General features: G+C 46.6%; 2 protein-coding genes across 2 annotated transcripts; one reads left to right on the forward strand and one right to left on the reverse strand.

The window, feature by feature from the left end:
* The first annotated feature begins 2,350 nt into the window (after positions 1-2,350).
* UCN3 (urocortin 3) lies at positions 2,351-9,164 on the forward strand. The gene is made up of 2 exons (XM_041471368.1): positions 2,351-2,377; positions 8,492-9,164. Exon 2 carries the CDS (start codon positions 8,501-8,503, stop codon positions 8,957-8,959), a length of 459 nt encoding a protein of 152 aa, XP_041327302.1. The 5' UTR covers positions 2,351-2,377; positions 8,492-8,500; the 3' UTR covers positions 8,960-9,164.
* Positions 9,165-15,081: 5,917 nt separating this feature from the next.
* On the reverse strand, positions 15,082-22,554 carry LOC121355708 (tubulin alpha-3 chain). Its single transcript, XM_041471363.1, has 4 exons — positions 22,529-22,554; positions 18,732-18,975; positions 17,476-17,624; positions 15,082-16,472 (listed from the first exon to the last, which is right to left on the reverse strand). The coding sequence occupies exons 1-4, from the start codon at positions 22,529-22,531 to the stop codon at positions 15,489-15,491; spliced, it is 1,380 nt and encodes a 459-aa protein (XP_041327297.1). The 5' UTR covers positions 22,532-22,554; the 3' UTR covers positions 15,082-15,488.
* Between the last annotated feature and the right edge of the window lie 47,589 nt (positions 22,555-70,143).

Raw genomic sequence — 70,143 nt, forward strand, 5'->3', positions numbered from 1 at the left:
AAGTTCCTGGTGTGGAATGACCCCAAATCCCTGATTTTCCCCAGCTTGTGGAGATGAAATTTTAATGATCCCTGAGCAATGATTCACTCCTGGAAATTCAGCTCGGGGGAAAGGTGAGGAGAGGTGGAATCCCAGGGAAGTGAGGGATTGCTCCTCACTTCCTGCATTTTTCATAAATTTGGGACTTTTTCAGGGAAACTTTTGGGAAGTTTGACGCCTCCAGGTCCTGTGGGTGCCCTTAGATGTTCCTGGCTCAGCTCGCTCCTTCCCAAGGGATATTTTGATGGAATTTTCCCTTGGAAACACAATTTTCCTGCAGCAAATTCTCCTCCCACAGTGAGGAATTCCAAACCATGGCAGCCAAAAAAGCTGGATTTGCTTTTCAAGGGATGAACCAGGAAATTCCTTCTTTTTTCTGCTTCTCTTCCCTATTTTTTCTTAATAAAACCACTCTGAAATTTCCATGTGTGAAACACAGAAAATTCCATATCTAGAGCATGGATTTGCCTCCTCCAAGGACATTTTCCTTTCCCAACAAAGGTTTTTGTGGGAAAATAAATTTGTGGGTGAATAAAACTCAGGAAAACAGCCCAGGATGGGATCCAGAGGTGGAAAAATCTCTCAGTCCCATGCCCTGATCCTTTTCCTTGGAAAAATCCCTCACGTGGATTTTCCCACCCAGTTCCTTGTGCTGGAGTTGCCTGGGAGTTTTCTTTCCCAGAAACAGCTCCAAAACTCCCAACATTTGGAGAAAAAAATTCCCTTTCAGCCCTCAGGGGAGGAGGGAAACCAAAACCTCATTCCAGGAGGTGGAAACTCCGAGTTGAGGTGGGAAAGGAAGGAATTGCTGGAGAGGAGGATCCCAACTGGGCAGAATTCCCAAGGTTTGGAGGCAAAGGGAAGCTCCCACCATTCCCAGCTCAGATCCTGGCTCCTCATCCAGGAATTCCCACAGTTCTGGCTCCTTCTCTCCAGGCTGGGAGTGGGAACATCTCCCCAGCCTAAATCAGAGCCCATCCCGGCTCTCTGCTGGCTCCAGGGGTTTCTCCAGGGATTTTCCCCACTTTTAGCAGGATTTGCCCCATTCCCAGCGATAACTGCTCCCCTCCAGCTCAGCAAAGGCTTTTCCAAGGAAGTTCCAGAAAGGAATTTTGGATAATTTGGTCCTGGAGCCTCCAGGAGAATCCAAACCAGCCACAAATCCATGTGGCACCCTTTGGAGAGACCGGAGATCTTCCTTGGTTCACATGGAAAAATCCCTGGTCCCAAATCTCCATCCCCATCCCTGCTCCCAAATCTTCATCCTTGTTCTCAAATCTCCATCCGTGTTCCCAAATCTCCATCCTTGTTCCCAAATCTCCATCCTTGTTCCCAAATCTCCACCCTTCTTCCCAAATCTTCATCCCTATCCCTGCTCCCAAATCCCCATCCTTGCTCCCAAATCTCTATCCCCAACCCTGGTTCCAAATCTCCATCCCCATCCCCATTCTGATCTCCATCCTGATCCTCTTCTGCTCCCAAACCTTGGGGAATTCCAGGAGTTTCCTCTCTGGGTTTACTGGGACCAGTCTGGTGCTGGGAGCCCAAACTGGGAATTTTCCCCACCTGCTGTTTTGGGATGATCCCAGTTAATCCTGCTGGAGTTTTAGGGAATTGGAGCTTTTTCCCCTCATCCCACACCTCGTCCTTCCCATCCTCTCCCAAAGCTTCACCTGGGATCGTGCAAACAAATCCTGGAAGAAGTTTCCCAAAAAAATCTCCATTTTTCCAAGAGTTTCCCTGCATGAGTGGGAAGAGAAAATTCCCTGGAAATGGGAAAAACAGGGGAAAACCCTTCCAAATCCCCACTCTGGGAACAAAACCACATTCTTTGGGATAACCTCAACCCATGGCATCCTCAGAGCCGGAAAAACCTTTGGAATTAAAACATCCCTGTCCCCAAAACCCCGGGGACGAAGCCGTGCGTGATCCTCCAGAATCCCAGCACTGACGCCAGCCCCACTTTGGGGTGACTCTTCCCAGATTTTGGGATCCGACGTCTTTTTTGCCCCCCACACCCCCTCCCCAATTCCCGGTTTTTTCCCTGCGGATGGGGAGAGGCTCCGTGACGTCGCTGGCTCGCTCTGATCTCATCTTAATGAAATCATTCCCAAGCCAAGGCTCCGCGTCTGGAATCACGACTCCAACCCCGTGATCCCTGGCTTTTTTATAAATACACCAGGGAGGGGGGAAAAGGTTTCCAGAGAGAGGGAAAAAAATATCCCAGTCCCTGGGAAAAACAAGCAGGGAGGAGAAGTTTGGGAAAGGCTCCTGATGCCTCTTTCCTGGGAGTGATTCCACGGCAAATCCTTCCATCCCAAGCATCCAGGAGAAGCAGGTGAGTGCCTGGATTTCATTTATTCCCCCATCTGCAGAAACTTTAAATATTTCAGGGTTTTCCTTGGGAAATCAGATTCCAGGGGTTTTTTTTTTTTTAGGGACTGAGAGACTTTTCCACCTCCGGATCCCATCCTGGGCTGTTTTCCTGAGTTTTATTCCCCCACAAATTTGTTTTCCCACAAAATCTTTGTTGGGGAGGGAAAATGTCCTTGGAGGAGGGAAATCCACGCTCCAGGCATGGAATTTTCCAGGTGTTTTCTTTTTTCAGGGAAAAAAAATAGGCAAGGTAGGGAAAAGCAATCCAAGATATTTTGATATCAAGGGATTCATAATTCCCCTCGCCCTCCCTCCTAGGAAAAACAATTTTTTTTTTAATTATTATTATTCCAGCAATTTTGGGAGGCAGACTGGGATAGGCAGCATGGGAAGGATTGGGAAATCTTGGGAAAAGGAAAATTAGGGAGATAAATCCCTGCTGTCACTGCAGGGATGGGGAGGAGAGCGAGGCACAGCCACCCCCTCCCACCGAGCCCGCCTGGATTTTGGGAATCATCCCCGGGAAAAGCTTACGGGGGAAGAACCAGACAGAGTTTAAGGAGTCTCCAGATCCCATTCCCAGATTTATCCCGGACTTACTCGGGAAAATCGCGCTCCATCCCGTCCTCTGCCGCAGGGAGAGGCAGCGATCCCGGTTTTCCTGGCTGGAATGAGGCGCTTTTCTCCTTCCCAGCCGAGCTCCGGGAGCTTTATCAGGGTCGGCAGCATCCCGATAAAATTCCCGGCAAACGCTCCCGGCTGTCCCGGCAATTCCCGGCGGGAGGAGCGGCTCCGGCAGCGCGGATTTCATTCCCATTTCCTCAGATCCATCGCTGGTGCTTTTCCTCCTTTTCCTGCTTTTTTTTTTTCTTTCTTTTAGCAAGGAGGAATCCCCCAAATCCAGCTTTTTTTCCTGCTCCATAAAAACTTCCCGGAGCGGAAGGGCACAACCTCTCCCCATTCCCGGTAAAAATAAACCCAATCCCAAAAAAAAAAATCAGCTTTTCCTTGGTTTTTTCCTTGATTCCTGCTGCTTTTGCCAGGATATCCATCCCGGCGAGGAGCAGGAATGGGTGTGGATGGCTTCAGCCGCGTTTTCCCTTTGCTCAGCTGAGATTCCCGGAGTTTTGTTGAGTGGGAAAAGCTGGAAAAATCCCAGGAAAAGGCGCTGGATTCAGCCCGAGATGAGGGAGATGCTGCTCCGGGATTCCAGGGCTCTCCCAGGAGCTTTGCCAGCTCTGGAAGGGTTTTGGGGGATATTTCCATTCCCCATCCAGGATTTGGGGTGAGAAAATCCCCGATCCCTGAATTCCCATCCCATCCTGCAGGGTGGAGGGAGGTGAAACACAGCTGGGAAAAAAAAAAAAAAAAAAAAAAAAGGGAATTTTGGGGTGGGAGGAATCTTCATCCCGAGTTTTTTGAGATCCCAGCCTTGGATCACATGGAAAAATCCCCGTTCCCAAAATCTCCAGCCCCTTTTCCAAGAAAAATTAAATCCTGGGATACGTTCATGTTTAAATGGCCAAATGTGGGATTTGGGGCTGGAGGAAAGTTTGGGATTCAAAATGATCCCATGTGGGGGTTTTCCTCCCTTGATCCTGCAGGAAAAGCTTTCCTTGGATCAATCCATGGCTGCTCCTCTTCCTCTCCCATCCCGATCCAGGGGAAGGTGGAGGGGATGGATTTTGGGGTTTGGGGAAGGGGTGAGATGGGAGGCAAAGAAATGGAAATGGAGCAGATCCCTAAAATCCTGAGGGAGGATTGGCACGGCCAAATCTCCCCTGGGGAAGGAGGGAAAGGGAAGAGTTCAGGGAATGAACTTCCCAAATCTCTCCCCTTTTCCATGGAGAGCAAAGAGCAGAGGTAAAGGGATGAACCTCCCCAAAATTCCCACTCTGAGGAACTGCAAAAGGGCACATTTAAGGGGAAAGACCTTCCCAAAATTCCCTCTCCAAAGGATGGAAGAGGGAAGTATTGAAGGGATAAACCTTCCCAAAATTCCCACTCCATGGCATAGCAAAAGGCAGAATTTAGGGGATAAAACTTCCCAAATCTCTCCTTCCCTGGACACTAAAGGAGAGAATTAAGGGAATAAACCTGCCCAAAATTCCCACTCTGAAGAACAGCAAAGGGCAAATTTAAGGGGAAAGACCTTCCCAAAATTCCCTCTCCAAAGGATGGAAAAGGGAAGTATTGAGGGAATAAACCTTCCCAAAATTCTCCCTCCAAGGAATGGCAAAAGGCAGAATTCAGAGGATGAAACTTCCCAAATCTCTCCCTCAACAGACAATAAAGGGCAGAGTTCATGGGAATAAACCTGCCCAAAATTCCCACTCCAAGGAACAGCAAGAGACAGAATTTAGAGGATAAAACTTTCCAAAATTCCCCCTCTGAGGAACAGCAAAGGGCAAATTTAAGGGGAAAAGACCTTCCCAAAATTCCCTCTCCAAAGGATGGCAATAGGCAGAATTTAGAGGATAAAAATTCCCAAAGCTCCCACTCTACTGGCAATAAAGGGCAGAGTTAAGGGAATAAATCTGCCCAAAATTCCCTCTGCAAGGAATGGCAAAAGGCAGAATTCAGAGGATGAAACTTCCCAAATCTCTCCCTCCATGGACAAAAAAGGGCAGAATTAAAGGGAATAAACCTGCCCAAAATTCCCACTCCAAGGGATGGAAAAGGGCAGAGTTAAGGGGATAAAACTTCCCAAAATTCCCTTTCCAAAGGATAGAAAAGGGTAGAATTTAGGGGATAAAACTTTCCAAAATTCCTCTCCAAGGAATGGCAAAAGGCAGAATTTAGAGGATGAAACTTCCCAAATCTCTCCCTCCATGGACAATAAAGGGCAGAATTAAGGGAATAAACCTGCCCAAAATTCCCACTCTGAAGAACAGCAAAGGGCAAATTTAAGGGGAAAGACCTTCCCAAAATTCCCTCTCCAAAGGATGGAAAAGGGAAGTATTGAGGGAATAAACCTTCCCAAAATTCTCCCTCCAAGGAATGGCAAAAGGCAGAATTCAGAGGATGAAACTTCCCAAATCTCTCCCTCCCTGGACAAAAAAGGGCAGAATTAAAGGGAATAAACCTGCCCAAAATTCCCACTCCAAGGGATGGAAAAGGGCAGAGTTAAGGGGATAAAACTTCCCAAAATTCCCTTTCCAAAGGATAGAAAAGGGTAGAATTTAGGGGATAAAACTTCCCAAAGTTCCTCTCCAAGGAATGGCAAAAGGCAGAATTTAGAGGATGAAACTTCCCAAATCTCTCCCTCCCTGGACAATAAAGGGCAGAATTAAGGGAATAAATCTTCCCAAAATTCCCACTCCAAGGGATGGAAAAGGGCAGAATTAAGGGAATAAACCTGCCCAAAATTCCCCCTCCACGGACAGGGAAGGGCAATTTTAGGGATGGTGGCTCAGCAGGTGACAGATCCCAGACCGAGGATGGAGTTTGGATGGATCTGAGGAACATTCCCAGGGCTATTCCCAAGAGCTCCTGCTGCTCCGCAAGCCCCCATGGGATGAAATCAGCCGCTCCCAACCCCAAAATCCGGGATGGAATTCCAGCCCCGGCTGAGGTCCCCGCCATCCCTGGGGACTGTCCCCGGCCAGGAATTGCCGTGCGAGCCGCTGGCCGCAAGATGGGGCCAGAAGATTGGGAATGTCAGAGGATTCCAGGTTTTGGGAACGGCAGCAGGAGTCCAGGGTTTTGCATATGCCAGCAGGATTTCAGGGTTTTGGGAATTCTAGAAGGATTCCAGGGTTTTGGGAATGCCAGCAGGATTTCAGGGTTTTGGGAATAGCAGCAGGAGTCCGGGGTTTGGGGAATGCCAGCAGGAGTCCAGGGTTTTAGGAATGGCAGCAGGATTCCAGGTTTTTGGGAATGCCAGAGGATTCCAGGTTTTTGGGAATTCCAGCAGGTTTTCAGGGTTTTGGGAATTCCAGAGGATTCCAGGGTTTTGGGAATTCCAGCAGGTTTTCAGGGTTTTGGGAATTCCAGAGGATTCCAGTGTTTTGGGAATGCCAGCAGGATTCCAGGGTTTTGGGAATTCCAGAGGATTCCAGAGTTTTGGGAATTCCAGCAGGATTCTGGGGTTTTGGGAATAGCAGCAGGATTCCAGAGTTTTGGGAATTCCAGCAGGATTTCAGATTTTAGGGAATTCCAGAGGATTCCAGGGTTTTGGGAATTCCAGAGGATTCCAGGTTTTGGGAGTGGCAGCAGGATTCCAGATTTTTGGGAATTCCAGAGGATTCCAGGGTTTTGGGAATGGCAGCGAGATTCCAGGTTTTAGGAATGCCAGAGGATTCCAGGGGTTTGGGAATTCTAGAAGGATTCCAGGGTTTTGGGGATTCCAGAGGATTCCAGGGTTTTGGGGAATGCCAGCAGGATTCCAGGGTTTTGGGAATTACAGAGGATTCCAGGTTTTGGGAGTGGCAGCAAGATTCCAGATTTTTGGGAATTCCAGCAGGTTTTCAGGTTTTTGGGAATTCCAGCAGGTTTCCAGGGTTTAGGGAATTCTAGAAGGATTCCAGGGTTTTGGGAATGCCAGCAGGATTCCAGGGTTTGGGGAATAGCAGCAGGAGTCCAGGGTTTTAGGAAGGGCAGCAGGATTCCAGGGTTTTTGGGAATGCCAGCAGGATTCCAGGGTTTTGGGAATTCCAGAGGATTCCAGGTTTTGGGAGTGGCAGCAAGATTCCAGATTTTTGGGAATTCCAGCAGGATTCCAGGCACTTGGAGAGCCCGCAGGGCTGGCTGGGAACATTTTTCCATCCTGGGAATGGGCAAAAAGCCCCACGGGAGATCCTTGGGGGCTTTTTGGAGAGGTCAGGCGGGGATAAAGGGAGACGGGGAGGGTTTGTGGAGAGTTATCCAGGAGACTTATCCAGGGATTTACAGCCCCCAAAAACGACCCCAAAAAGACCCCAAAAATGGCCATATTTCAAGCAGGAGGATCCTGGGGATGGAGCAATCCCGGAGCACCCGAAGGCAGGGCTGGAGAGGGGACACGGGGCCATCACACGGGATCGTCATTCCCGCGTCCTCTTGGGACTGAGGGAGGTGGGATGGGCTTGAGGAACATCTCTGGTGACTGCAGGGCAGCAGGGGACAGGGAATGCCGCCTTTGCGGCACCCAGGGATACTCCAGGGAGGTGGAGAGGGATCCATGGGATTCCTGAGGTCCAAACAGGGCCTGCAGCAGCCACGTGGGTGCCATGAAGGCCAAGTCCTCCTCTCCATGGAAGCTCCATGAAGGAAAGGCCAAGTCCTCCTCTCCATGGAAGCTCCATGAAGGAAAGGCCAAGACCTCCTCCTCGTGGAAGCTCTGTGGATCTTCCATGGAATCAAAGGCCAAATCCTCTTGTCCATGGAAGCTCCTTGGAAGTTCCATGAAAGAAAGGCCAAATCCTCTCATCCATGGAATCTCCATGCAAGTTCCATGAAGGAAAGGCCAAGTAGTCCTCATCCATGGAAGTTCCATGCAAACTCCACAAAGGAAAGGCCAAACCCTCACCTCCATGCAAGCTCTGTGGAAACTCCTTGGAAACTTCATTAAGGAAAGGCCAAGTCCTCCTCTCCATGGAAACTCCATGGAAGCTCCATGAAGGACAGGCCAAGTCCTCCTCTCCATGGAAGCTCTGTGGAAGTTCCATGGAAGAAAAGGCCAAATCCGCTCATCCATGGAAGTTCCATGAAGGAAAGGCCAAACCCTCACCTCCATGCAAGCTCTATGGAAATTCCATGGAAACTCCATGAAGGAGAGGTCAAGTCCCCCTCTCCATGGAAGCTCCATGGAAGCAAAGGCCAAATCCTCCCCTCCATGGAAATTCCATGGAAGCTCCAAGGAAGAGAAGCTCCTTGGACATCCCACCTCTCACCAGCACCCCAAAACCAAGGGCTGGGGCTTGCATCCCAGGAAGCTCCTTCCCACCTGTCCACACCTTCGGACCTGGGAGGTGACTCCAAGAGCGCAGGAAGGGGAGTTTAGGGATCGGGAAGGGATGAGGAGATCTGGATCTCCCCACGTCCCACGGGAAGCTCACGTCCCTCTCTGCCCTCCCCTGGGTGTCTCCACGGCCAGGCCACCGCCATGTCCCACGCCAGGCTGCTGCTGCTCCTCATCCTGCTGGGAGCTGCCGGCACCGGCCGGGCCCTCAGCCTCTCCAACGCCGCCTCCATCTTCAGCTGCCTCAACGCCGCCCTGTCGGAGGCGCACAAGATCCTTCCCGAGGAGAACGCCGTCCTGGACAAGCGCGGCTCCGAGTCGCCGTCCCTGGAGGAGGCGTCCGAGGAGGACGCGGCGGAGGAAGAGCTGGGGAAAAGGACATTCCCGGGGGATGGCCACTACAAATACGTGTCCCAGGCGCAGGTGAAGGGCAAGACCTACCAGAACCAGGCCAAGAGCGACCGGCGCACCAAGGTGACGCTGTCGCTCGACGTCCCCACCAACATCATGAACATCCTCTTCAACATCGCCAAGGCCAAGAACTTGCGGGCCAAGGCGGCGGCCAACGCGCACCTCATGGCCCAGATCGGGCGGAGGAAGTGACTGGGCCGCCGCCGCAGGGGACTGATGGCCGGCTGTGACATCGGCGCTGCCACCATCGAGCGACCTCACGTCCGTGTTCCTCCTCCTCCCCTTCTCTCCTCCCCGCTGTCCTCCGTCATTCCTTCCGGACATTTCCACGCGCAGGGAAGAGGTTCCTGTCCCCAGCCGGGCGCAGGGGACGCGTCACCCGGGAAGGTTCCTGATTAAAGCTGTGATCTCTGGAGTTTCCAATGCTCTGTTGTCCCATCTCCTGCCCCGGCTGCTCCCTTGGGTCTGTAGGGATTCCGAAACCTCCCCCAGCTCAGCCTCGTGGCCCTGTCCCCACCACAGCCCTCCCAAATCCCGCCACAGCAACCAATCCACAGGGATGGGAAAAGTACAGGAACAACCTCAGGAGAGATTTCCCACTTCCTCCTCCTGGGATTTCCTTGAGTTTGTCACCAGCACCTTCAGCATCAACCTCCCCACCCACACAGCCCCGTTGCCCTCTGATGGGCCCTGGCCATTGTCACCCACACAGCCCAGGTGTCCCCTGATGGGCCCTGGCCATTGTCACCCACACAGCCCAGGTGTCCCCTGATGGGTCCAGTCAGGGCCACCCACACAGCCCCATTGTCCCCTGATGGGCCCTTGGCAGAGCCACCAATATGGCCCCGGTGTCCCCAGATGGGCCCTGGCCATTGTCACCCACACAGCCCAATGTCCCCAAATGGGTCCGGCCAGGGCCACCCCACAGCCTCAGCTGGGTTTGGATCCCAGGACCTGCAGGTGGCTCTGTGGCTGCTCCAAACCCACCCTGGGTCCCACCACAAATCCCCCCCTGTCCCTTCCCACTTTTCCTCTGCTCAGTTTTCCAGCTGGTCCAGCTCTTCACCCACAGACCATCCGTGCTCACCCCGCTCCTCCCTGGCCCCCCACGCTCCCACCCGTCACCTTGGAATATTCATCCCTTCCGCTAAACCTTCCTCTCCACCTCCCAGCCCCGCTGAAATTCCACCTCTTCCCTCATCCCTGCACGCAGCAGGTTTGGGAGGTGGAGAGAAATTTGGGAAAGAAATTTGGGAGATAAATTTGGCCCTTCTTTCCTGGGAGGTGCTCACCAAGAGGATGAAATGAGACCCCGCCAGCCCCACCCAGGGGACATGGGGACATTCCAGGTGGGACACCACGGGACAGCCAGAGGGCTGGAGATGTCCTGGTGGGTGGGAAACGTCCTGGAGAGCCACCAGAGGGACAACGACCTCCTGCCTCAGCTCCAGGGGTGCACAGGGTGGGTCTTTTCCTATTGAAATCCGCTGGAATCTTGGATTATATGGATTTTTATAGCCCAGCAAATTCCTGGTGTTCTCATCCAGCAGGACGCGGGCATTGTCCCCATTTTCCATGCAGGGAAACTGAGGCACGGGAAGAACAAGGTCACACCTGCTCCGTGTCCAGTTGGACACTCATCCCTTTGTGGGCTGTCCAGGTGTCCCCAGGTGTCCCAGGCTCAGCCATCAGGATGTTCAGAGCATCCTTGGAAGGAGGGATTTGCTCAGAGCCCAGGGAGAAATCCCTGCTTTGAGCAGAAAGTTGGGAGAGGTTTCCCGCTGGGATTCCCAGGAAAGCACCAATCCAGGCTGGGAACAGCTTTTCCCCCCACCAGCCCTGCTTGGGATCCTTTCCCAGCTCCTGGCTGGACAAGGAGAACATCCCAGCCCTGTGGGAGAGACTGGAAATCCAAACATCGCCTGCCTGGAGCTCCCATGGGATCTTCCCTCTCGAAGGAAGGAAATTCCCAGGGAAGTGGGAAGGGATGAGCTGAGGGATCTGCTGGTTCCAGGCAGAGCTGAGGCAGGGACAGCTCTTATCAGCTGATAAGGAGTGGTGGGGAAGGCAGGGATCCGCCCTTCCCAGCTGCATCCTGGGGGAGAGTCCCACCCACAAATGGATTGTCCTTCCCAAATGGATTGTCCTCAAATGGATCCTTTCCAAATTAATCTTTCTCAAATGAACCCTTCCCAAATGGATTGTCCTCAAATGGATCCTTCCAAAATTCACCCTTCCCAAATTAACCTTTCCAAATGGATCCTTCCCAAATGAACCCTTCCCAAATGGATTGTCCTCAAATGGATCCTTCCAAAATTCACCCTTCCCAAATTAACCTGGCACCTGGATAAACCCTTCCCAAATGGATTGTCCTCAAATGGATCCTTTCCAAATTAATCTTTCTCAAATGAACCCTTCCCAAATGGATCATTCTCAAATGGATCCTTCCTAAATTAACCTTTCCAAATGGATCCTTCCCAAATGAACCCTTCCCAAATGGATTGTTCTCAAATGGATCCTTCCCAAATTCACCCTTCCCAAATTAACCTTTCCAAACGGATCCTTCCCAAACAAACCCTTCCCAAATTAACCTTTCCCAAATGGAAGAGCAAACGAGAGGTGCTGCAAGAGTTCCGACATTCCCAAGGACAGCAGGATCCTGAATTCCATCCTGGGATCGAGGAGGATCCAGCCCCACCTGCTGAGGGACAGATTCCAAAAATACATTCCCAGTATTTTGGGGATACACCCACATTCAGATCCATGGGGGTTTTGGCTGGGAAAACCAAGGCAATTCCCAGCAGCAATCAGGACACGGAATGGGATGGATTTGTAGGGAATTTTGTCAGGAGCTCTGGAGCAGGGGCTGCAGACCCACCTGGAGCCATCCCTGGTGGAATGAATCCCCTTCCCGGGATGCCTGCCCTGCTCCTGGAATGTCCTGTCCCACAGCTGGGATGTTCCTGGGATTCCTGCCTGCTCCAGGCTGGCCCAGGTGGGGCTGGGATCACTTATCCTGGGATTTGGGGCATTCCCACCAGCCAGGAGCTCCTCATGGATTCCCCTCAGCACATGGACAGGAGATGGAAAATCCAGAGCTTTTCCCAAATCCCAGCCCCAGCTCCATGGGCTGCTGGGTGGGATCTGCTCCGTGTCATTCCCATGTGCTTTTCCTTTGCTTCTTCAGCCATCCCCTTCCTGACCAGTTTTTAAGGATTTTTTTTTTCCGGGAACAGCCTCATTTCCTGCTTTCCTCAGATGATCCCAACCCTCCACTGAACCCAAGCAAGGTTTGGGACAGACCAGGAATGTCCAAGGGGACCAAACCATGATTCCCATGGAGCTGTTCCCACATCCCAAATCTGGATCAAGTTTTAAAATGTCCGTTTTCTGGGACACCTCACGTCCATGAATTCCCTGATTTTGTCTGTTTTGCATGGAAAATAAAACCACTGTCCACCTGCAATGGGATTGGTCTCACTGGTGACTTCAGTCCTGGCTTTGTCCCCTCTCCCACAGCTTTTCCAGGTTTTCCAGGACATCCCTAATTCCCCATTTCTGATGGGAATTTTCATCCCTATTTCAAGGCAGGGACACTGAGGGGTGGAGGAGTCCCCTCCCCACCGGTGTGCCAGGTGCCTCATTCCCTCTGGAAGTGAGATCCAGCTCAATGGGGAAGGCTTTGGCTTTTCCTTATCCATGGTTTGGGCTCAGGAGGGAAGAGGAGTCAAAATTCAGGATTATTTGGGATCAAGGAGCTGGAGCTGCCCTGGAGCTGGGACAGTCCAAATTTTCATGGATCCAATCCTGGAAGAACCATCCCAGTTCCATGATCCCAGCCCAGGAGCCCCATCCCCAGGAATTCCAGCATTTGGGAAATGAGGGTGGAAAGCAGAAATCCCATTCCCAGCCCTGAAGGTTGCAAGGGAAGTTTGGAAAATGAGCTTTATCCTGTAAATAAATTAACTTAAATAATTGATTTTCCCCCAGAAAAAAACAATGAAAACAATTTTCCTGAATTCACAGGAAATGCTGATGGACGTTATAGGGAAACCAGCACAGAGTGAGGATTTAAAAGCCAAGAAAACCCCAAATTCCATGGATTTACAGGTGCAAATCCTCCAAAGCACCTCCATTTCCCACCTTGACATTCCCAGAACTCTTGAAGCCTTTCCCAGCAGGAGGGGACACGTTTTTGTGTCCAACAATTCCAAGAGAGCAGCATTCCAGCAGCTCCTGCCTGATCCAGGGGGTTTGGGATCTTCTGGACCTCTTCAGGTGTGGTGCTCCCACCTCCAGCCAGGTGAATTCCACAAAGGACAAGGGCAGATTTGGAGGAGAATATTCCATCAGTGCCATGATCCTGGCTGGATCCTCCATCCATGATACCCACAGCTCCCAGGGGAGGCAGGCAGGTCTGGAATTGTCCCTTCCCTAAGCTCCTGGAGCGCTGCTCTGTCCTCTTCTCTGCTGAAAATTCATCACTTTTAATTAATTAAAGAGGCTTTTCCCAGCTCCTAAAGCTGCTAGGGCTCGGAGGCTGGAAGGAGGCATGGAAAAACCTCATTCCTTCTCCAGGGAATGCTCCAAGGAAAAGGGCAGCCAGAGGTGAGGCAGCTCCTGGGATTTCCCCCCTCGGTGACCTCCCAGCCCCAGGAGCTCCAGTGAGGACAAAATGGGATTTAAATCCAGCTCCCTTCCCCCAGAGCAGTTCAACATTCCCAAGCCAGCCCTTCAATTCCAGCTTTTTTTTTTTCCTTGGATTCCTTTTTTCCTGCCCAAGCTGCTTTTCTTGGATCACTCACAGCACGGGGAGTCCCCAGAGGAGGAGGAACAACCCTGCTGCAATCCAGGGAAAGGCAGAGGTGAGGCTCAATCCCCTTTTCCAGCTCATCTGCAGCTTCCAGGGATTCTTACATCACGTCTGGAAGCAGCCAGGAGAGGGAAGGAATTTTTTCAGGGAGACAAGGAGCTTGGACACGGTTTTATAGGAGGCTGACAGAGCCAAAGTGCTGGAATTCCCATCTCAACTCCAATTAAATTTCCAGCCCTGGCAGCAGGACAGGGATTGCTTTAGCAGGAATGAGAGGTTTAAGGATTCCCTTGGGAATCTTTGGCAAAAATATGGAAAAAAGTGGATTTCGTCTAAAAGAGAAAGCGTGACAAAGCTCCTTGGCAAAGCTCAGCCTGCAGCTTTTACTGGATGGGTAAAGCTCAGGGAAAAAGCAAAATAAAACCTAAATTTGAGCAATCTGAAAGTAAAAATAAACAAAAATGAGTCATGTGGAGGTTGGGAGTGGGAAAGGATAAAGGAATAAGGGAGATCTTCCCATGGAATCCCGAGGTCCTTTAATCAAACTGAGCCCCTTCATCAACAATTAAAAGGTTTTAACCTTTAAATTAAAAAATGAAATTAAAATAAAGCACTTAATTAATGGCCTAACTAAAACAATTTAACAAAAGGTTCTGTAGAATTTATTATCAGCACAAAGTAATTCACTCAATGGCTTAATGATGAATAAAGTGGAATTAAAGATGGTGGCTGGGCTGGAAGATGGATGGGAACATTCCCACAGGCTGGAATTTTGTAGGAGCAGCTTTGCTACTCCCAGAAGAGAAAATAAAGTCACTCTATGAGGATTCACACCTTGTGGAGAGAATTGGAGGTTCCAGCTCCCCAAAAACTGTGGGGTTCTCCCCAAAATCCCTCTCCTCTCCTTTCCAAGGTGACTCTGCCCATGGGACACAGCTCCCCTCCCTTTGCTTGTCCCCATTCCTGGCTGGACCCAGAATCTTCTCAGGGAACAATCTGGGATGAGGACTTTGGGGTGACAACCTTTGGGGTGGCTCAAGGGACCTGGACCTTCCTAGGGGCCACCTCCAACCGAGTCCTTTTAGGGCCACCAAAGACTTTTGGGATCCTTCCACCTCCTGTCCCAAATATCGGACACAGCTCCCCTCTCCTCTCCCCATTCCTGGCTGGATTTCCCTGGTTTGGGAATATTTCCCAAATCCTCAGCACTCCCCCATCCACCAGGATTTGCCCAGGTAACACCTGAGCTTCACCAAAGCTGGTGAGGAGGTCAAAAAGTGCTCCAAGCCACTCAGAAGTGATTCCCTGATCCCAGACGTGGAATTCCCAGAGCAGCCAGCTCCAGACAGAAATTCCCACAGGATATAGGACACTTCCCCACAACACTAATTAGGGTTGCTGACTCTCACAGCACACCCTAATCAGCATTTGCTCTTCTCCTCAGGCCACCTGCGAGCAGGAGCCTGCCCACAAAACACCCCTGGGGGAATCCAAGGAATTCCGAGCCAAAAAAACCCTCTTTATTCATATACAAAAAGCCATTTGCATAGAAGTTTACAGGTGCATTTCTAATTCCAAAGTGCCTTTACAAGAAAAAGCCAGAGCAAGAGATTGCCATTCCAGCCAAAGCAGGCAGCTTGCAGCATTCCCTGGATTAGGAACCGGGATCTCCTGGCTAGGCGGGATGTCAGGCCTAAGTTAGGCCTGACTCAGCGTCACTCATCAATAAACAGCAGTGGGATAAAGCTCAAGACACCCAGGCTAGAGAGGAGCTCTGCAAGCCCAAACTATGCAAGCAGGGGAGGTTTAATACATCAAACATGGCCGGTCCTTCGGCGCCTCCGGGCCCTCAGGAACTCGGGACACAAGTCCGGATTCCAGCTGAGGTCAAGACCAGGCCGCAGTCTGTCAATACTCATCCTCATCACCCTCATCCTCCTCCCCGTCCGCCGAGTCCCTTCCGACCTCCTCATAATCCTTCTCCAGGGCCGCCAGGTCCTCCCTGGCCTCGGAGAACTCGCCCTCCTCCATGCCCTCCCCCACGTACCAGTGCACGAACGCCCTCTTGGCGTACATCAGGTCAAACTTGTGGTCCAGGCGGGCCCAGGCCTCGGCGATGGCCGTGGTGTTGCTCAGCATGCACACGGCGCGCTGCACCTTGGCCAGGTCGCCCCCGGGCACCACCGTGGGCGGTTGGTAGTTGATGCCCACCTTGAAGCCCGTGGGGCACCAGTCCACGAACTGGATGGAGCGGCGCGTCTTGATGGCGGCGATGGCGGCGTTGACGTCCTTGGGGACGACGTCGCCGCGGTAGAGCAGGCAGCAGGCCATGTACTTGCCGCGGCGAGGGTCACACTTGACCATCTGGTTGGAGAACTCGAAGCAGGCGTTGGTGATCTCCGGCACGGAGAGCTGCTCGTGGTAGGCCTTCTCCGCCGAGACGATGGGCGCGTAGGTGGTGAGCGGGAAGTGGATGCGCGGGTAGGGCACCAGGTTGGTCTGGAACTCGATGAGGTCCACGTTGAGGGCGCCGTTGAAGCGCAGCGAGGCGGTGACGGAGGACACGATCTGGCCGATCAGCCTGTTGAGGTTGGTGTAGGTGGGGCGCTCGATGTCCAGGTTGCGGTGGCAGATGTCGTAGATGGCCTCGTTGTCCACCATGAAGGCGCAGTCGGAGTGCTCCAGGGTGGTGTGGGTGGTGAGGATGGAGTTGTAGGGCTCCACCACGGCCGTGGACACCTGCGGGGCCGGGTACACCGAGAATTCCAGCTTGGATTTCTTGCTGTACTCCACGGAGAGCCGCTCCATGAGGAGCGAGGTGAAGCCGGAGCCGGTGCCTCCTCCGAAGCTGTGGAAGACCAGGAAGCCTTGGAGCCCACTGCACTGGTCAGCCTGCAGCAGAACACTGGATATTTATCCCAAGGACCCGAAAACTATCCCAAGAATATTGGATATTTATCCCTGTCAGGACTGGAATAACTATCCCAAGAATACTAGGATAATTATCCCAAGAAAATGGATAATCTTCCCTGTAAGGACCAGAATAATTATCCCAAGAAAACAGATATTTTTCCCTGCAAGGCTCAGAATAATTATCCCAATAGATATTTTTCCCTGTAAGGACTGGGATAATTATCCCAAGAAAATGGATATTTATCCCTTTAACTACAGGAGTGACTAGCCCAGGAATACTGGATATTTATATCCCAAGGATTAGAAAGCTATCCCAATAATATTAGGTATTTATCCTTGTAAGGATGGGGATAGCTATTCCAAAAAAAAAGGCTATTTATCCATTTAAGGACTGGGATAACTATCCCCCCAAAAAATGGATATTTATCCATTTAAGGACTGGGATAACCATCCCAAGTAATACAGCACAAATTCTGCTTAGAGCACTCCCCAAGCATCTTAAGCTCGGTTTTAACATGACAATTCTCTGCTTTTAGGACAAACACACAAATCCAGGGGCTTTCCCGAGCCCCAAACCAAATCCCAACAGCAGCAACAACCCTTGGACCTCACCTAAATATATTTTTTTAATTCAAGACTTTTTCATTTCAAGACTTCTATATCCCCCCAAAAAATGGATATTTATCCATTTAAGGACTGGGATAACCATCCCAAGTAATACAGCACAAATTCTGCTTAGAGCACTCCCCAAGCATCTTAAGCTCGGTTTTAACATGACAATTCTCTGCTTTTAGGACAAACACACAAATCCAGGGGCTTTCCCGAGCCCCAAACCAAATCCCAACAGCAGCAACAACCCTTGGACCTCACCTAAATATATTTTTTTAATTCAAGACTTTTTCATTTCAAGACTTCTACCCCAAACTCCAAAACGTTGTCCAGAAGGGCGTTATTTTAACCCAAAGGCGGCGTTTCCCCTCACCATTTTCCGGATCCTGCTGAGCACGGTGTCGATGATCTCCTTGCCGATGGTGTAGTGGCCGCGGGCGTAGTTGTTGGCAGCGTCCTCCTTGCCACTGATGAGCTGCTCCGGGTGGAAGAGCCCGTGGTAGGTCCCAGTCCTGATCTCATCTGCACCAGGAGGAGAAATCAGGGACAGCAGAACACAAAGAAAGGTCTTGGGAGAAGCTGACGGAGCAAAATCCATGGGAAGTCCAGCAGGAGGTCATGGCATGGTTAGGGAAGGGTTGTGGGAGTAATGGAAGGGGGAGGAATAAACTCACATGTATAAAGTCCTACCAGAACTCCATCTTCACCCTACACCTAGCCTGAAATCCTAAATTAATCTGGTTTAATGAGCTAGGGCACCACAATTCCAGCGTTTTTGTGGGATCAGTTACCACAGGCAGCTTTGGGGAGAAGTCTGGAAGCTCCACCTGCATCCCCTGCTCTCCAGCACGGAAGGGACACAGACAAAGCCCCTCCAGTGTTGACATTTCCACTTGAGCCAGCTCCAGAGAGTTTTTAAATCCACTTCATCCCAACACTGGACACATTCCATAATCTCCTGGCTCACTCATTAAGTTCTGCATTTGATACCTTAATGAGGTGTCTAAAAGTTAAGCAGAACCCAAACAAAAGTCTGCAACCCTTTAATTAGGACTAATGAGTCACAGCCCAGATGGAAAGCTAGGAGGAGAAGCCTGGAAGGCAGGAGCAGGTGGTTGGATTTGGAGTCATTTCCTAAATAAATAATTATTATTTTCTAGGAAGACACCTCAAATTGAGGTGCCACGCAAACAAACACCCAGAGATCCCTGAGGGAGCTGGAAGGGGAAGTGGGAATCTTTTGGAATCCACCAGGTTGGAAAAGATCTTCAAACAGGACAGCCAGGTCCCACAATCCCGTGGCTCGTGTGGCACCCCAGTTTGTGGGAGGCATCAGAACCAGATGTGCCACATCTGGCCATGGGATGGTGGAATTCCAGCCAGGACCACCAAGGCTGGCAAATCCCAGTCACTTCCCACCTGCTGAAGGTCCCAAAAGGAGGGAACAAAGACAACTCAGTGACAGCCATGGGTTTGTCCCTCCTGTCCCCTTTGGAAGTGTAAATTCTGTCTGCTTCCAATGGCTGGGGACATTTAACCGGAGCAGAGCAGTGGGAACATCAGGATCCCACGGAAAAAAGGGTTGGGAATTACGGATAAAGATGGATTGGGGCAAAATCCCAGTTTTACCAATGACAGTGGGCTCCAGGTCTATGAACACTGCCCGGGGCACGTGTTTGCCAGACGCCGTCTCACAGAAGAAGGTCTCGAAGGAGGAATCCACTTGCTCGGAGTTGGGATCCATGGATTTCACCTGCTTGGAGCCGGGAATGGTCCCATCAGCCTGGATGCCGTGCTCCAGGCAGTAGAGCTCCCAGCAGGCATTGCCCATCTGCACTCCGGCCTGCCCGATGTGGATGGAAATGCACTCCCTCTGGAAAAGGGAAACGGGGAATCTCACACATCCTGTGGATTGGGAGTTCCAGCCCCCACAGCTCTCCTCAGAGCCATGCTGGGATGATGAGGGAAACAGGCGGCATCCGTCCACCACGGCAGCTGGAGCCAGGATCAAACTGAGATCTGCTGGACACAGCATTCCTGGGAAAAGCTGTTCCAGCCCAGGGAAGGAGGAAGGAAGGTGCTGCTGGCTCCATGCTGGGGCAGGAAGCAGCTGAGCAGCACCAGCTCCTCGGAGCCGCTGCCGATCCCTCACATCCTGATGGGACACCAGCAGCTCCAGGCTCTTGACCCTGATAAAAAGAGCTCAGGGAGAAGCCAAGCTTGGAAAAGCTGAGCCAAGCTGGAGTCACAGGGATTGCCCCAGGGCAGAGCAAGGCCGGGCTGGCTCCCGGGAGCGGCTCCGAGTCCGGATTTATCCAGGTCATCCCCAGCAGGCTGTGACTCCAGGGAAGCTCCGCAGGGAGCGGCGTCTCCTGGAGGCTCCCTGGGCACTTCCCTGGGTAATTGGCACCTGCTGCTGCCACCACGCCAAGATCAAAGCCATGGCACAGCCTCCTGGCCCAGATCCCGAGCCGAGAATCCCAATTATTGCCGTGCCATCCCTGCTTTCCAAGGGATCACTGGGAAAAGGAGCTGATCCCATTATTTGTGGCATCATCCATGGGCTCAGGTCTCACCTCATCTCACCAAGCTGGGGTCCCCACGGGTAAACCCAGCTCTGAGGGGGGGGTGGGAACAGCAGATCCCAAATCTCCTGGGCACAACCACCCAAAGTGCCCAGGAGTCTCCAGAAGATTCCAGCTGGACATCCCGGGGCACCAACCACTTGTGGCAGGGAGATGATCCAATGAAACTTCTCCATCTCGTTCCCCAAGCACGGATGTGCCAAGATTTTCCCATCCCTCAAGGAACTCCAGAGGCCACCAGAGCCAAGGCAGAACAAGGCAGGACTGGATCATTCCCGGGACACGGGGACAGCGACCCAGAGCTGCCCAAACACCCCCAAATCCCAGCGTGGGACAAGATCCCCGGTTCTGCTGGATGTGGGGGCTGCTGGGATCAGGGATTGTTGGGATCAGGGGCTGTCAGGATCGGAGGGTTGGTGGGATTGGAGGCTGCTGGGATCAGGGATTGTTGGGAAATGGAACTGCTGGGATCCAGGATTGTTGGAATCAGGGATTGTCAGGATAAGGAGCTGCCGGGAACAAGGATTGTGGTGATCCCATTCCTGCTGGGATCCAGGATTGTCAGGAAAAGGAGCTGCTGGGATCCCATTCCTGCTGTGATCAGGAGCTACTGGGATCCCTTTCATGCTGGGATCAGGGATGAACCCATTCCTGCCAGGATCAGGGACTGGGGCAATCCCATTCCTACTGGGACTGGAGTGATCCCATCCTGCTGGGATCAGGGATTGGGGTGATCCCATTCCTGCCAGAATTAGGAGGGGCTGGGATCCCATTTCTGCTGGGATCAGGGTGATCCCAATTCCTGCTGGGATCAAGGTGAACCCATTCCTGCCGGGATCAGGAGGGGCTGGGATCCCATTCCTGCTGGGACCAGAGCGATCCCATTCCTGCCAGGATCAGAGATTGTGGTGATCCCATTCCTGCCGGGATCAGGAGGGGCTGGGATCCCATTTCTGCTGGGATCAGGGTTAACCCATTCCTGCTGGGATCAGGGATTGTGGTGATCCCATTCCTGCCAGGATCAGAGACCGGGGTGAACCCATTCCTGCCGGGATCAGGGAGATCCCATTCCTGCCGGAATCAGGAGGGGCTGGGATCCCATTTCTGCTGGGATCAGGGTTAACCCATTCCTGCTGGGATCAGGGCCCAGGGTGATCCCATTCCAGCTGGGATCAGGGCCCAGGGTGATCCCATTCCAGCCGGGATCAGTGACCAGGGTGATCCCATTCCTGCCGGGATCAGGAGGGGCTGGGATCAGGGTGATCCTATTCCAGCTGGGATCAGGGACCAGGGTGATCCCATTCCTGCCGGGATCAGGGAGATCCCATTCCTGCCGGGATCAGGGAGATCCCATTCCTGCTGGGATCAGGAGGGGCTGGGATCAGGGACCGGGGTGATCCCATTCCAGCCGGGATCAGGGACCGGGGTGATCCCATTCCAGCCGGGATCAGGGACCAGGGAGATCCCATTCCAGCCGGGATCAGGGACCAGGGTGATCCCATTCCAGCCGGGATCAGGGACCAGGGAGATCCCATTCCAGCCGGGATCAGGGAGCAGCTGCCATCTGCACTATGTGGGAAATGCTCTGCCCCGGCCCAGCCCTGCCAGCAGCATGGTTGGGATAGTTCCCCATCCCAGCTCTCCGTGCTCAGCTTCCCAGCGCTTCCCTGGGACAGCTGCTGCGCTCCCAAATTCCCGTTCCCAGCACCTGCTGCACTGGGAGCACTGGAATTTGCAGCCAGAGCTCAGGGAATGAGAACAAAGGAAAGAAAAAAATGAAATTAAAAAAAAAAAAAACTGGGAGCTGCTGGAAGGAAAAAAGTGCAGCGGTTTATTGGAGGTTTTCCCCTCCTCTTAAATATTCCAGAGGGGTTTTTTTTGGTTTTGGGATCTTCCCAACATTTGCATCCAGCTGAAGTGCCTTTCACAGACTCTGGCTATAGGCAGCCTATTGTTGTCCAGCTGATTTTCCCATTGGGAACACCATGTAAATATTTAACACTTTTATAGCCAGGCCAGACCAGAAATCCGCAGACTAAAGGAAAAGTTCAAAGCCAGATCCCTGGGAGCCACTTTGAAGTTTTCTCCCATTTGCAACCAGATTTTTTTCCAACAAGTTGCTCCTTTGCATCCATAAAAAAAAAAAAGTGCCAGTTGGGATCCTCTTTCCCAAAAAGTTTCAGCTGGAGCAGACAGAAATAATCAGGATTGCAGATTTTATTTCTTTTTTTTTTAGCTCAATCCACTTCAGTTTCCCAGCTGCAAACGTTTTGGAGCAGGGATTCCATGAAAAAAAAACCAACATGGAAAAGGGGGATTTTTATCCATTTAATATAATCCCAAGGGTTTAGAGCAGACAAAGGCAACATGGCAGCTCATTCCTAAAGAAAAAAAAATACCCTAAAGGTTGTGCTTGTTGCAGCACATTGGGAGTGTTAAAATTTTAGGAAAACGAGGCAGCAGGATGAAAAATTTTGATTTTAATCCATAACTTAGTTGAGGAAAAACATGCTGCTCCTACACACGCATTAAAAAAAAATAATAATAATTATAAAAAAAAAATTAAAATCCCAACTTTTTGAAAACTTTCTGAGTTTCCAGACCCCACCTCAGGAGCTGCAAGGGAAAAGCACCAAGGGGCCACTCCAACAATTCCAAGCACATCCCTCATTTTTCCCTTATAAGGAGCAAACCCTGAATCAATAACCCAGAAGCAATTCCAGCAAAGCTGCTGGAAATGAAAACCCCCGGGAGAAACGAGAAGGAAAAGAGGGAATTTCGAGCTCGGAACCCTTGGGGGGAGGAAAAGTGGGAAAAAAATTGGAAATTTAATGCTCTTACCATGGTGAGGCTGGGTAAGATCTGAGCAAAGCAGCTGCTGCCTCTGCCTCTCCCTGCAACTTTATAGCCCAGGAAATCCTGACTCCACCTGAATTTAAAGAAGTTTCTCCAAGCTTAAAGGAGCAGAGCTCCTTTTCCTCCCATCCCAAAAAAAAAAATCAGGATCAAATCCTGCCTAGCTTGCAAGATTTCTCTGATTAAAGGCAGTGTCGTGGGAGTTTTTTGCTTTTTTTTTTTTAAAGGGTTTTATTTGAAGGGGAATAAAAGTTGATTTTTAAAGCCTGGGGTTGGTTAAAAAAAGAAGGAAAAGTTTTGTGTGTTCCCACATAATTCACTTTATCCAGCAGGAACAATCTGCCTTTATCATTATCCACAGCACTGACAATGATATTCTTAATTTTGGCGATTTTTAGACAAAATCCTGCAATTTTTGCTGTATTTCCCCCCATGATTTCATGGGAATCTGCTGGGATTTGCACCTCTGGGATGTTCAGGTGGAGGCTCAGCCGCTCTGGATTCCTTTAAGGATTTCTTTTTCCCTCCTGCCAAGGATTGGGAATCACTTTTGGCCCCATTCCTCTGGAATTTCCCAGATCCCAGCCGTGCCTGTGGGTCCTGTTGACTTTTTTTTTCCCAATTCCCTTATTTACCTCTTCACCTCCCATTAAAAATTCCCAAATTTCCTTTGATCCATCCCAAATCCCAACAGGCTGACAGCTCTGGATTGGGGGAGACAAAAACATCCCAAATGGGATCAGGAGCAGGAATTTTCCCCTTTGTTCAGCATTTTTGGGATTTTCTTCTCTTACTGGTTCCAGTTTGGGCTTCCCAGTATAAAACCCACACTGGTAAACTGGAGCAGAATCCATGGATTTGGAGCAGGAACGTGAAGATTTGGGGAATTTTTATCCTTGGATGCATCCCAAATCTGATTTTAGGGGTTTAATCACTAAATCACCATTTGGGCAATGTCAAATCCAACATTTCGGGGGTTTTTTGGAGGGGAAGTGGGAAGGAAAAAAGGGAATTTCTGGAGCTGGCAGAGAAAACTCACCTAAGGATTTCAGCTTTTCTGGAGAAAAAAAATGAGGAATTTCAGTGGTTTCTTCATTCAATTTTGGGGTTTTTTGGCAACCCCAAGCCCAAAATTTTGGGATTTTCTGGGGGTGGAAAAGGGAATTTTTTGAGTTGGTGGTGGCAGAGATAAATTTCCTGGGATTTCAGCTTTTCTGGAGAAAAAATGAGGAATTTCATTGGTTTCTTCACTAAATGATGGGCTTTTGGGCAACCCCAAGCCCAAAATTTTGGGTTTTTTTGGGGGGTAAATGAGAAGGAAAAGAGGGAATTTCTGGAGCTGGTGGTGACAGAGAGAACCTGCCTGGAATTTCATCTTTTCTGGGGAAAAAATGAGGAATTTCAGTGGTTTCTTCACAAAATGATGGCTTTTTGGGCAACCCCAAGCCCAAAATTTTGGAGTTTTTTGGGGGAAAATGAGAAATAAAAGAGAGAATTTCTGGAGCTGGTGGTGGCAGAGAGAAACTTCCTGGGATTTCAGCTTTTCTGGAGAAAAAATGAGGAATTTCAGTGGTTTCTTCACAAAATGATGGCTTTTTGGGCAACCCCAAGCTCAAAATTTTGGGATTTTTTGGGAGGAAATGAGAAGGAAAAGAGGGAATTTCTGGAGCTGCTGGTGGCAGAGAGAAACTTCCTGGGATTTCAGCTTTTCTGGAGAAAAGAGAAAATTAGGAATCTCAGTGGTTTCCCCATTCAATTATGCCTTTTTGGGCAACCCCAAGCTCAAAATTTTGGGATTTTTTGGGAGGAAATGAGAAGGAAAAGAGGGAATTTCTGGAGCTGCTGGTGGCAGAGAGAAACTTCCTGGGATTTCAGCTTTTCTGGAGAAAAGAGAAAATTAGGAATCTCAGTGGTTTCCCCATTCAATTATGCCTTTTTGGGCAACCCCAAGCCCAAAATTTTGGGGTTTTTTGGGGGGAAAATGAGGGAATTGCTGGAGCTGTTGATGGCAGACAGAATCCACCTGGGATTTCAACTTTTCTGAAGAAAAAAGAAGAAATTTCATTGGTTTCTTCATTCAATTATGGGGTTTTCTTGGGGCAAAAAATGAGGGAATTGCTGGAGCTGTTGATGGCAGACAGAATCCACCTGGGATTTCAACTTTTCTGAAGAAAAAAGAAGAAATTTCATTGGTTTCTTCATTCAATTATGGGGTTTTCTTGGGGCAATCCCAAGCCCAAAATTTTGGGGGTTTTTTGTGGGGGAAATGAGAAGGAAAAGAGGGAATTGCTGGAGCTGCTGGTAGCAGACAGAATCCACCTGGGATATCATATTTTCTGGAGAAAAAATGAGGAATTTCAGTGGTTTCTTCACTAAATGATGGCTTTTTGGGCAACCCCAAGCCCAAAATTTTGGGTTTTTTTGGGGGGAAATGAGAAGGAAAAGAGGGAATTGCTGGAGCTGGTGGTGACAGAGAGAACCTGCCTGGAATTTCATCTTTTCTGGGGAAAAAATGAGGAATTTCAGTGGTTTCTTCACTAAATAATGGCTTGATGGAATTGCTGGAGCTGGTGGTGGCAGAGAGAACCTGCGTGGAATTTCATATTTTCTGGGGAAAAAATGAGGAATTTCAGTGGTTTCTTCACTAAATAATGGCTTTTTGGGCAACCCCAAGCCCAAAATTTTGGGGTTTTTTGGGGGAAAAATGAGAAATAAAAGAGAGAATTGCTGGAGCTGCTGGTGGCAGAGAGAAACTTCCTGGGATTTCAGCCCCAGGCCGGATTTAGAAGGGAACCAAGCAGAGACCACCCCCCCAGAGGACTTTTTATAGCCAGAGCTCCCAGCTGCTGCCTCCTTCCCACATCCCAAATATCCCAAATCCCTCCTGGCTCTCCCACTGCTGCTGACAAATCCTGACCCCACAGCATCTCCCAAAACATTCTGGAGGTGAACTTTGCCCAGGACTCAGCAGAAGGCGCCGCTTGGAATCTTCAATTTGCTTCAAAATCAAAAGATTTCGGCCCTGGGAAGAGAAAATATTTAATTTAATGTTATTTTTTTCTGGAATTTTTTATTTTTTTAAAGGAAAAAGTTGGAGGGGGAAAAAATCCTTTTGCTTTAGGGATTTTTCCCTGTGTTGGCCTGGTTGGTTGAGCTGAAAAAATTGGGATTCAGGCAGTTCCAAACTCTGCATTTCTAGTAATTTGCTCCAGATTTAATTGTTCACCCCCTTAAATCTGATCCTGTTTTTCCACCTCCACTTCCCAAGGGAAATTCACTTTTTCATCCAACCAATCTTTTGGCTATCCATTTATTTTTTGTTATTTTTTTCTTTTGGCTGATTTTTTGCTAATTTTTTGCTAATATTTTGCCAGGTTTTGTTAATTTTTGCAGATTTTTTTCTGGTTTTTTTTTTTGCTGATTTTTCACCTGATTTTTGCTGATTTTTTGCTGATTTTCTGCCAAATTTTTGCTGATATTTTGCTGGTTTTTTGCTGATTTTTGCTAATTTTTGCTGATTTTTTCAACTGATTTTTTGCTGATTTTCTGCTGAATTTTTGCTGATATTTTGCTGATTTTTGCTGCTATTTGCTGATTTTTGCCAATGTTTTTGCTGATTTTTTTTCTGATTTTTTTTTGCTGATTTTTGCCAGTTTTTGTCTGGTTTTTACTGATTTTTTTTGCTGATTTTCTGCTGATTTTTGATGATTTTTTTCCCGATTTCTGCACGTTTTCCTTCAGCCAAACTTCATCTGCAAACACATCCAGCAGTGGGGTGATGTGGTCACACTCCCAAAACAAAACCAATTAACCTTGCCACAAAAAAAAAAAAATTAACATTATTGATTTAATCATAATTATTCATTAATTTAAATACATTTAAAAATACTTTTTAACATAAAGCATTTGGCATCAGCTGAAATTTTGATGTTCTTTATTGTCCTGCAAAAAAGCAACATAAAAAAATAATGAAAAATCTCCACCAGGGATGTTTGGACAATCCATTTTTTCCCTCATTTTTCTCCCCAATAAATAAATAAAAAAGGGCACCAGCTGTAGCAACAACAAGAATTTATTTTGATTTATTCCTAATTTCTACTCCCCTCCCTTTAATTTAAGAGTAATGAGGGAAATGCTTTAAGGAAAATGTTCCTTTTCAAATAATTTGGAGAAAAATGGATTTGAATTCCTTAAGGAGTTTTTTTTTCCTGCTGTGTGTGGGCCCTCGACAGAGTGAGGGAAAAACGGGATTGGGAATATCCAGGTAAAAATGGGATTGGGAATATCCATGTACAAATGGAATTTGGGTTATCCATGTAAAAATGGGATTGGAAATATCCATGTACAAATGGAATTTGGGTTATCCATGTAAAAATGGGATTGGGAATATCCATGTACAAATGGAATTTGGGATATCCAGGTAAAAATGGGATTGGAAATATCCATGTACAAATGGAATTTGGGATATCCAAGCAAAAAATGGGATTAGGAACATCTGTGTAAAAAAGGGATTGGGAATATCCATGTGAAAATGGAATTTGGAATATCCAAGCAAAAATGGGATTGGAAATATTCATGCAAAAACAGGACTGGAGATATCCATGTAATAATGGGATTGGGAATGTCCATGTAAAAATGGAATTTGGAATACCCAAGCAAAAAATGGGAATATTTGTGTAAAAATGGGATTGGGAACATCTGTGTAAAAATGGGATTGGGAATATCCACGTGAAAACGGGATTAGGAATATCCATGTACCAAGGAAAAATGGGATCTGGGATATCCAAGGAAAAATGGGATTGGGAATATCCAAGGAAAAATGGGATTGGGAATACCCAAGGAAAAATGGGATTTGGGATATCCAAGGAAAAATGGGATTTGGGATATCCAAGGAAAAATGGGATTGGGAATACCCAAGGAAAAATGGGATTTGGGATATCCAAGGAAAAATGGGATTTGGGATATCCATGTAAAAACAGGATTGGAAAATCCCTGGGCAAATCACGAGCAGCTGAACTCAGCTTTAGGAAGGACAGGGAATGAAGCTGTGCCAGGGAAGGCTGAGGTTAGATTTTAGGAACATTTCCTCCCCCAGAGAGTGAAGGCTCCCAGGGAATGGGCACATTCCCAAGGCTGCTCCCAGGGGTGCACAGGGTGGGATTTTGGGGTGTCTGGAGTGGATGATCCTTGTGGGTCCATTATTCCATGATTCCGTGACCCTTCCCTTCACCCCACAGCTCTCAGAGGGGAGCAGCAGCCCCACCTTGCCCAAAAGTGCCCAAAACCCAGCAAAATCCTGGAGGAGAACCAGCTCTTCCTAAAAACCAGGATCCAAGAGGAACGGGATCAGCCCTGGAGATCCACGCTCGGATCTGCTCTGCCCTCCTGAGCTGCCACAGGACAATTCCAGCAGGGAAAGAAAACCTCCCAGTTCTCCAGTGTCTGTGCTGAGCTCTCCAGCCTGGTGGGAAAGGCATTCCCAAATTCCCCAGCTCGCTGCTCCGGGGGGAAACCTCAGCTGGGGGTGCAGCTGAGGTTTGGGAAGTTTGGAAAGTTTGTAAAGTTTGTCCTGTGGCACTCACATTCTCTGGAAAAATCCCTTCGCCCAGGATTCTTCTCCTGGGAAGCTTTGGGAATACCCAAGGAAAAATGGGATTTGGGATATCCAAGGAAAAATGGGATTGGGAATACCCAAGGAAAAATGGGATTTGGGATATCCAAGGAAAAATGGGATTGGGAATACCCAAGGAAAAATGGGATTTGGGATATCCAAGGAAAAATGGGATTGGGAATACCCAAGGAAAAATGGGATTTGGGATATCCAAGGAAAAATGGGATTGGGAATACCCAAGGAAAAATGGGATTTGGGATATCCAAGGAAAAATGGGATTGGGAATACCCAAGGAAAAATGGGATTTGGGATATCCAAGGAAAAATGGGATTGGGAATACCCAAGGAAAAATGGGATTTGGGATATCCAAGGAAAAATGGGATTGGGAATACCCAAGGAAAAATGGGATTTGGGATATCCAAGGAAAAATGGGATTGGGAATACCCAAGGAAAAATGGGATTTGGGATATCCAAGGAAAAATGGGATTGGGAATACCCAAGGAAAAATGGGATTTGGGATATCCAAGGAAAAATGGGATTGGGAATACCCAAGGAAAAATGGGATTTGGGATATCCAAGGAAAAATGGGATTGGGAATACCCAAGGAAAAATGGGATTTGGGATATCCAAGGAAAAATGGGATTGGGAATACCCAAGGAAAAATGGGATTTGGGATATCCAAGGAAAAATGGGATTGGGAATACCCAAGGAAAAATGGGATTTGGGATATCCAAGGAAAAATGGGATTGGGAATACCCAAGGAAAAATGGGATTTGGGATATCCAAGGAAAAATGGGATTGGGAATACCCAAGGAAAAATGGGATTTGGGATATCCAAGGAAAAATGGGATTGGGAATACCCAAGGAAAAATGGGATTTGGGATATCCAAGGAAAAATGGGATTGGGAATACCCAAGGAAAAATGGGATTTGGGATATCCAAGGAAAAATGGGATTGGGAATACCCAAGGAAAAATGGGATTTGGGATATCCAAGGAAAAATGGGATTGGGAATACCCAAGGAAAAATGGGATCTGGGATATCCAAGGAAAAATGGGATTGGGAATACCCAAGGAAAAATGGGATTTGGGATATCCAAGGAAAAATGGGATTGGGAATACCCAAGGAAAAATGGGATTGGGAATACCCAAGGAAAAATGGGATTTGGGATATCCAAGGAAAAATGGGATTGGGAATACCCAAGGAAAAATGGGATTTGGGATATCCAAGGAAAAATGGGATTTGGGATATCCATGTAAAAACAGGATTGGAAAATCCCTGGGCAAATCACGAGCAGCTGAACTCAGCTTTAGGAAGGACAGGGAATGAAGCTGTGCCAGGGAAGGCTGAGGTTAGATTTTAGGAACATTTCCTCCCCCAGAGAGTGAAGGCTCCCAGGGAATGGGCACATTCCCAAGGCTGCTCCCAGGGGTGCACAGGGTGGGATTTTGGGGTGTCTGGAGTGGATGATCCTTGTGGGTCCATTATTCCATGATTCCGTGACCCTTCCCTTCACCCCACAGCTCTCAGAGGGGAGCAGCAGCCCCACCTTGCCCAAAAGTGCCCAAAACCCAGCAAAATCCTGGAGGAGAACCAGCTCTTCCTAAAAACCAGGATCCAAGAGGAACGGGATCAGCCCTGGAGATCCACGCTCGGATCTGCTCTGCCCTCCTGAGCTGCCACAGGACAATTCCAGCAGGGAAAGAAAACCTCCCAGTTCTCCAGTGTCTGTGCTGAGCTCTCCAGCCTGGTGGGAAAGGCATTCCCAAATTCCCCAGCTCGCTGCTCCGGGGGGAAACCTCAGCTGGGGGTGCAGCTGAGGTTTGGGAAGTTTGGAAAGTTTGTAAAGTTTGTCCTGTGGCACTCACATTCTCTGGAAAAATCCCTTCGCCCAGGATTCTTCTCCTGGGAAGCTCAGAAGCATCAGAGAAAAAAGGAAAACAATTTTATTTCATTTGCTTCTCCTGTGTTTTGCTGCTTTGGAATGTGGCTGGAGATTGTTTCTCCAACAGGAGATTGTTTAATTTGGTTTCTGATGTGAATTATATTGTTTAATTTGGTTTCTGATGTGAATTATTTTGATTTAATGACCAATCAGTGCCAAGCTGTGTCAGGGCTCTGGAGAGAGTCACGAGTTTTTGTTACTATCTTTTAGCCTTCTGTAAGTATATTTCAATATTCTTTAGTATAGTTTAATATTCTTAGGATAATATAGGTCATAAAATAATAAATTAGCCTTCTGAGAACGTGGAGTCAGATCCACCACTCCTCCCTTCCTCTGGAAACCCCACAAATACAATATTATCCCAGTCTCCAGCAGGACACAGCAATTTGGGGATGGCTGGTGCAGAAATCAGGACGTGGGGAAAGAATTTGCCTGGTGGAGAGAAAATGGATTCATGGATATTCATCCAGCTCCCAGCCAATAGAAATTAAATGTTGAGCGAGGCAACACAAATTTGCTGAAGTGTTTAGGTTTGAACCCAAATGGAAACTTCACAGTTTGGTCATTTTAAGTCTGCACTGGAATAAAAAAGAGTAAAATTAATTCTCTTTTCTTTGAATAAAAAAGAGCAAAATTAATTCCCTTTTCTTTGAATAAAAAAGAGCAAAATTAATTCCCTTTTCTTTGGCATCATTTCCATGCTGAGCCTGAGTCCTCTGGCACACCTGGTGCCCCAGGAATGCTCCCTCTCCCACCCCAATGGATGCTTTTTTCCCCCAAAAAAAGCACAAATTCCTTCTAAAACCTTTAAATCCCCACTCTCACATCTGGTTATGTGCAGCTTTTTGGCAGCTTGCAGAGGGGGCATCTCCTTGTCTGAATCAAGGTCCCACAGCTGAACTTGTGGGTTTTGCATCTCTGAAGAATCAATTTATGATTTTTTAATTTTTTTTTAACTTAAATACAGCCAAGAAAGTGAAATGCTTTGTGCACATCTGGGGGTTTTTAATGGGTTTTGTGGGTTTCAAAGAATTTCATCCAAGGGCTGCCCAGAAGCTGAGCTCACCCTGGTGAACCTGATCGAGTGTAAAAGGCTGTTCCAGCACTGGGGTGTCAGAGTTGTTAAAAGGAGATTTTTTTTTGCCAAATCTGTCTGGTCCAAAGGCAGATTTGCACTCCAAAGGAGATATTCCCAATTTATAAGCAGGGAAAAGCCACCCCATGTTCTAGGGATGGCTGGGGGTGTCACCCCATGAGGGCACAGACCCCATCCCCTCCTCGTCCCTGCCACTTCTGCAGAGGGAAAAGGCTGGAATGGAGGAAAATCCACCTCTCAGCCAAGTGGGACAGACTTCCAGATGATCCCCTTACCTGAAACTATCCAAAAATTCTCCCAGACTCTGTCTGGAAGCAGCACTTGAGCCCGATGTGGGATGGGAGGAACGGCAGGGGCTCCTGATGGATTTTCAAGGCAGGGAATTTGGGGATTTGCTGCTGTGTCTGGCCAAAGCAGCTGCTTTTTTCCAGCTCTAGCTCACTCAAAAACCTCACCACGCACAGTTCAGGCAGGGGTTTTGTGCCACGACACACCTCAGCATTTAAATCCCTGGGGTGTGTTTTGACACAGGTGACCGAGGCAAATTTTTGGGATTTGAGCTGATTTCTGAGGTGGAATTTTTCCTTTTTTTTTTTCTTTTTTTCTTTTTTTTTAGGAAGGAGCTATATCTCCTCCAAAATTTCACTGATTTTTTGCCTCTTTCAGACTGGGTGAGGCTGTTGCTGCCCTTCCCAGGAAGAATTTTTTCCTAAAATCCAGGCTAACCCCACCTGCCACAGCTCCAGCTGCTCCCTGCCAGGGATCATGGATGGGCTGGAGCTCCAACAAGACCAGGCAGCACAGAATGTGAAAATAGAAAAGCCAAACCCTGAGGCATCAGAAAGGGCGATTAAACACGCAAGGAGCAGCTCAGAGCAGTGGCGGACCCACCACCCCTGGAGATGTTTAAGGAACGACCGGACGCGGCACTCAGCGCTCAGCTCTGACTGACAAAGTGGCGCTCGGCCCCACGCTGGACTCGATGGTCTCCGAGGTCTCTCCAGCCTCCACAACGCCGCGGTTCCCGGGCACACCGGCAGGGCCATGCCCGCTCCGTGCCTCAGTTTCCCCCGCGGCCGAGGCGCTCCCACAGCGCGCTCCGCCAGGGGGCGCTGCGCCCGCCGCCTCCCTGACAGCCCGCGCCGCCCTCTGGCCACGCCCCCGAGGCTCCTGATTGGCCACCGCCGCCACCGCCGCCATTTTCAAACCGCCGCCGCCATTTCTCCCCGGGCTGAGGCGCCGCCGCTGCCAGCCCCGCTGCCGGTCCCCGTCCCCATGGAGGCAGAGCCCCTGGGCCAGAAACCCTCTGGGAGGAGACGGGGCAGGGTCAGCATCTCGCCCCCGGCGGGCGGCACCCCCGGCGTGGCCGCGTCCTGCAGCCGGTAGGAGTCGCGATCCCCCCGCGTCCCCCCGTGAGGGGCTGAGGGTGACCCGCGGGGCGTGTGCGCCCTCAGGGGAGAGCTCGCGGGTCTCCCGTGTGAGGAGGGTCCCTTCAGCTTCCTGACTGCCTTGTGAAGGGACCCCCGGCCGGCTGTGAGGGGATTTTCCAGGGAAATTCCCTCCATCTCCTGAGGGGAATTCTGCTGCGGGCTGTGGGAGAATCCTTTGCCTTTCTGCCTCATGAGTTGGACGCTTCCTTCCTCAGGCGATAACAGCTTTATAACACGGCCCCTAACGAGGAAGAGGTCTGTAGCTGCTCCTATCATGGAGTTTGGAATGATCCTTAAGGATCATCCAGTGCCACCGTCCCAGGCTGCTCCAGCCTGGCCCTGGACACTTGCGGGGATCCCAGGAGCAGCTCCAGCTTCTCTGGGCATGGCTGGGATCATCTCCCTCTCCTGGCCATGAAATCCACCGCAGCACCAGCTGTGCCTTTATTCTGCTGTTTAAACCCCTGTGTGAGAGGTGTGTTACTGTTACTCTGAGGTGTGAAACTTGGGAGATTTTCCTAAGGTCACAGCCTGAAAAGGGAAAAAAAAATACCTTGAGGTTCAGTTCATCTAGTTTGTGTTGACCCCAAAATGTTACCTGGGTGTGTTTGGAATTTGAACGGATTTGACAGCCTCAGATCAGCAGAGGTTTGGGTTTTCTGTCGCCCTCAAGGTTAGGCAATTACTTCTATAAGCGTGCAGGTGATGTGGAATCCTCTTATACCTGACCAAAGCGGCTTTAGTTACCTCAGCACAGAGAGTTCCTGCCTCCAATTTATTCCAGAAATTTATTCCTGGCAGTGAGCAGGGATCAAACTTTGCATCCCAGCTTGGCTTGGAGGCCTGAGAGATGCTCCTGCTTTTCCTCCAGCCTCATTTTTCCATGGAAATGAGAGCGAGGAAGGCGAGTGGAGCAGTCCCTTGTTTTGGAAAAATTTCCCAGGGGCTGGAGTGGATGTTTTTAATTTGGCGATAAAAGCAAAATAAACATTGACGAGTTTGGGTTTTGCAAGCATTGGGTGAGTTCTGGGTGGCAGAAGGGTTCAAAAAAGAAATATTCTCATAGAAATGTCCACTTGAAAAAACCAACCCGGAGCTCCCTAATTAGCACACGTTGAAAAGCCGAGCCTAATTGAAGGCTTTGCCGGTTTGGGATGGTCGAGCATTGCTGGGTGAGGCTGGTTTGTGTGGGAGAGGCCGAAGGAATTGGGATAAAACTAGAAAGGATGGATGCAGATACACCTGGACAGCCGAGGTGATGCCAGCTCAGCACCTCTGTGGGCTGGTGCTGCTGCTTGAGGCTGCTTTAGAGTAATGACAAAGTAAAACCGGGAGATCTCCAGCCCAGCTTCACATTTAGGTCAGCTTGGCACTGCCTGGGTGAGCCCTAAAAACCTCCAAGGACGGGGATTTTCTTACCTCTCACAGCTTGATCACACTCACCGGGGAACAATTTTCCTTGGATTTATTGGAAATTTTCCATGCTGCAGCTTGTGCATGTGGAAAGGCCTGCTTCTGGTTTGAACTCGTTTTTAGATTGTCCAGACAGCACTTAAATCCTTTTTTCTTTCCTTTGCCTGGGTCCCTTTTTACCCCTTGCCCTGGATCCCTTTAATTCCCTCGTGCTTGGATCCCTTTATACCTTCCTTCAATTCCCTTTTCCCCCTTGCCTGGATCCCCTTTTACCTTTCCCCTTGCCTGGATCCCCCTTTTATCTTTCCCCTTGCCTGGATCCCCTTTTATCTTTCCCCTTGCCTGGATCCCCTTTTATCTTTCCCCTTGCCTGGATCCCTTTTCTTTCCCTTGCCTGGATCCCTGTTCTTTCCCTTGCCTGGATCCCTTTTCTTTCCCCTTCACTGAATCCCTTTTTGCCTCTCCCAGGCCGAGCCCCCTGCTCTCAGTCCCTTTATGAATCCCGGCCATCATTTTGCCCCAGTTGCTGTCCCTTGCACTGGGAAAGCCAGAGCTGCTCCCGGTATCCAGATGGGATCTCCCAAATCCCAGCTGGCATCATTTGAGCTCTTTGCTGCCCCTGCCACGCTGCTGCAAACCACCAATAACAGAATTTCAGTTGTTTAATCCTTGCAGCTGTTGGGGACAGAGTGACAGAGGGTTTGTTTTCTTAATTTAAAAAAAAAAAAAAAAAAAACCCTGACCAAAATCTGGAAGCAGTTGGATTTTAAACTTTAGCCAAATGTGCAAAATCTGTTTTATGTTCAAGGGTCTGACTGGGATTCAAGCAAAGGCCTCCACTCCCTACAAACCATAAATAAATTCAATATATGCAGGACAAGTGACCTCAGTGCCTCAGCCCAGAGTGTGTGCACACATCCGTGAAGGAGCTTTTGTCCCCAGCCGTAACCTGAGCCTGCCTTTGGGCAGCCCGGCTTCGCTCCAGCCTCAGCCCAGGCTCCGGGAGCCTCCGGATCCCCTGAACCCTCCCGGCAGGCTGAGGGAGGGCCGCTCTCAGTGCGAAACCGGGCCAAAACGCTCCTTTGGTGGCGTGGTTTTATTTGGTGGCGTGGTTTTGGCTCGCTAATTTGGGATTTTGCTCGTTTGAGATTTCTTGGTGGGGGTGCTAATGAGTGTGGCGGGTTTCAGTGTTGGCTAATCACTAGGGTATTCCCTTTCTGGGTGCAGTTAGGGAATCCGGAGGCTCCTGGAGCTGGGAAGAAATGATCCCTAAAACTGAGTCATTAATTTAAAAAAACAGGAGGTTTTAGGGGCTAAAACCTCACTTGTGTCTTTTGTTCCTTGGGCTTCTCCTCAGCTGTCCTTGGCACAACAATTCCACAGTATTCCAGCAACTGGGAGAGGGCTAGGAAGACATTATCCCTGAGTGGAATCATTCGTTTAAAAAAAAAAAATCTAATAATAGTTTTTACACGTTTAAACTTCACTTGTGTCCTTTGTTCCTTGGGATTCTCCTCAGCTGTCCTTGGTACAATAATTCCACAGTATTCCAGCAACTGGGAAGAAATTATCTCTAAAACTGACCGGAATCATCATTAAAAACAAATTAAATAGTTTTTAAGGGACTCGTTGTGAGGTAGGAGTAGCAGAAAGGCAAGGCGGGTTTTAAACTTTATAAGGGTATAAAGAAAAAATTACTAACACTAATTAAGAGTAATAAAAATCAGAACGAAACGTTTTGAACATTTCTCCTCCCCCCACAACCTTTTCTTCCCACTGACAATGTAAAGAAACAAAACCTAAAATCTCAGTCAGTTTACCACCTCAAAAATCAGTTTACTTAGGGAGAGAAGTCCCTCTTGTTAATGTTAGGAGATTTTTCTGTAAGGAAAAAAACAATTGTCTCATGGCATTATCATGCATAACAGGCACCTGCTAGAAGAGAAAGACAAAATTCCCGGGTGTCTTTCCTCTTTAAAATGTCTTTCCTCTTTAAAATGTCTTTTCACAAAACTGTATACAACCTCCTAGTAGCTAAAAGTTTTCTATCACTTCTATTAATGTCTCCCATGTCAAACTAAGAGAGGGCGAGGTAATTCCCTTTATTAGCCTGGAATTCTCAGCGCTGCAACATTCCCGAGCAGTCTCGATCTGCTGTTTCAGTGGGGTATTTTTAAAGGATCCAATTTCACTCCCGCCGTGCTGCTGGAGGATTCCTGATGCTCCCAAAGAGAGGGAGGTGGGCAGGGACAGGGGATTTGTAGCAGCCTCTTGTTTGTGGTGTCTAAAAAGGGAGGAGACGGTGCTGGAGACGGTGACTTCACCCAGTAATGAACAGGGAATGTTTGAGCTCAGGGTGCTTTTCACGTCTTCTAATTTTCCATTTATCTTTTTATTTCTTCCCCCCCCGCCCCGGCAGTGCGCCTGCAGCTCTTGTGTCATGTTTCAGGTTCAAAAGTCAGAGGTAATTGCAGAGGAAGCTGCAGAGTGTGCTCAGAAGGAAAAATAAAGAATTACTTTCCTACTTTTCCAGAAGTTTTCCCAGAATCTAACAGCACAAGTGGATGAGTGTTTTTCTCTCAACCTTTCCCCCCATCCCAACTCTAGCTGCAAGGAGATAACAAAAAAAACTGACAAAAACTTTAATCTGGGACAGATAAAACACCATTTATTGTGGGGTTTGTTTGTTTACTCTCTAATCTTGGTCCCAACTTCCCTGTTTCTCTAATCTGGAAGTGAATCCAGGTGAAGCTTTCTGAAGGAACCCATGGAAATAAAGCTGAGGCCTCTCTCCTGCTCCAGACGCTTGGTTTTTTCCCTGGAGAATGGCTCCTTCCAGCTGGGAGAAGGAGCCCTCCCTCCAGCCCCAGGCAGGCCTGGAGCTTGGAAAGCTGATTTTTATCTCTCTCCAGAGACAGTTGTTCTCTTTGACACCTGGAAACAGCAACTCCAATGAGATTAATCCCAATTCACTGGCTGATTGTGGATTAAAAGTGTTTTTATGAAGGTCACAAGAGGGTGGAAGGTGGGAAAGATGCTCAGGGCTGAGAGAGCCAGGCCAGGCAGCTCCTTCTGGGATCAACCCCGAGGCTGCCAAAGGAGCAGGAAAGAGCTCAGAGTTTTGGACTGGGTTTTCTCCAAATTCTCACCCTGGAGCTGCTGCCCCAGGCAGGGTCCCCAAAGCTTTCAGCCTCACTGGAGAGTTGCTTTGCTTCTGAACCTGTTAAAAAGAATTAAGAGCTGGCTGGATGGCCGGCCCAGAGTGCTGCTGAGCTGTGCTGCATCCAGGGGGCAGCCAGGCACCAGGGCTGTCCCTCGGGGCCCTGGGCCGGGGCCAGCTCTGTTCAGTGTCTTCATGGATGAGGGGATTGAGTCTGTCATCAGTAAATCTGCAGAGCACACTGAGCTGGGAGCTGTGTCCATGTGTTGGAAGGTAGGAGGGCTCTGCAGGGAGACCTGGAATGGTTGGATAGATGGGCAGAGTCCAACAGGATGAAGTTTAACAAGTCCAAGTGCCCAGTCCTGAACTTTGGCCACAATAACCCCTGCAGTGCCATAGGCTGGGGATGGTGTGGTTGGACAGGGCCCAGGCAGAGAGGGACCTGGGGGTGCTGGTCCACAGCCAGCTGGACACGAGCCAGGGTGCCCTGGTGGCCAAGAGGCCGGTGCCAGCTGGCCTGTGTCAGGAATGGGGTGGCAGCAGCAGCAGGGAGGTGATTCTGTCCCTGTCCCTGCAGGGAGGGCACACCTCGAGTGCTGGGCCCAGCTCTGGCCCCTCAGCTCGGGAAGGACCTTGGGACACTGAGCACATCCAGAGGGGACAGCGAGGCTGGAGAGGGGCTGGAACACCAACCCTGAGAGGAAGCCCTGAGGGAGCTGGGGGTGCTCCCCTGCAGAAAAGGAGACTCAGGGCTGCCCTCAGCACTCTGCACAGCTCTGAAAGGTGCCTGTGCTCAGCTGGGCTGGGCTCTGTCTCCAGCAGCACTGACACAGCCACAGCACACAGTCCCGAGCTGTGCCAAGGGAAATTCAGGCTGGGTGTCAGGAAAAAGCTTTTCCAGCAAGGGGATAAAGCTCTGCCATGGCTGCCCGGGGAGGTGCTGCAGTCACCATCCCTGGGGGTGTTGAACAAGCCTGGATGTGGCACTGGGTGCCAGGCTCTGGCTGAGGGGCTGGGCTGGGCTGGACTCCATGGGCTGCAAGGTCTCTCCCAGCCCGGCCATTCTGGGAATTCTGTGAAAAAGTCAAATTTTACTCTTCCATCTTTACCTGTGGCATTCCTGGATTAGGCTTGCAGGGATGAAGGGAGAAAGGTGGAATTTTGTTGGTGGCAGCCTGAGAGGTTTCATGTGAAACAAAACCCTACCCATCCATGCAGGAATTTTGTCAGGGGAAGCTTTGTTTGCAAGCAATTTGTTGTTCACTCATCACCAGGATTGGCTTTAACGAACCATCTCAAGAGAGAGTCCTTCCTGAATTATAGATTTCAAAAAAAGCTTTTTAAAATCTTCCCTGATCACCTGCACAAGCTGCAATAAATCCAATTGCCTTTGATTTATTCCCTTGCCACATTTATCCCATTAAAGGCAGTTTGCTGGCCACTGACCTCACTGCTGTGAGGGCCAAGTGCTTTTGATGCTGATGCTTTTCTTGCCTTTCTTCTCCTTAATTATGGCTTTTCTGCCAGCCATGTTTGTTTGCTCTTGATCTTGGCTGCGATTAAAGCTGTGTTCCAGCAGATTTTCTAGGGCTGCTGAGAGCCTCCCAAGAGTACAAACACCCACTTCTCCTTGCCATTATCACATCAAAGTTCACCCAAACTCGAAGCTTTTCCTCCCCTGCAGAAGGTGGTGATTAAAATGCAGCATTTGAGCATAATTGGAAGCTCCAAGCTTGCAGAAAATGTCCAAAGGCTCCAATTCCCAGTGGTTTGTTTGGTTGGCTTTTTTCCAAAAGCAGCTTGTGAGTGTCTGGAGTGTGAGGAACCCACAAGCACTGCAGGCAGTTGTCCTTCCCGAGGCCTCAAACAATTCCCAGGAGATCAGAGTATCCCAAATTATGAATCCATCTTTTGGCCTGAAGTTACTGGAAAAGACTATTGATACTTTGGGAATCAGTCATGTAAAAAAAAAAAAAATGAAATAAGAGTTTTGAAGTGTTTAAAACCACACTTGTGTCCTTTGTTCCTTGGGCAAGAATTCCACAATCTTCCAGCAACTGGGAGAGGGCTGGGAAGAAATTATCCCTACAACCGAGTGGATTTGGCTGTGATATTCTGATGTTTTGGGGTTTTTTTCTGCTATAATGTTCAGTGAAACCTTTTAAGGTCACTTTTCTCTTTCCCTACATTTTGAGTGCCAGGGTTTGTTAAAATCCTTACGAAGTGGAATGAAATCCTGATTTTACTGGACGCCTCTTCACAACTCTTGTGTTTTCCTCCAAGGGACAGAGAAGGTGTGAGCAGCTCTGGCAATAACTCCTGGGTTTTCTGCTGGGATGTGTGAGATGTGTTGGAACACAGGCAGAATGAATAAACCAAGCTGAAGGATAACTTCATGCCCTTTTGGCCTGTGGAATCTCTTCTATTCCCAGTGCAATTCGGTGTTTCTCGGTGCTTGGAAATGCTGGAAAAGTGAATTTTCTCATAGGAAAGATGAGGTAAAGATAGAAGAAAGAAAATACCTGTAAAATCTTATTTTTAAACCATGCTGTAGTGATTAAAACCCAGGAAAACCTTTCAGCACCCAGCAGCCCTCGGTGTAAATGTTGATTATCTTAACACCAGGCTTTTAATTACTTGGTGCTGATGATAGACTGCTCATTATTGTCTTGTAAAGCAGAAGTCAAGCTACACTTAGCAAATAATTATCTTCCCTCACAAATCATTATCCTCAACGTCCAGTGGAGCTGTTTGTGCTGCTTTAATGAATATTTTCAGGGCAAGTTCATGGCAGGTGCTTTGCAGGATGGGAAACCTCAAAAAGGGGATGAATTTCAGATGGCAAAAAAATGAGAGCATCTCTCCTGTAAAAACGTCCCTGGGGATGAGGATGAGCCTTCAGTGCTTCTTTATCCAGTGAAATCAAAACCCAGAAAAGATTCTTCCCTTCTAGTGTGAGGAGCTTAATAAAAAATGACTTCATTTATAAATCAAAAGCACTTGCAGCAGAGCTGGGCAGCAGAGCAGCTCCTGGTGTCTGAGGCAGGTTGTTAAAATATTCTTTCTAAACCAACAAATGATATAAAAGAAACTCTTTTCCTGCTCAGACAGGAACGGGGCTCAGAGATGCTCCCAAAACAGAGCCTACAAAAGCTTTTCCTCCTGCTCTCCCAGCCTAAACCCATTCCCAGCTCCCCTGAGCAGGTCTGGCAGCTGCTGCTTCTGATCTCCAGTCTCTGGGAAAGAGGAAAAGTCTCACACAGAGATTCCCACGTGCACAAGAGTCTGATCTTTATGGACTGGGCCTTGTGCTTTTACCAGGAAAAGCTCCTGATCCTCAGAATCCAGGAGAAATGGCTGGTCCCAAATGATGGGAATGGGTTTTGCATTTTAATATTTAGTATTATTTGATTATTATATAATTATTATAGCTATTATATATAATATATCTATCATATATTCACTACATGTTATATTATTATACCTTAAATATTTTCTATATAGTATAATTGCTATATAATTATTAATGTATTAATAATTTTTACTATATATTATTATTGATTATGTTCTTATTATACATATATAGTTATTAGATATTCTATTCTTATTCCCTATTTATTATTCAAGTGAGAGAATAGCCAGGGATGCTCCAAAGTGGGCTGCAGGATGCAGAAAATATCTGTTAATAGGAATTACTTGATGTATGGTTTGCCAAGGAAGCGTGCAGGAGTTTTCCTGACTTGAAATCAGGAATAAAGCAGAGAGACAAGCCTGGCTAACCCAAACACTGAGCTGAGTTTAGCTGCAGGAAGGGCTCCATCTATCCCTGCCAAAAACCTGGCTTTGTTTGTTTAATTCTCTCCTCAACTCCAGAAACAACAGCCCTGCACTCATTCCCTGCTGGATAAAAAGGAATTGTAAAAATTGAGTTTGAACCCTCTGGGAATGTGGGGACAGCACCTCAGATCAGCAGGATCTCTGCTCCCCTGGCTGCTCAAAAGCCTTGGAGTGATATTTTAATAATCTTAGATGTAAAATAATAAAATAAATCTAAAATATTACATTTAAATCATTAGATTTTAAATTAATATTTTAATATTAGATTTAAAATATTTTTATTTCTTTTAAATACATTCTATTTAAATGAAGTACAATATTTAAATATGTATAAATAATTTAAATATTGCCAATCATCAATTCCTGTTGTTTGCCCTCTTGGCAGGGGTTTTAACTCCCCGTGAATGAATGCAGAAAGAGGGAATTTAAACCCCTGAGCTCCTGGAGATGATTTCCTGGAGCCCTGGGCTTGGCAGGGCAGGATTGCTGTGAACCTCTGCAGCTGGGATCAGCTGGAGACAGCAAAGCCCAGCCTGTGCACTGGAGGATTATTAAAATAACAGGATAAAAAAAGCACAATATTTCCAGCGCTTGAAAATATTCAGGATTAGCAAAAGGGAAATTTGTATTGCCTGAAAAGAAAGATTTCCTCAGTCTTTGCCTGGTTTAATTCTATAAATGAATTCCTCAATAAGGGCTCATCTTTGCTGGAGATTTGGGGGTGATAATTTCAAATATATATGTATTTATTTCTGTATTGTGGGAGATGATCACGACGGAAATGGGATCTCCTGGCAGTTCTAGTGGATGGTGCTGTTTGTGGGAATAAATTTGGGACTGGAAGTTCAGGAATGAGGGAGAAATCTTGGTAAAAAACACAGAGTTTAGATCTTAAAATTATAAATCTGGAACCACCCAATTTTACAGACATTTTTGTACTCAGAGGTTGCTGTCACTGTCTCCTGATTTGCTTTTCTTTTCTTGGTGGGGTTTTCACCAAAAAAAACAATCTTTTAAAACAGAGCTGAGCTATAAAAGCAAATTCAGTGAACTGATGGCAGAATCCCCGGATTTTGCCAGATTTCATGGAATGTTTTACCAATATTCCATGATTTTTCCCTAAACTGCTTTGTACAGTGGATTGACTTCAAGTGGTAGGGAATTTGGCTGCCATGGGATGTTCCCATTTTGGCTGATTTACAGGAATTTCCTCTCTGGATACTGGGAAAACTTCACCCCTATTTGACTTCCATCACTTTTTCTGGGTTTTTGAGTTTTTTCCTTCCTTTTCCTGGCAGTATTTACACTTTCATTTCTGCCTCTCTGCTCTCACCTGAGGGAACAGCAGGAAATTTGGGAGCTGAGGAGCATCAAACAACAAAAATTAAAGGAAATTTTCCAAATGCCTAAGAAAGGAAAGCAGAGATAAAGCAATAATAAATGGAAATTGGAATTATTCCCAGAAATGTTTGGGATAACAGGTATTAAAAGGTCATTAAGTTGAAGCTTTTCTATTCCCAAATTTTTATAGAAATTTCTGGAAAGCAGCTGCAGTTTAATGGAATATTTACATGTCTGAATCCATTCCTTGTTATTTTCATTTCAATTTTGCAGTTTGGTTGGTTCAGCTGGGGAACTTCAGCCCTTTGCTGAAGATCAAAACAATTCCAGGGTTTCTCCACACCTGGAATGCCAGGAAATCTCTTGGAATGTGGTGGTCCCACACTTCCCACATCCTGGTGAGGAGGGAAACCCCTCATTAAAGGTGCTGCCCTCAGTGGAATTAAGTAGGAATTATTATTAATTATCTGCCCAAACCTTCAGCTGCAGCTGGGACTGGACAGGAAGGCAAGGCTTGATCACAGCAATTTTATCTGGGGTTCCTTTGAAGTGTGCCCAGAAATTCAAGTGAGGTGAGGCTCTCCCAGTAATTTTAAGAGTGAGGAAAAAACTCCAATTACTCCAGCCCTGACTCTCAAATGTTTGGATGGATCCCAGATGGACAAGGGGATTTTTTTTTTCTCCTTCAGCAGCACCCTGTGCTTGTCAAGGAACTTTAAAAAAAAGAGTTTATGCTCTGAAAATATAAAACACAAGCTCCTATTTGGGGGCTTCTCTGCTCCCCTTTATTTTGGTGAAGCCAAAGAAAACTCAGACTAAACAACAAAAAAAAGGCACGGAGCCAAAAATCTCTTTGGAATTGCAAATGCAGGTGGGCCCCACCTGGTGTGGAGGTGGAGGAACAACTCCAGGCCGAGTTTTGCTGCAGGTTTGAGCAGGCAATTCCAAGGATAAACAGCACCGGGCTGGATTCCTGCTGAGCTGCCACGGCCTTGGGGTCTCTGATGTGTCTTTGGTGCAGAGGAAAAGAAAAGCTTCAAAACCCCAAAAAGCCTCGTGGGGATCCAGCCTTGAGGGTGGGGGCTGGAGGGGAGGCTAGCAGGAAAGGGTTAAACAGCATTCCCTGTGCTGGGCGTTATTCCAGAGCTCCCAGGGTTTGCATCCCAGGGGGACCGACAGGCAGAGACCCCCCAGGAGCCCTGGGAAGAGCCTCAGGCTTCTCCCTTTCCCCTCTGGTTTTTCCTGGAGCATTTTCTCCTTCCAGAGGATGAACCAAAGCATTCCAGAGCCACTTCTGGCTCAGGCAGAGCCTTACAAAAATTCCTTTTTCATTCCCTTCCTCTCCCTCGAGGTGAAATCCTTCCTTTCCCTCTAGGTGTCACCACTGGATTGGGAATCAGAGCTTTTCCTTTCAGTTCCAACCACTCCTGCTTTGGGTGAAGTATTTAATATTTCCAATAACTGGGATTGATTTCGTTTTACCCAGTCAAACACAGCAAGGCTGAAAGGAGATAATTCCTTAATACTTCAAGGTGATTTTTTTTTTCACTTTCCTACACTGAATTAATATTTATGGAATGACAGAAAGATTTGGGTTGGAAAATACCAAAGGGCCAATAAAATCCCAAAGGATTTTAAGGACCTTAAAGCTCATCTCATCCCATCCTTACCATGGGCAGGGACACCTCCACTCCAAGCCCTGTCCAACCTGGTTTTAAACATCTTTAAATATCTTTGAATACCCACAGTGGCTGCCACGGCCCTTTCCTGAACCTTTACAACTCCAAGGTCACCTGGGGAGGGGAAAAAGAACAAAAAGGAAGCAGGTGAAGTGTCCAGGATGCTGCAGGCTCTGAGCACGTGGGTGGGCTGGGCGTGTTCCTCACCTGGCTCCTCACTTGAAAGCTCGTGAGCAAAAGTTGGCTGGGTGGTTTGGGAGAGCCCCGGATGCGCTGCTCCCCAGCATCAGAGAGACCACAAAGCTGATGGCACAGAGGTGCAATTCAACTGATTTCCCTCCCACACACCCAGAGAGGGCTCCAGACTTTGGAACTGCTCCAGGTCTGGCTCAGGCTTACTTTAAACTCAGCTTTGAAAGGTTTAAACCTCTACACACGAATCTGAGTGGTTTCATCCCTAGGGGTGATTTTTTAATTCCAGTTGTGTTCATGAGTCCCTTAAATTCTTGTGGCTGTCCCTGGACCCCTGGAATGTCCTAGGCCAGGCTTGGAGCAGCCTGGGATAGAGATCTCCTGGCATTCCAGGTGTGGAGAAACCCTGGAATTATTTCTTCAGCAAAGGGCTGAAGTTCCCCAGCTGAACCAACCTGCAAAATTGAAATGAAAAGAACGAGCAATGAATTTAGACATGTAAATATTCCATTAAATATTCCATTCCCTGCCCATGGAATTGGAGGAATTTTTAAAGATCCCTTGCAGCCCCAAACAGTTTTATTGTGAACTGCTTGAAAAATATCACCCAGAGCACTAGGAAGCATTAATTAATTAATTAATGGCCTGCACTCAGGTTCCTTCACAAATGACCTTGCTCTTTGTTCCATGGGACTTTGCACACTGATCCTGGCAGCAGCTGCCTTGGAATATGGCTGAATTCCTTGGAATATTGCTGAATTCCTTGGATGCTGCTGAATTCCTTGGATATTGCTGAATTCCCTGGATACTGCTCAGTTCCTACAAACCCCTCAGGTTTTAGATTAATTCTGATTTTTTGGAGATTATCTCCTTGCAGCAGGGCTGTTGCACTGTCACTCATCCACATCAGAGGGCAGCTCTGAGCTTGTTCTGCAACTTAAATCGGTTTTCTTTGTGTTTTTGTGCATAATCTTTAGAACAGACAGATTCATTTTCCTACTCACTGTCCAGGAATGTTCTCCTGAACGTGAGGTTGAGCTGAGGGAGATTTAATAATGGTTTTCCTGTGGCCATGTCTAGCAGACTTTCTCCTCTCTTAAAAAAAAAATTAAATAAAAATCTGCTTTTCCCCCCTGCACTGTGATTTGTGTGTGGGTGGTTGGTTTGTTTGTTGTAAGAACTGGGAATTACTGTAAGGCTTCAATAAAACTTCTTCATTACTCTCTGATTCAAACTCGCAAACAAACTTCAGGTGTATTTATATTTCTGCCATGGAAAGAGATGAGAGGCTCTGAACTCTCCTTTTCTCCTCGTGTTTTCTGCCTTGGCCCCTGAGCTGCTTTTCCCTGCCAGGCTCCATAACATTCTCCCTGGAGGCAGCAGTTCCCTGTCTGCTGCACTAACTGCATTTTCCTGCATGTCTTAATCCTTCACTCTTGTTTTGTCTGAGTTTCAAACTCTTTTTTTTTCTCCTTGCAGGCCTTTCTTTTCTTTGTCCTTTATCTGCTCCTGCCTCCAAAGCCTCCATGGGCAAATAACCAAAGAAAATCCAAGATTTTCACCCCCACAAGGAGAATTTGAGTCAAGCCTGATCCCTGCCACAATTCATGTCTAGGTTAGGAGAAAAGAAAAGATCTCAAGCTGGAAAATCCATGCAAAACCTGAACCAAATCATTGCATGTTGGAAATAAAAAACCAATTGCAGAGCTGGTGTTCCTCTCTTGTTTTCCCACCAGGAAGGAGAGGAGGCTCTTCTTATCCTCTTTGCAGGCCTTTCTTTTCTTTGCCCTTTATCTGCTCCTGCCTCCAAAACCTCCATGGGCAAATAACCAGAGAAAATCCAAGATTTTCATCCCCTCAAGGGTATTTTTGAGTCAGACCTGATCCCTGCCACCATCCAGGTCAAGACCAGGAGAAGAAAAGGGATCTCATGCTGGAAAAAGTAATCCAGGACTTGAACCAAATCATTGCAGAGCTCGTTTTCCTCTCTTGCTTTCTCATCAGGAAGGACAGGAGGCTCTTTTTTTTTTCCTCCTTGCAGGCCTTTTTCTTTGTCCCTTCTCTTTTCCTGCCTCCAAAACCTTCATGGCCACATAACCCCCATCCTTTATCTGCTCCTGCCTCCAAAGCCTCCATGGGCAAATAACCAAAGAAAATCCAAGATTTTCACCCCCACAAGGAGAATTTGAGTCAAGCCTGATCCCTGCCACAATTCATGTCTAGGTTAGGAGAAAAGAAAAGATCTCAAGCTGGAAAATCCATGCAAAACCTGAACCAAATCATTGCATGTTGGAAATAAAAAACCAATTGCAGAGCTGGTGTTCCTCTCTTGTTTTCCCACCAGGAAGGAGAGGAGGCTCTTCTTATCCTCTTTGCAGGCCTTTCTTTTCTTTGCCCTTTATCTGCTCCTGCCTCCAAAACCTCCATGGGCAAATAACCAAAGAAAATCCAAGATTTTCATCCCCTCAAGGGTATTTTTGAGTCAGACCTGATCCCTGCCACCATCCAGGTCAAGACCAGGAGAAGAAAAGGGATCTCATGCTGGAAAAAGTAATCCAGGACTTGAACCAAATCATTGCACAGCTCGTTTTCCTCTCTTGCTTTCTTATCAGGAAGGACAGGAGGCTCTTTTTTTTTTCCTCCTTGCAGGCCTTTTTCTTTGTCCCTTCTCTTTTCCTGCCTCCAAAACCTTCATGGCCAAATAACCCCCCAAAAAAAAAATCCAAGACTTTCATTCTCACAAGGAGAATTTGAGTCTGACCTGATCCCACCCATCCATGTCTAGATTAGGAGAAAAGATCTCAAGCTGGAAAATCCATCCAGGACTTGAACCAAATCATTGCAGAGCTGATTTTCCTCTCTTGCTTTCCCACCAGGAAAGAGGGAAAGGTCACAGGAAAATCAGGAGATATCCAAACACACACAGAGGGGCAGGGAGGGCTGAGAAAATCTTAATTTTGATTTTCTGTTGGCGTTCTGAGTGCAGGTTTAGCTCAGACACAGATCCCAACACCTCTCCCAAAGTTCCTGGCTGAAACGCTGCAGGAGAAGGGAATCCAGGAATCTGCCAAGTGTGCAGAAGGGAGGTGGTTCAAGGTTAAAACAGCCTGAAGAAAGGGAATTTATCTTGCCTAAGCACAGTGAAAGGGCTCGAAATGAATGAAATCAAAGAGAGCAAACCCTGCTGGAGCCCAGGAGCTCTCCTGGCTGTGTCGCCTGAGCCCAGGTCACTGCTGCTGGCTCCTGCCTGCCCTATCAGCCCTAAATGTGTTTGCTTTTTTTGCATTTAGCAAGGGCACAATGAAAGGGACTGTGCCTCGAAAAGTAAAAGCATTAAACAAACTCTTTTGTCAGAGCAAAGTACACCTTCAGCTCCTTGTAATGTTTAAATATTTAAAATATGAAGTCATTCGGTGCTGCTTTACCACCCAGCCAGCCAGGCCTGCTTCTCTTCCATTTTCCCTGAAATTGTGCAGACATTACAATCCCCAGCTCCACCCTGCAGCCATTTCCTGCCTCCTGCTCTTTTCTCATTATTCTTGTGCTCCTTTCAGCTCCATTTTCTCCTCCAGGATTTTTTTATGACTATTCTTTTGCTCCTTTCAGCTCCTTTATCTCCTCCAGGCTTATTTCTGATTCTTCTTTTGCTCCTTTCAGCTCCATTTTCATCTCCAGGATTCCCAGACTGTCCTCCTGCCCAAATCTACTCCTGGCCCCGTTGCTTTTTATTCCTGTGGGATAAATGCTAATCCCCCTCAGCAATGCAGGGCAGCTTTTTATAGCCCTGCTGAAGCCAGCAAGGTGAATTTCCAGGAGGACAAGGCTCCCTCTGCCCCAGGTGCTGCTCCCAGCAATGATTTGGGTGTTCAATAGGATGAGGCTGATGTTTGTGAGGCTCCTTTTTCCTTCACTGCTTTTGGAGTTTTCAGCTCGATCTGAAAAATTCATCAACTTTTCCAGTCCTTGTCCAGTGTCATCTTTTAGCAGGAATCCTGCAGCTCAGTTGTTTCTTTGGGGTGTCCCTGCTCTGCCCAGCCTCTGCTCTAGTTCAGCCTTCACAAGGTATTATTCCCACCACTAAAACTGGCAGGATAAAAATGATTTGACCTCCCCCACCTCAATCCCACTGAATTTTATAGCTTCTGCAGAACTGGAAAAATGCTGCCTTGGCTCATTTGAAATCCCAGCTAAAAAAGGAGAATTTGTGTCTGTCAGCACTCAGTGTGTGTTTTCCTCTGGGTTCTCTTGTGATAACTCCTGATATTTATTAGATCAAGCTCAGTTCCCACAAGAACTCAAAATAGTTGTCTGGATTTGAAGCAGCATGGTCCTCCTTGGCTCCCAGGGCTTCTGGGCACTTGGAATTCCTCTGGCCAGACCCCTGTCCCCAGGGAATGCTCAAAATAGGGATCCCAGGGAAAGGGGCTCACGGGGTGACACTTAGGGATGTTTAAATCCCACTGATGCCAGCTGAACTGGCTGGAAATGTTCACAAATTTCAGTGTTCTCATGGAGCCCTCGAGAGGCTGATTTTGTGGGAATGAAGAAAAGGCAGGTAAAGTTAATTTGGAAGGGTCAGTGATCATTAAACATCCAGAGAGCTCCACTCTGGTCCATAAAAACTCCCTGAAAATTCCTTATCTCCCCATCCAGTCTCTATGGGACACTGCTTTCCTGGAGAATTTCTGTGTCCAACATTTGCTTCCTTTCTCTTTCCTCAGATACAGATTCCTCAACCTTCCTTTGTGGCATTTTCTAACATCTTTGCATCGACAAATCTGCTTTTATTTTTATTTTCTTTGTAGTGCTGGTGGTTTTTCTAGACCACAGAACTCCCTGCTGACCTTGGGACTAAAATTGCTGAAGAACTATTTTGAGTAATCTTTAGTCAGGCTTTATTCTAAGCCTTTCCAAGTACCTGCTATCAATGCCCAGCTAGGATGACACGAGCAAGTGAGGCAAAAATGGATTTATGAACGTTATGTCTAGAAATTTCAGGAGCTGGTGCCTCCTAAGCGAGATTCATTTCACCTAAAAGCCGATTGCTTAAATCTGAGCCTCAGCCAGGCTTCCTTTATAGCCCCTGCAGCAAGAGAGGCGCCTCAGGGCAGCTTCACATGCTTGGCTGGAGGTGTCACCGTCCTGCAGGAGTGACAGGAGGGCCTGGACAGCTGCTCCCAGCCCGGGGGGAACAGGGGAGCTGAGCTTGGCATGCGGTGCTGGCCAGGGGCTTTTATTTCTGTTCTGGGGTTTAATGAGCAGGATTAGCCCCAAGCTCCTCGTTCAGGGCTGATTGACAAGGGCCTGGTGCACCCAGATCTGTGCTTTGGGAGCTTTTGGGGTCCAGCTTGGGGAGCTCTGGGGATCCTGGGCCAGGGCTGCTCCTGCAGCACCCAGATCTGTGCTTTGGGAGCTTTTGGGACCCAGCTTTGGGAGCTTTTGGGGGATCCAGCTTTGGGAGCTTTTGGCGGATCCAGCTTTGGGAGCTTTTGGGGGATCCAGCTTTGGGAGCTTTTGGGGGATCCAGCTTTGGGAGCTTTTAGGGGATCCAGCTTTGGGAGCTTTTGGGATCTCTGCATCTCCTGTGCCAGGGCTGCCCCTGCAGCACCCAAATTTGTGTTTTGTGAACTTTTGGGATCCTGGGCTCTGCATCTGCTGTACCAGAGCTGCTCCTGCAGCACCCAAATTTGTGCTTTGGGAATTGGGGGGGTTCGACCTTGGGAACTTTTGGGATCCTGGGCTCTGCATCTCCTGTGCCAGGGCTGCTCCTGCAGCTCCCAGATTTGTGTTTTGGGAATTGGGGGATCCAGCTTTGGGAACTTTTGGGATCCTGGGCTCTGCATCTCCTGTGCCAGGGCTGCTCCTGCAGCAGAGACAGACCTTGTGTAGATGCTGAGGAGCAAAATATTTTGGCAGCAGCTGCATGGCTTCTTCCTCATCCCTCCCTCCTCCTCCTCCTCCTCCTCCTCCTGGGTGTTTGCATCACAGCCCTGGAAGGGAGAGCACAAGCAGCTCTGGAGTGGCAGATCCTGGGAATGTGCTTACTCACGGAGCAGATGATGCTCCTTCCTTCCGTCAGCAGCTTTCGTTCTTCTCTCATTCAAGGAGAAAGTTTTCCTCTTTCCAGTGATGGATTATTGCCATAATCCTCTCTGAGCTGCTTGGGTAATGGAGTTCTCTGCCTATGTGGGGAGGACAGTTTATTCCTGCCATATTCCAGGAAAAAAAAACGTGGATATTTGGTGAGGGGAGAGCTGGGGATGCTCTGGGGCATCACCGCCATCGGGAGGTTCAGGTTGTTGTGACAGGTACAAGTTAAAGGGGGAATTTAGGATAAATATCAGGAAGGAATTCTTTCCTCTGAGGGTGCTGAGACCCTGGAGCTGAGGTTGTGGCTGCCCCTGGATCCCTGGAAGTGTCCAAGGAAAGTGGGAGAAGGGAAGGATACGTTCCTCTCTTGGTTTAATGTGTCCTCAAACCTTCCAGAACTCACAATCCTGGGTATTTTATCCCTAATTTCCCTGAATCTGGACAACCATGGGGCAGGGGTGATCTTTAATGTCCTTCCAACATCTGCCCACTCTGTCCTCCATGGGTATTTCTGGGGCACAATGGCAGTTCCAGCTGGGCTGTGCAGCTGCAGAGTGATCCCAGCTCCAAGATTTTTACATGGAACCTCTGCTGCTGCTGCAGTGCCCATGTTTGTGGAGCTGGGACATCAGTGAATTCCCTGGAATGAGAATCCCACAGGGATTAAGGACCTTTGGTACCCGGTTCATGTCACTGCTGAGCTGCTCTGCATTTACTGAAGCACAGATATTGGAATAACCTGGACAGCTGGAAAGGGATTGGGATGGGAAAAGAGGGGCCTGGAATGGTTTTTGTTCCACTTTTGGGATGGGAAAAGAGGAGCCTGGAGTGTTGGGGTTTTTTTTTCCATTACTGTGATGGGGAAAAGAGTCTGGAGTGTCCTTTTTTCTGCTGTTGGGGTGGGAAAAGAGGAGCCTGCAGTGTCCTCCTAAAATATCTTTTCCCCTCTGGAAAGCTCTGCCTGTCAAGCCTAAGAGGGAGCTTTGGATTTGCTTGGAGCAGAGCGGGGAGGGAAGTGTGAGGGCGAAGTGGGAGGACAATGTTTGGATCAGAAGGGAAGTGTGTGGTGGGGAGATATCCCTGAATCCTCAGCTGGAGCTGCTGCCGTGCTGGCAGTGGAGAGCCCGTTAATGGGCAGGTCAGGAGGGTGATTATTCTGGGATATCACTGCTTGTTTAATCTCCTCAGGCCTTATCTCGAGTTCAGGGATTGCTGCTGGGATATTCCAATACCTGCCAGGAGCAAACCCTGCCTGGAAAATCGCTTTTCCCAGCCAGTCTGTGCTGAATCCCATAAAACTCACCACAAACTCAATGTTCTCTTTGCAATTCCAACCTGCCCAGAGCCGCTTCCTTTGAGAGGCAGAGCTTGTGCCAAAAGAGAAGAACAAAATAATGGCAATTCCAGAAAAGCACAGGGAGTTCTCAGCTCCACGGGAGCGCTGCTCAATCCCATCCTGTGGATTCTTTAACTTCTTTTCTGCCTCTGTCAGGGTTGGAATTGAAGCTCTCGAGATGGTGTTTGGTGTTCAGACTCAAATGTTTATTAGTTCTTATCTATATCACAGTCCTACAAGTCCTGAGTTCTACAGCATTCTACTAACAGAATGAGATTAGAATTACTAATTCTAATTTTGCAGTTACAAAATGGCTCACTATCTTTCTCTACAAAGTCTCTTAAGGATAAGCTCAATTAAGAAATGACACCTAAATTATTTTCACTTTTAGCCCAATAACCAACCACCTATGCCCACAATGGAGACTTTTTTATCCAATTACACAACACCACCCAAACCCATGGAGAAGAAGGTGAAGAAGGAGCAGCCCCTGCCCCAAACCTCCATCTTGCTTTATGTATATTACTGTATTCTAAACCCTTAAACTCTGAGTTTCCCACCCTGTGATATCACAGACTTCTGTTCAAACTGCACACCCACAATCCCAGTTCTGTCATTCCATTTTGGAAGCTTCTCCAGGGCCTCAGGTCAATGCAGAGTTCTCCTGGGGGTCAGAGCCTGCAGCACAGAAAGTCTGCAATTCTCAGCAGGCAGGGTTCCAACACCATCCCTGCTTGGGAGTGTTTCCCATCCCTGTTTGGCTCCTATTGGCAAGCTGGGCCTGCTGGAATTCCTAAACTGGAATTACCCTGCAAATGATTGCAGTTTTCAAACCACATTTCCAGAGAACCACCCAGCATTCCTGTTTAATCCTATTTGCTCCCTATTTAATTAGGGCTGCAAGGATCCCACTTCAGCTCCAGGCTGCGTTCACCAAATTTTCCTATTCAATAAAATTAAAATACTCTGTTCTTCTCTCTTGCTTTTAGATGTTTCAAACGTTTGTCAATAGAGTTTTCTTCAAGCAAAGCTTTTCCCCTGGAGCTTTGCAAGATAAGGAACCGTGACAAGCCCAGCCTAAGTGCCTTGAGTCAGGCTTTGTTTGCACACAGCTTGGGAGGCCTCTTTCAGCAGCCAAAGCCTCTGGATATTGTGGAAATATCAACTCCAACAAGTTCAAAAATCTTTTTTTTTTCCCCTGCAGAAAAGCTTTAAATTAAAATTCAAAAATTCTTGTGGAGCTTGCTTGTTCTTATCATTCCAAGCAGGATTCACTGATTGGTTGGGGGGAAAAAAACTAATTTTAATCTATACCTGTTCTGTTCACCATCTTAAAACTGGTTTATATTCAAGAACATCTTGCTCTGAAAACACCAAAAAAAAAAAAAAAAAGGAGGTTGGAAGTCAGAGGGGAAGGAAACACAAAATTGCTACCCAGCCTGAAGAATTTATTTTGGAACTTCCAAAAAATTCAGAGTCCTGCCAGATCAAAGCATTTCTGCAGTTTCCTGGAGAAGTCATCAAAAAGAAGGGAGAAAAGGGGGCAGGCTGTCGAGTGGTGCTGACTGAGCAGTGCTGATTTACAGGAAAAAGGAGAAAAATGACATTAATGGGAATTTGCTGTGCCTCGCCCTCTGACTGATGGAAGCTCTTTGCACGCCCTTTGTGGCTTCTTTTGCATTCTTGCTGACCCCAAAATCTCATTTTTGGCTTTCCCCTCATCCTTTCTTAAAACCAAGCAGCAAAAATCAACGTACAAAACCCCAACCTGTATCTGGTGAAGAAAAGCAGTGAAAAGATTAGGAACAACGTAAGACTCGATAGAAAAATTTGCTTTTTTTTGACAAATAGCTTTAAGATTTGAGGGTGTTTTTGCAGGGCTGTTGAACTCTCTGAGGTAAATCATTCCCAGGACAAATATGGCCAAGTGCTGAGTGCTCCCATGGGATCCTGGCAGGAGGATCCCACTGTTTATCCAAGGAAGGTGGGGAACAATGAGCGTTTCCTACTCTGCTCCCAAAGCCAAACAATCGAGCTGCCCACTCTCCTTTATCAATTCCTTATCTATTAATTAGCCAAACTTCCTCTATTAAGATTATTGGGGCCACATCTCCTCCTCTGCTATGTTGCCAAACGGGTTTTGCCTTCAGGGCTTCTCTCTCAGCATAGGGGAGACTTTTCTGTCTTGAAGAGCACTTTTCTAATTTGAAAATCCAACTGGAATTCTCTCTTTGAAGGTTAAAAATATTCCCTATGGATCATCAGCATGGCAATCTCTGTTTGAACAGAATGATTTTCTCTTGGCAGTGCCATCATTTGTTGGGGAAAAGCCTGGAACATTTCATTTCTTGAAGCAAACAGAGGGTACCAAAACAGAAATGTTTGTTCTTTTCTCTACAAGGTTGGCCTGAGTTTGGAGGGATTTGTTTTGCCTTGATGTTTTACATCTGCAAACTTTATTTTTGTGCCTTCCCATAACCCTGAACTCCTTAATCACTCTGAGGTATGAATCAGCCTGCCCTAAATTAACACTTTGTGCTCCTGCTGAGGTGAGGAGAGTCTGGCTGCTCATCCTGCCCCAAACACAAATTCTGCTGCACACAGAGCCCTCGAGGATCTGTTCCTGAACAACCCGGGCCTGTCTGGGTGACAGTGGCACTGTCCCTCCTGGAGCAGCTGCCCAGTAAACAGGGCCATGAACTCCAGCTGGCACCAGCTGGACACTTTATTTTGCTCTCTTCAGATCCTAAAATATTCCAGCCAGGCCACTCCGAGCTCGGTTCAATCCATCACGGAGTGTTTTGAGCAGCGCTCAGCTCTGCTTCTCCTCACGTTGATTTGTGGAGGGAAAACTTCCAGGATGGTTCCAGGTCAGCAGCCACGACCTTTAACTCACCTGGACCGGCTTCAGATCCGTGCCAGGGATGGCCCCTGAGCCATCCTGAGTCAGCCCTGGATCCAGGAATCCACGTGCAGCAGGCAGGTGACTCAGCCGGGCTTTGGAAGGGCTGCAGGGAGAGAAAACCAGCCCAGGCCAGTGCCACTGCCCAGGCTGGAATGGGAGCTCAGCACCATCATCGTCATCGTCATCATCATCGTCATCATTTCTGCTTTGCTCTCTTCTCATTTGACTCCTCTAATTAAACTAGTGAAGATGAAATCATGGAATGGTTTGGCTGGGAAAAGACCTCAAAGCCCCTCCAGTTCTCACCCTGCCATGGCAGGGACACCTCCCACCATCCCAGGGTGCTCCAATCCTTGCTTGGGCACTGCAGGGATGCAGGGGCAGCCCCAGCTGCTCTGGCAATTCCAGCCCAGCCAGGAATTCCTCATGGCCAAGATCCCATCCATGGCTGCCCTCTGGCACTGGGAGCCATTCCCTGTGTCCTGTCCATCCCTTGTCCCCAGTCCCTCTGCAGCTCTCCTGGAGCCCCTTTGGGCCCTGCCAGGGCTCTGAGCTCTCCCTGGAGCCTTCTCCTCTCTCTCCAGGGAACATTCCCACTTTTCCAGCCTCCCCTCCCAGCATTGCTGCTCCATCCCCTGCCCATCCTGGTGCTCCCAAGCCCCAGGAGGGAGGAGCAGCAGCTCTGGTTCAGCTCTGGGCTGCACAAAATCCCCCTGGAGTTTAAGGGAATTTTCCATTCCATATTCCAACATTCCACCCTTTCCTGGGAGCTGTAACTGCATTTCCCCCCAGCTCAGGGACCAAGGGACAAAGTTCAGGAGCTACAGTTGGAGCTGCAGGAATTTCTCTCCAGCTCCCGTGGACAACTGGAAAACCAAAGTTTCCTGTGGGGATTTGTGAGCCTTAACCCCCTCAGACACCTCCTGCCTCCAGCCAAAAAATTGCAATTCCCAAATTCATTCCTCTCCTGATCATTCCTCCTTGTTTTCATGGCTGTGCCATCCTCTATTGATGATTGGGATTTCTCTGAGTGGTTTTCCACCCTCCTGGGGCTTCCAGGCCAGGACCTGGCTGCTGCTGGGCTTGGAAATGAAGATTCCTGGGATATTCTTCACCCCAAAATATAAATTCCTGCCTTCCTGAAAGCTCCATCCATTCTGCCTTTGGGCACCGTTTGCAGGCCATTAATTATCTTTAATTTTCCATCTCTAATCAAGGAATGTTTAATCAAACTCCTCAGTTTCCTCAGGTGAAATATTGGGATTTTTCCTTTTCCTGAAAAAAAAACCCAGCTCTATTTGAGATTTCAACTTCAGATTTTCTTCCTGAGTGGAATGTACTCTTCTAAATCCCCAAAACTGTTCCCTTTCAGAGGTTTCTGTGGAATGCAGCTCTTGGAAATGCCACTTTCCTTCCTGGAGCAGTGTCCTGGACACAGGGATGTGTCCAGAGGCTGATCCCAAACTCCCTGGAGCTTGTGTGATCCAAGGAAAAGCTTCCTCTGATCTTAAATACATTGGGATTTGTGTTTATGGTACTTTTCTCCAGACTTTTCCATGGAAGACACAGTCCTGTCCCAGAATTTGGGAATGAATGGAGTCAAATCCCTGAAATTCAGAGGATTTGCAGCCCTTGGTTATTCCCAGATTTTTAAGAATCCCATGGGATCTCGGGATCAAGAAGAGGAGGAAAAAAGACACAAGAGGGGGAAATCTCCCAAAAAAAAAAAAAAAAAAAAAAAAAAAAAAAAAAAAAAAAAAAAAAAAAAAAAAAAAGGGGGAGAAAATTGTGGGGCTCATTTGGGATCAGACACATTCCTGCCTCAGAATTTGGGAATGAAGGGAGTCAAATCCCTGAAAATCAGAGGATTTGCAGCCCTAGGTTATTCCCAGGTTTTCCATAATCCTGTGGGATCTTGGGAGGAAGCAGGGGAGGAAAAACAGAAAAGGGGGAAATCCCCCAAAAAAAGGGGGAGAAAATTGTGGGGCTCATTTGGGATCAGACACATTCCTGCCTCAGAATTTGGGAATGAAGGGAGTCAAATCCCTGAAAATCAGAGGATTTGCAGCCCTAGGTTATTCCCAGGTTTTCCATAATCCTGTGGGATCTCAGGATGAAGAAGAGGAGGACAAACAGAAAAGGGGAAATCTCCCCCCAAAAAATGGGAAAAAAGTTGTGTGGCCCATTTGGGATCAGACACATTCCTTCCCCAGAATTTGGGAATGAAGGGAGTCAAATCTCTGAATTCAGAGGATTTGCAGCCTTTGGTTATTCCCAGGTTTTCCATAATCCTGTGGGATCTCAGGATGAGGAAGACGAGGAGATGCCAGAGAGAAAAAGGGGAAATCTCCCAAAAAAGAAAAAAAAAAGTGAAAAAATTGTGTGACCCATTTGGGACAAAAAGCCCACAAGAGACAGAAATCCCTCCATCCTCCAGCCAGGAGAAGCTGGAAGAAATCCTGGCTGGAAAAAATTCCTTCAATCCGGCAGAGGGTGAAAGTTGGGAGCGGAATTTGTTTGCTCAGGTGGGACTGGTTCAATAAAGGGCTCAGCTTTGTTCAAAATTGGGATTACAAAGGGCCCTTTGTGTGGGCCCCAACTTCCCTGGAGGAAAATTGCCTCCAGGAAATCCCCCCGTGCAATTCCAGCCTGGAATTTCATGGGAAGCTCCAAGGCTGCCTTGTCAAAATAGGAAAATGAGGCTGTAAATTATGATTAATTTTTATTTTTGCTGTTGTATCCTTCCTTTTTCTTTGAAATTTGGGATCAAAAAGAGCTTTTCCTGCAATTTTCCTTGATTTTCCTGCAATTCCCAGTGGGAAATTTTACACAGAGCCCCTTTTTATAATAGAAAAATCAAGATTTTGAATCCAAAATTCCAAATTTTGCTGGGGAACGCTGGCAATCCTTTGGCTTCCTCCTTCCCAAAAAACTCCACCTTTCTTTGTCTTGGCTGTGCTGGGAGCTGTGGAAAACATGGAATTTATCAATTCTGCAGCAGGAGTTAAATAATAATAGGAAAATAATTATAATAGTAGGAAAATAATAATAATAATAGGAATAATAATAATAATTTTAATTTTTTTTTCTGCTCACAGGTACCCCCTGAGACGAGGCAGCTCCTTCACATTCCTGACTCCGAGCTCACACTGGGATTTCACCCTGGTGAGTGGAACAGCTGGAAAAGCAGGAATCCAGAGGTGAAAACTCCTTTGGAAAAGAAGGAAAACCAACATTGTCCTTGGAATAATTCCTGAGTTTTCCAGGTTCCTGAGCTCAGCCAGAATTCAGGGAAATTCTGGGCACTTTTCCTTGCTGAATTCCTGATTTTCTGATTTGTTTTAGCCCTGGCAGGGTGGGGAAATAAAATGAGGGGGTTTTATTCCTTAAATGCAAGAAAAAATCTGGGTTTTATTGGTGTGGAGAAGTTCCTCAGAGGGAGTTTTTGGTCTTCCTGTGAGCTCTCTTTTTTCCATCCTTTATTTCCCAAGGTGTGGAGCAGGTAGGGGAAGATTTCCCGTTGGAATTTCCCTTTGGGATTGTTTGAAGGGAGGGTTTGAAGGAATTCCAGCTCCTGTCCCATCCTAAAGCTCATTCCCATCATTTGTTCCCTTGGAAGTGCTGATCCCATCCTCAAACCTAAAAAATTTCCTTTTCCAAACCCAACCCCTGGAATTTTGGGATGAGCTGATCTAGCACAACCAAAACCACAAATTCTCCTAAATTCACATTTTGTTCAATTTTAGAAACTTTCAGCTCTGTTAAACCCAGATTTTTAATTCTTACAAAGCCTTAAAAATTATTCTGTTAAATCTGAAAATTCTGTGCTCTGACAACACAAATTAAAAGGGTTTTTTGCTGGTTTTTTTTTTTTCCAAATATTCCTATGCCAGTCCCAAAAATCCTCTTTTCATGGGATAATTTATGCAGAAGTTTGGCCAAAAGGCTGGAAAATGAACCTGGCACTGGAAAAAAATTAAAATTCTAAGCCAGAATTTTCCATGTCTGCCAAAATGGGAAGGATTTTTAAGGAATGTCAGTGCTTGTTCTACATAATTCTAAGAAAAAATTAAATCAGTTTGGGTGTAAAGATCCTCTGAGTGGAAGCAAAATTCCTCATGGAATGTTTGCCTTGATTTAATTTTATTTCCCCTCATTTAATTTTATTACATTTCAGTTTCATTTTTGAGGACTTATTTCTGGGAAATTGGAGCTTTGTGGATTTAATGATCCTGAAACCTCATTAAAGTTTGTGACTTCAGCTGGGCAAAAAGCACCAAAAACCTTTCTGATCCTTCCAAACCAAAATATCCTGGGCTGAGGCAAAAAAGGAGAATTTAATTGGAATTATTGTCCAGTTCAAACCCAATAATTGCTTCCAAAGAATTCCTGGAGCTTCCCTCACAATCCTTGAAATTCCATTTTCAGCCCTGCTCCTGAGGTGTTCTGAAATCAAATCCCAAAATATTTTCATTTTCCTTCCTGAGCAACATTTTTTTTTTAAGTTTCTCCTCCCTAAAGTCCCTAAATTGGGTCTGAGGGTTTAATATTTTGGGAAAAGGAATTATTTCCATACAAAAACCCCTACCCTCTTCCTCTTAAAACTACTTATATAATTTTGAGAAAAGGAATTTTTTCCACATGTTTTAGGGGCCATGGGAAGGGGAATTTTCTACTTTAACAACTTTGGGAAAAGAAATTTTTTCCACACAGTCTGGGGACTGGAAGAATGAGAATTTTCTACTTTAATATATTTTGGAAAAGGAATTTTTCCACTGAATTTTCGGGGCCATGATAAGGGAAATTTACCTCTTTAATAACTAATTAAAATAATTTTTTCTACACAATTTGGGGACTGGGAAAAGGGAAATTTTCCCCTTTAATAACATGAGGAAAAGGAATTTTTTTCCACACAAGCTGGGGGCTGGAAGAAGAATTTTCTACTTTAGTAATTTTGGGAAAATTAATTTTTTGCAGAGGATTTGGGGGCCAGAAGAAGGGGAATGAGTGGGATCGTGGAGGATGGAAGACCCAAAAATGGGAGGAAAAAAGCATTTTTTAGTTGCTTTTCCATCCTGTGCCTCCAAATCCTTGGATTTGAGCTGTTTTCCCTGGAATTTTTTTTTTCTCTTCTGTCTCTGGAGTGCAATGTCTAAGATTTTATCCAGAATGAAATTATTGGGCAGAGGAAATGGGGCTGCAGCCAATGGAATCCTGAGTCTCGCCAGTTTAAAAACAACATTTTGGCCTCATTTTCCTGTCTGGTTTTGGGCTGGAGCTTTATGGGAAAAATTCAAATCCTCCACCCCATAAGGAATAAATCCCAAAAAAATAAGTCTCCCCAAAAAAAGAGGAGGGGGGTTTTATTGCAGCTTTTTTTTTTTGCACATGAAGAAATCCTGAAATCCTCAATTTTTGGGGAAAATCACCTGGAAAAAAATCCTGAAATCCTCTTTTTTGGGGGGGAAAAAAATCACCTGGAAAAGTGTGGCCAGAGCAGACTTGAAGAGAGAACCAAGCTGGAATAATTCCCTGATCCCAAGGAAAAATAAAAAGCTGGATTTGCATTTTCTCAAGGCTTCCAGGGGTCTGGAAAAGGATGGAGACAGAAATCTGGGAATTTTTCCCTCTCTGCTTCAGCAAATCTGTCAGAGAAGGGATTCACGTGAGAGTTGGGATCTTGTCTTTGCAAAGTCAGGAAAAAAAACAGAAAAATTGAAATAATTGAGGAATTTTAGCCTTGAATCCAAGCTGAGGGAAAAAAAACCCACCCAAATTGCAAAAAAACCCCAAAATATAAGGAATTAGTGAGTGAATTTCTGTTAAATACCACCGTGAGCTGGATATATTTAATATTAAATAATAGCATGGTATGGACAGGCAAAAAAAAAATTAAATGGCTATAATTATTAAAAAATCTATTAAAAATGGTGTTTTTATGGCCGAAAAACACCATAAAAAAGGAGCATTAAACACAAAAAAGCATTTTTGAGAGCCCTCAGATTCTCAAAGGAACCTGGAAACTGAGCTGGTCAGCATTTCAAAAGAATTTTAATGAATATTTCTATTGAAATAAATCCAAAATTTCAGCTTTAACAGAACTCTGGCATCATGGAAAGCGTCTTTAAATATTTGGATGCATTTTGAAACGCCAAGAAAACAGGAATTGCACCTTTGCTCCTGCCAGGAGCTCCAAGTGCTGCAGTGGGAGGGCACAAAAAGTGAAATTTGAACTTGGGAGTGGAGGAGGCTGATCCTGCTCTCACCTCCTTCAAGGGGTCGAGGCAAAAAAGGAGAATTTAATTGGAATTATTTTCCATTTTTCTGGAGATTCCCTCACAATCCTTGAAATTCCAAGGGCAGCCCTGCTCCTGAGTTGTTCTGAAATCAAATCCCAAAATATTTTCATTTTCCTTCCTGAGCAGCAGGAGCTTTTTGAGTTTCTGCTCCACAAAGTCCCTAAATTGGGTCTGGGGGTTTCAAAATTTTGGGAAAAGGATTTTTTTTCCACTGGATTTGGGGAATGGGAGAAGGGGAATTTTCCACATAAATAAATTTTGGGAAAAGGAATTATTTCCACAAATTTGGGGATGGCAGAAGGGGAATTTTCCACTTAAATAACCTTGGGAAAAGGAATTTTTTCCCACACCATTTGGGGATGGGAGAAGGAGAATTTTCCACTTTAACAAATTTGGGAAAAGGAATTTTTTTCCACAAGATTTGGAGGCTGTGAGAAAGGAAATTTTCCCCTTTAATAACTTTGGGAAAATAATTTTTTTTCCACAGGATTTAGAAGCTGTGAGAAAGGAAATTTTCTACTTCAATAATTTTGGGAAAACAAATTTTTCTACACAATTTGGGGACTGGGAGAAGGGGCATTTTCTACTTTTAATATTCCAGAAACAGTGGGAAATAGCAGGAATCTCAGTGCAGATGCCTTTGATCATTATTCCAATGGTTCTGTTCTTGGGAAGGGAGAAGAGCTGAGACTTCCCAGGCCAAAAATCTCATTTTTATCCCCCCAAAATCCTTCACATTCCCAGCAGGAATTCTGCAGCCACAGATCTGTGCTGGCCATGCCCAAAGGAACTGGAGATACCAAAGCTCTCACACACAGGCAGGGAATTCCTAAATAATAATAAATAAAAAACTAAATTAAATTAAATTAAATTAAAAAATAAAAATCCAGAACTTCTGGATCCCTGGAGTGTCCAAGGCCAGGCTGGAGCACCCTGGGATAGTGGAGGTGACAGGTTTGCAACAGGATGATTTTTAAAACCCCCTTCAATCAAAACCATTCCAGGATTTTATGACTTTAAATAAATCCCAAATCATTTCCCAGTGGTCCCTGCTGATGCCACTTCCTACTTGAAAATTCAATTCCCAACCAGAATTAAGGAATAAGGAGCTTTAAGACAAATAATTTAATTTCCAGGTGACAAACTTCATTAAATAACAAAAAAAATTGTGTTCAACTTCTAATTTTTGAGTTCTCACACTTAGCTGGGGATGTAAAAAAAGGAAGTATCTCCAGATTACTGTATTTAAAATTACATTTCTGACCCCAAACCCACAACTGTGTTTGGTTTCTCACAGAAGAGGAAGCGCCGAGAGAAGGACGACGACGCTGTCAGCCTGAGCAGCCTCGACTTTAAGGTACTGAAAATCAATTTACAACACTTAAAAATGAATTTCCAGCATTTCCAATCCCCTCTTCTGGCAATTTCTGTGGAGTTTTCTGTAGTTTGAATTTAGGGTCGTGCCCAGCTGGGTTTGCTCCTCTCTCAATCCCAAATTCCAAACCCACTCCAAGCTGTATGTGGTGTGAAATAAATGAGTTTTACCCACGAAATTTCACTTTTTGTGAAAATTTTTTGCTCCCACTGCAGCACTTGGAGCTCCTGGCAGGAGCAAAGGTGCAATTCCTGTTTTCTTGGCGTTTCAAAATGCATCCAAATATTTAAAGACGCTTTCCATGATGCCAGAGTTCTGTTAAAGCTGAAATTTTGGATTTATTTCAATAGAAATATTCATTAAAATTCTTTTGAAATGCTGACCAGCTCAGTTTCCAGGTTCCTTTGAGAATCTGAGGGCTCTCAAAAATGCTTTTTTGTGTTTAATGCTCCTTTTTTATGGTGTTTTTTGGCCATAAAACCACAATTTTTAATATTTTTATTAACACTTTTCAAGAGTCAGGGCCTCTATCCCAACGGTGTTGCTCCTGCTTCAATCCCAAATTCCAAACCCACCGTGGGCTGGATATTGAGTGAAATAAAAGTGTTTTCCCCACAAAATCAGCATTTCTCAAGGGCCAGGAAGGCAAACTCCACAAAACCTCTTCAAATGTTGTTTTATTTTGATTTCAGTGCCCTGGGTGGGGGAGAGAACCAGCTGGACTGGCTGGGTGGGAAATTGTCCTTAAAGCTGGGGATTAAAGGGATCTACGGAGCTGAGGTGGAGCTTTTCCTGATTTTCTGAGGGCAAAAATCCTGAATTTGTCCTGAGGTGAAGCTTTTCCTGATTTTCTGAGGGCAAAAATCCTAAATTTGTCCTGAGGTGAAGCTTTTCCTGATTTTCTGAGGGCAAAAATCCTAAATTTGTCCTGAGGTGAAGCTTTTCCTGATTTTCTGAGGGCAAAAATCCTAAATTTGTCCTGAGGTGAAGCTTTTCCTGATTTTCTTGGAGAAAAACTCCTTCATCCCTCCTGAGGTGAAACTTCCCCCGCTTTTCCCGCTTTTTTTTTTTTTTCCTGAGGGAAAAACTCCTTCATCTCACCTGAAGTGAGGCTTTTCCTGCTTTTATTGGGGAAAAATTCCTTCATCATCCTCTGAGGTGAAGCTTTTCCTGCTTTTCTGAGGGAAAAAAATCCTTCATCCCTTCTGAGGTGAGGCTTTTCTTGTGGAAAAATTCCTTCCCACTGTCCTGAGGCGAAGCTTTTCCTCCTTTTCTGAGGGAAAATCTCCTAAATTTCTTCTGAGATGAAGCTTTTTCCCATTTTTCTAAGGAAAAAACTCCTTCATCCTTCCTGAGGTGAAGCTTTTTCCCACTTTTCTGAGGGAAAATCTCCTTCCCAATCTCCTGAGGTGGAGCTTTTCCTGCTTTTCTGAGGGAAAAATTCCTTCACCCATCCTGAGGTGAGGCTTTTCCCGCTTTTTTGAAGGAGAAATTCCTTCATCCATCCCGAAGTGAAGCCTTTCCCACTTTTCTGAGGGAAGTAATCCTACATTTGTCCTGAGGTGAAGCTTTTTCTCCTGTTCTGAGGGAAAAAATCCCACAATTGTCCTGAGGTGAAGCTTTTCCTGATTTTCTGAGGGAAAATCTCCTTCATCCCTCCTGAGGTAAGGCTTTTCCTGGTTTTCTGGAGGAGAAATTCCTTTACCCCACCTGAGGAGAAACTTTTCCCATTTTTCTGAAGGAAAAACTCCTATATTTATCTTGAGGTGAAGCTTTTCCTTTTTTTTAATGAGGGAAAAAATCCTTCATCCCTCCTGAGGTGAAGCTTTTCCTGATTTTCTGAGGGAAAAACACCTTCATTTGTCCTGAGGTGGAGACTGTCCTCCTTTTCTGAGGGAAAAATTCCTTCCCACTGTCTGTCTGTCTGTCCTGAGGTGAGACTTTTCCTGCTTTTCTGAAGGAGAAATTCCTTCACCCCTCCTGAAGAGGAACTTTTCCCGCTTTTCTGAGGGAAAAACTCCTTCCCACTGTCCTGAGGTGAAGCTTTTCTTCAGGAAAACCTCCTTCATCCCTTCTGAGGTGAAGCTTTTCCCGCTTTTCTGAGGTAAAAACTCCTTCATCAGTTCTGAGGTGAGGCTTTTCCTGATTTTTTTTGTGGAAAAACTCCTTCATCCCTCCTGAGGTTCATCTCTCGTGAAGCTTCTCCTGCTTTTCTGAGGGAAAAACTCCTTCATCCCTCCCAAAGTGACTCTTTTCCCACTTTTCTGAGGAAAAAAAACTCCTTTATCCCCGCTAACGTGAAGCTTTTCCCACTTTTCTTATGGAAAAACTCCTTCATCCATCCTGAGTTGAAGCTTTTCCTGCTTTTTTGAGGGGAAAAAATTCCTCCCCATCTCTTTGGAGAGGGGAAGGAAGAGAAAAAGGAATTTTCCTGTGTAACACCTCTTTAGCTGAGGCTTAACTAAGTGGGGTTTAAGGTTTATTAGGCTGAGATTAAAGGCAATTTGCTAGTGGGGCATTTCCTGTGTGACCTCATGACCGGCTGATGTCACCTCATTTGCATTTCTGAATTAATTACTTCTACTGAATTATTTCTTCTGATTATTTCTTCTGGGTTATTTATTCTGAATTGTTTATGCTGAAGAATTTTTCTGGATTATTCCAAATAATTTAGTCATAATTCTTCTGGATTGTTTATTCGGAATTATTTGTTTTGGATTAATTATTCAGAATTATTTCGTCTGAATTATTCTGAATAATTTCTTCTGAATTAATTATTCTGAATTATTTATTCTGAGTAATTTTACTGGATTATTTATTCTGAATTATTTATTCATAATTAATTATGCACGATTCATCTGAAATATTTCTTCTGGATTATTTATTCTGAATTAGTTATTCTGATCCATTTCTTCATAATTATTTCTTAGTAATTATTTCCTATGAATTAATTCTTCTGAATTATTTCTTCTGAACCTTTTTTCTGGGTTACTTATTCTGAATTAATTCTTCTGAATTATTTCTTGTGAATTATTTATTCAGAATTCATTACTCTCCTGGCATTTCTGGATTCTGCCCAGGCAAATTCTCGTTTTGACCTCTCCAACCTGGATCTGTTCCCGGTCAGATCATCCTGAAATTCCAGGATGGGAGGAGAGAAAAAAAAAAAAAAGAGGTTGTGACCCTCTGAACCTGATTTTTTTTTTTGGGATTGTTTTGTTCCTGAGGGAATTCTGGGCTCCTGATGCAATGGGAATGTTCAGACAGGGAAATCTGCCCTAAGGAGAAGGATTTTCTCATTTTCTTTAATTTTTTTTTAAATTGGACAAGCTCTTCATGTGGAGAAAAAATTCCCTGTGTTAGGGTTTCTCCCACCAAGCAATTGTGAAATGAAAATATCAACAATCATTTTCACAGAAATCTTCCAAGGAAAAAAGGGAAATCCCTGGGCTAAAGGTCAGCTTTTCTTTCACTTCATTTTTTAATTTATTCTTTAAAAAGGATCAGCCTCTGCTGGACTTGTGGGATTTTGAGGCACACCAACCAAAGAAACTCCAATTTTTTGTTAAAATACATGAATGGTGCTGCTAGAATTGAAATTTCCAGGATTTTTGATCCCACCTCTCCAGGATTTTTAAAATTTCAAAATATATAGCCCCATTGAGCTGTCCCCAAATTGTTCTTTCCTCTGTCTGCACTTAACCAAAATGAACCCAAAACCTCAAATTTGGCTCCATCCCAGCTGAAATAAAATCACAAGAGAAAAATCTCAATAATTCAATCATGTACTGATCAAACCACATATATTTTTAACCCCTGATAAATTGATTTTCTGAGGTTTTTCTCTCTAAATCTGCAGCAAAAATGGGATTTCAGCTCCAGCAAATGTAGCTGAAAAATCCCAAATTTGCCACCCTACCCCATATGCTTTTAAAATAAAGGTAAGGAGATTATTTAATTTTCAATTAATTGGGATCTTTTTTATTAATTGGGATTTTATTTTTATCAATTGTGATCTCTTTTATTAATTGGGATTTTTTTTTTTTCTGAAAAGCTTCAGCAATTCTTTTTAAAGCTCCCATATCCAGATTATTCCACACACTGGGAATGTGGGATGTGGAATGGTCAGGGGGATCATCCAGAGCCATGAAATGCCTTTGTTTTGATTTATTTCCTTGCTTTTTACTCAAAACCCAACCAGATCCAGCAAATCTTTGAGACTTCTGTTTTCAAACCTTCCAAATATTCCCCAAACCTCAGTAGCATTCCTTCAGCCTCTTCTCTTGTGCCTCCTTTGGGGAGAAAATTGGGAATTTTCTCTTGGAATCATGCCTAGAGCTGCTGTAAAATATAATTTGTAATTGACTGTAAGAAATGAGGATGGAGGGCAGGAAATTCAGCTTTTCCTGCTTTAATTTCTGCATTTCAGGTGAGTTTGGGGCTGTGGTGATCCCAAATCATTCCCATAATTACCTATAAAAATCAGGAATGGAGGACAGGAAATTCAGTTTTTCCTGCTTTAAAGCTGAATTATTTCTGCATTTCAAGTGAGTTTGGGGCTTTTGGTGATCCCAAATCACCCCCATAATTGCCTATAAAAATTAGGAATGGAGAGCAGGAAATTCAGTTTTTCTTGCTTTAATTTCTGCACTTCAGGTGAGTTTGGGGCTGTTTGGAGGGCAGGAAATTCCATTTTTTTCCTGCTTTAATCCCTGCATTTCAGGCAAGTTTGGGGCTATTTGTGATTCCAAACTGCCCCCAAAACTGATTCCTAAAAAACTGGGAAAATTGGGCAGGAAATTCAGCTTTTCCTACTTTAAAGCTGAATTATTTCAAGTGAGTTTGGGGCCGTTGGTGATCCCAAATCACCCCCATAACTGACTATAAAAATCAGGAATGGAGGGCAGGAAATTCCATTTTTTTCCTGTTTTAATCCTGTATTTCAGGCAAGTTTGGGGCCATTTGTGATTCCAAACTGCCCCCAAAACTGACTATTAAAAATTGGGCAGGAAATTCAGCTTTTCCTGCTTTAATTTCTGCATTTCAGGTGCGTTTGGGGCCCCTGGTGATCCCAAAGCGCCCCAGGGCCGAGTGAGGCGCGGCTGAGTCAGGGAGGAAGCAGGAGGGTGTTTTTTCAAGGGCTGGGTGTGGATCTTGATGGTTGTTAGCAACTAAATAAACACTGGCAGCGTCTGCCAGGGCAGAGACTCAATTTCCCCCGAGGCAAAACGAGCGAAAAAATCGCTTTTTGGGTGATGTTTTCTCCTCTTGGGTAGTCCTTGTGAGGATTTAGGGACGGGGATTTCTGGAGGGAAGAGAAATCTCGGTGAGGATCCTTTTGCTGACCCCCCCAAGCTGTGTCCTCTCCAAGTGTCCCTCACATTTTAGGGAGGATTTCAGCCCAAATTTCCAACTTCTCCCGGAGCTGGAGAAGTTTGGACAGCAGAATTATGGAATGGTTTGGGTTGGAAAGGACCTTAAATCCATTTCATCCCAACGCCCTGTCAGGGAAAAAGGAACAGGCTGGGATGATAAAGCTGCTGGGGAAAACATCTCCAGGCAAGGCAGAAAACACTGATTTAATTTTATTTTTAATGTGAAAAACTGCTTTGAAAAAAGAGGAGTGAGGGAGAAAATCCTTGTTTCCAGAAAATCCTGGATTCTTGCCAGTGCAGACCACTTGAAGCCATCAATGAGTGGCATTCCATGGCTGGAGTCCTCCCAAAAACCTTCTAATTCTTCTCAAAAACCTTCTCATTCCTCCCAGAAACCTTCTTTCCTCCCAAAACCGTCTCGTTCCTCCCCAAAATCTTATAATTCTTCCCAAACCTTCTCTTTCCTCCCCAAAACCTTCTCATTCCTGCCAAAACTTTGTAATTCCAGGGTGCTCTAAGGATTCTCCTTGTGATGATGGGCTGGAAATCCCAATCCTGCTGGGATTTTCATGTCTTCCTGCTGCTCCATCATCTCACTGCCTTGAGGTTTTCCAAGAGAAAATGCAGGATCAGGTTGTGTGTGTCCACCCTGGGGACATTTTCAGCTGTTGGGGACAACATTCCTGCGTGTCCACTCTCTGGCAACCCCTGGCATAAGGCAGATGCCAGGTGGCACTTCAACAACCCAGCATTTTTATCTCTAAAAATTTCCATCAGCCTGGAATTGCATGCTGGAATTTTGGAATTTGAATGTGTGTTTTCTTCGGAGTTCATCCTTTGTTAATCTCAAATTTACTGGATGATGCTTTGGGGCTGAAATAACAAACTGGCATGGCAATACCCCAGAGAGGATTTTTATTTGGTGGCAGCTCTTCCAGGAATAAATTCCAGGAATATCACAGGGATGAGGCTACCCAGGACTCAAGGAAAACAGCTCTGTGGGAATGAAATCCCAGCCTGAAAATGAGAGGAAAGCTGAGGGCTGAGTGATTCCCTGTCACTCCAACTCTTCCCAGCTCCCTGATTTGATAACAGGATGAGAGTCACTGAAGGATTTTGCTCCTGGAAGTGAAAATCTCCGTGGAAATCCAGGCCAGGAATGCTGTGGATACCCCCTGGCAGGAGAGCAGGAAGAACTGGTCTGGTATCCATGTCTGGTGTCCATGGCCTGGCCCGGCCACGTTCCTGAGGCTCCTGGAAGGACAGGGAAGAGAGGAAGGGAGCACTGGGAGATCTCTTGGGTTGAAGGATGTGTCCCAAGCTGGAGGGAAGCTGGAATGACACTCAGGGTTTATAGGGAAATCCATCAATCTGAGTTGTTGCTCCTTCCTTTTCCCATATTTTGGCTTTTATCTAAGCATTCCCAAGTTGCACAGCCTTGTTCAGGATGGGTTGGCATCCCAATAGACTCCAGTAAATTTAAGATATTCCCTCTTCCACAGCAGAAGGTGGAGCAGAGACAGGTGAGGGACATGGAGGAATTGGAGCATGCCCAGAGCCACGCTGGGCATCCCAGGGACGTGATCCTGGGAAAGGGTTCTTGGACCTGTCCTTAGGCACATCCCAGCCTGGCTGTCTGCAGGCTTCTCCAGGTTCGTGGCCTTCCCTGGGAGTTCATCTCCATCCCTTGGGATGGGTTTATGGTGCTCATCTCCATCCATTGGGATGGATTTTTGGTGTTTATCTTCATCACTCAGGATGGGTTTGTGGTGGTCATCTCCATCCCTTGGGATGGGTTTATGGAGCTCATCTCCACCACTTAGGATGGATTTTTGGTGTTTGTCTTCATCACTCAGGATGGGTTTGTGGTGCTTGTCTGCATCACTTTGAATGGATTTTTGGTGCTCATGTCCATCCCTTGAGAGGGGTTTATGGTCATCATCTCCATCCCTTAGGATGGACTTATGGTGATCATCACTCAAGATGGGTTTATGGTGCTCATGTCCATCCCTTGGGATGGATTTGTGGTTCTCATCTCCATCCCTTGGGATGGGTTTGTGGTGTTTGTCTCCGTCCCTTGGAATGGATTTATGGTGTTCTTGTCTATCCCTTGGGATGGATTTAGGGTGCTCATCTCCATCCCTCAGGATGGGTTTATGGTGCTCATGTCAATCCCTTGGGATGGATTTATGATGATGATGGTCTCCATCCCTCAGAATGGGTTCATGGTGCTCATGTCCATCCCTTGGGATGGATTTATGATGATGATCTCTATCCATCAGGATGGATTTATGGAGCTCACGTCCACTTGAGATGGATTTGTGATCATGTCCATCCCTTGGGATGGGTTTATGGTGCTCATCTCCACCACTCAGGATGGATTTTACCCCAAAATGCTGTTGATGACCAGTACAGATCCAGCTGCCACACAGAAACCATCCCACCCCAGCGTGGGCCAGCTGGGAACTGCTCCTCTCAGGGAATTGGTGGCTCTCAGGCCTTTCTCCAAAGGCAGGG

Source organism: Pyrgilauda ruficollis, unplaced genomic scaffold, assembly GCF_017590135.1.
Source record: "Pyrgilauda ruficollis isolate IOZ18807 unplaced genomic scaffold, ASM1759013v1 scaffold266, whole genome shotgun sequence".
Lineage (NCBI taxonomy): Eukaryota > Metazoa > Chordata > Aves > Passeriformes > Passeridae > Pyrgilauda > Pyrgilauda ruficollis.

Excerpts from the sequence above, each read along its gene's own strand:
- UCN3 (XM_041471368.1), top strand. The coding sequence starts at position 8,501 with ATGTCCCACGCCAGGCTGCTGCTGCTCCTCATCCTGCTGGGAGCTGCC.
- LOC121355708 (XM_041471363.1), bottom strand. Across the intron at positions 17,625-18,731 it reads CCTGGAGCCCACTGTCATTG|ATGAGATCAGGACTGGGACC; the intron begins GTAAAACTGGGA and ends CTCCTGGTGCAG. Across the intron at positions 16,473-17,475 it reads TCAGCAGGATCCGGAAAATG|GCTGACCAGTGCAGTGGGCT; the intron begins GTGAGGGGAAAC and ends GTTCTGCTGCAG.